We start from the raw sequence: 72,089 nt of genomic DNA, 5'->3' as shown, positions 1-72,089 counted from the left end.
GATCATTCCTGTGGCCTGCTGCTCTGCAAAGCTAAGTTTTGCTTATGTTATTTTGTTGCTATTTTTCTGTCCAGCTTGCTTTATTGGTTTTTCTCGCGTGCTGGAAGCTCTGAGACGCAGAGGGACCACCTCCGTACCGTTAGTCGGTGCGGAGGGTCTTTTTGTCCCCTCTGCGTGGTTTTTTATAGGTTTTTGTGCTGACCGCAAAGTTATCTTCCCTATCCTCGTTCTGTTCAGCTAGTCGGGCCTCACTTTGCTAAATCTGTTTCATCTCTATGTTTGTGTTTTCATCTTACTCACAGTCATTATATGTGGGGGGGCTGCCTTTTCCTTTGGGGAATTTCTCTGAGGCAAGGTAGGCTTATTTTTCTATCTTCAGGATTAGCTAGTTTCTCAGGCTGTGACGAGGCGCCTAGGTTCTGGTCAGGAGCGCTCCACGGCTACCTTTAGTGTGGTTTGATAGGCTTAGGGATTGCGGTCTGCAGAGTTCCCACGTCTCAGAGCTCGTTCTATTATTTTGGGTTATTGTCAGTTCACTATATGTGCTCTGACCTCCATGTCCATTGTGATTCTGAATTCCCTTTCATAACACAAAGCATTGTCACGGAGGATCTGAAATACCATCCTGACCTGTTGCACATGAGACTCCCAATCATCGGAAAAAATCAAACTGTCGTCCAAATATACAATCAAGAATTTATCAAGATACGTCCGGAAGATATTATGCATGAAGGACTGAAAAACAGATGGAGCATTAGGGAGTCCGAATGGCATCACAAGGAATTCAAAATGGCCTTTGGGCGTGTTAAACGCAGTTTTCCATTCATCACCCTGCTTAATACGAACAAGATTATATGCCCCTCGAAGGTCAATCTTCGTAAACCAACTAGCTCCCTTAATCCTAGCAAACAAATCGGAAAGCAAAGGTAAAGGGTATTGAAACTTGACCGTGATCTTATTCAAGAGGCGATAATCTATACAGGGTCTCAAGGAACCATCTTTTTTAGCAACAAAAAAGAACCCCGCTCCCAACGGTGAAGAAGATGGTCGAATATGCCCTTTCTCCAAAGACTACTTAATATAGCTCCACATGGCGGTATGTTCAGGCACAGACAGGTTGAAAAGTCCACCCTTAGGAAACTTACAGCCTGGAATCAAGTCAATAGCACAATCGCAGTCCCTGTGCGGTGGAAGGAAACTGGACTTGGGCTCATCGAATTCATCCTGAAAATCAGACAAAAACTCTGGAATTTTGGAAGAGTAAGAAGAGGAGATTGACATCAAAGGAACATCATTATGAACCCCCTGACAACCCCAACTAGTCACAGACATGGACTTCCAATCCAACACAGGATTATGTACCTGCAACCACGGAAAACCCAGCACGATAGCATCATGCAAATTATGCAACACCAGAAATCGACAATCTTCCTGATGGGCTGGCGCCATGCACATGGTCACCTGTGTCCAAAACTGGGGCTTATTTTTAGCCAAGGGTGTAGCATCAATGCCCCTTAAAGGAATAGGGTTCTGCAAAGGCTGCAAGAGAAAACCACAACGCTTGGCAAACTCAAAGTCCATTAAGTTCAAGGCGGCGCCTGAATCCACAAACGCCATGACAGAAAATGATGACAATGAGCAGATCAAGGACACAGATAACAGAAATTTAGGTTGTACAGTGCTGATGGTAAATGAACTAGCGATCCTCTTTTTCCGCTTAGGGCAGACTGAAATGACATGAGAAGCGTCGCCACAATAATAACACAACCTATTCTGACGTCTGAAACCTTGTCGTTCCGTTCTAGACAGAATCCTATCACACTGCGTTGGCTCAGGAATCTGCTCTGAGGGGGGCGTGGCCTGAGCTCTGGCGATGTAGGAGGTAAGAGCTCTGAGCTCCCACTAAAGAACCCAAAAAGCAACGAAAAAAATCCACAAGAGGCATTTATTTATAATTTTTATTGAGTTATTATCCCTCTACAACAGAATTGGAACATTTTACTGTCAAAAAATGCTTTCAATCAAGAATTTTTACTTCATAGAATGTAGGAGATAAAACCGGAGACAACATTTGAAAAGCGGAGGGATACCTTTACCTATTTTTATTTATTTTTTCTTCTCACACGAGAATTCAACTTTAAGGTCAGTGCTTGCATTTTCCACCTAAGAGCCAATTGGACAGTTATCCCCGGTCATTTGGGTGCCCATATTGCTGAGATTTCTTTTTATTTGGGTCTCTTGTGCACTGAAACAGCATTCTTCCCTGTGGTGTAAAGGCGGAGGGATACCCACTTCATATATTTTTTTGACTGCAGGATATAATTAAATTGATGACCAGTGCACCTAGTTTTCACTCAGTGGACAACTTAGATTTATCATCCTGTCATTTTGACACATATATCTGAAAGATTAGAGGTGGCACAACCGAGATTTACCAGTAAAACCCGGCTGGAATACTGCACAGCTTAACAGCATTCTCACCTGAGGTAGAAAGTAGTTCCGGCAGCTCCATTTGACTCACTGCGGCAAGCTCCTGCTTCAGCGAGATTATAGATCCAGGAGCGCTTCAGGTACCTGCTTCCACGCCGACCATCAATACAGATACATTGCTTATCTAAGATCAAAGGGGCTGAATTGTCTGAAGACAGAACACCGAAGGAGACTGCAATTTTGGAACACTAGAAAGGAGGAGGATAGTTTTTTTTTTTTCTTTTTTTTTAAAAAAGCACCCAACATTGTAGGATCCTGTTTCCCTATCAACCAGATAAGAATCTCAAGGTGAAGACATTTTGAAACAATAAAGGCGACTCTGGTTGCCTGGGTGGTGTCTTGGGATTCAGTCCCATAAGGAATTGACGGCTTTCAGAGAACTTTAAAGGTTACTTGTACCTAGAATGCAAAGGGAGAGGATTTAGGGGTTGTATATAGACCATCTCATAAATAGTGCCTTATAAGTTTATACCTTATAGTTCCTATTTCATTTTGGTTAGTGACATCTAAGCCCCATATATATTTAATTAGGGGACTTATAAGTGTCCTATGATACATAATATTAATTAACTGCAGCTCAGAGCCTTGTTCTTTTAATATATAACAATCTGGTCAGAGACTTTACTCCCCTTATCTTCTAATCCTACTGTCATCCATAGGCTCAGCTCTGTTACTCTCAGTTTGTTTGGGCAAATTTGAGGAATAGGAATCATTGTATTCTTTTCTTCATCCTGATCAAGGAATCAAGAATCTTCCTCCCATTGTACGTTACACAGGCTGTTTATTTAAGGTACCTTCACACATAACGATATCGTTAACGATATCGTTGCTATTTGTGACGTAGCAACGATATCGTTAATGAAATCGTTATGTGTGACAGCGACCAACGATCAGGCCCCTGCTGGGAGATCGTTGGTCGCTGAACAAAGTCCAGAACTTTATTTCGTCGCTGGACTCCTGCTGACATCGCTGGATCGGCGTGTGTGACACCAATCCAGCGATGTCTTCACTGGTAACCAGGGTAAACATCGGGTAACTAAGCGCAGGGCCGCGCTTAGTAACCCGATGTTTACCCTGGTTACCATGCTAAAAGTAAAAAAAAACAAACACTACATACTTACCTACCGCTGTCTGTCCTCCAGCGCTGTGCTCTGCTCTCCTCCTGCTCTGGCTGTGAGCCGGAAAGCAGAGCGGTGACGTCACCGCTCTGCTTTCCGGCTCACAGACAGTACAGGAGGAGAGCAGAGAAGCAGAGCGCAGCGCTGGAGGACAGACGGCTGTAGGTAAGTATGTAGTGTTTGTTTTTTTTTACTTTTAGCATGGTAACCAGGGTAAACATCGGGTTACTAAGCGCGGCCCTGCGCTTAGTTACCCGATGTTTACCCTGGTTACCGGCATCGTTGGTCGCTGGAGAGCGGTCTGTGTGACAGCTCTCCAGCGACCAAACAGCGACGCTGCAGCGATCCGGATCGTTGTCGGTATCACTGCAGCGTCGCTTAATGTGAAGGGGCCTTTAATCTTTAACCTCTTTCTTGGCTGGACATAAATCTCATTACGCTGCCACATCAAAGATTCTAGATCTAAAAGGTACATTACCCTATTTACTCTTTACAAAACTTGAGAGGCCTATGAGGTAATTATCTGCCTACTTTAACTTGTAAGCTTCGCATGCTGAACCTTTGTGTGTAGTATCTTGTGTTTCAGGTTAGGGTACCGTGACACTATACGATTTACCTACGATCACGACCAGCGATATGACCTGGCCGTGATCGTAGGTAAATCGTAGTGTGGTCGCTGGGGAGCTGTCACACAGACAGCTCTACAGCGACCAAAGATGCCGAGGTCCCTGGGTAACCAGGGTAAACATCGGGTAACTAAGCGCAGGACCGCGCTTAGTAACCCGATGTTTACCCTGGTTACAAGCGTAAAACTAAAAAAAAAAAAACAGCACATACTTACATTCTGGTGTCCGTCAGGTCCCTTGCCGTCTGCTTCCCGCACTGTGACTGCCGGCCGTAAAGTGAAAGTGAAAGCACAGCCGCCGTGCTCTGCTTTCACTTTTCGGCCGGCAGTCACAGTGCGGGAAGCAGACGGCAAGGGACCTGACAGACACCAGAATGTAAGTATGTGCTGTTTGTTTTTTTTAGTTTTACGCTTGTAACCAGGGTAAACATCGGGTTACTAAGCGCGGTCCCACACCGATCTAGCGATGACAGCGGGAGATCCAGCGATGAAAGAAAGTTCTAAACGATCTGCTACGACGTACGATTCTCAGCAGGATCCCTGATCGCTGCTGCGTGTCAGACACAGCGATATCGTAACGATATCGCTGGAACGTCACGAATCGTACCGTCGTAGCGATCGAAATGGTATAGTGTGACGGTACCCTTACCAACTTTATTTGTTTGACTGACAGCTATTCTTTTATCAATATATTGTATCATATAGCAATATTTACATGCAATTACCTGTATATTGAGTTCCAAGGGCTATATACTATAATTAATTGTATCATACTATTATATCTATCCAAGTGTCAATAAATGAGACCGACCAAAATGCAGACAGGAACAGGGAAAACAAGAAATAAATCCCAAACAAGTAGACAATCTCTACAAAGGGCTCACTCTAAATCTTATGAAGATTTCTTTAACTCACCTAGTCCTACTAGGTCAAGGTCCCTTGTTAAGTCAGGGGAACCAAGTTCTACATTTATTAAACAATCCTCATTCCTAACATACAGTAAAGCTACAAAGGAAGGGACTATACGAAAAAATTCAACATCCAAATTGCCAATAAGCATGTCATCCCGTAAAGGAGACCCCAATGGAGTGTCCAAACTTCCAATTCTAAATACCATCTCACCTAATGAAATGGATACTTCCAGATCATTTAAAAGAAAAGGTCCTAGTGACCATGGGAGTAAAAATGACCCTTCCACTGAAGATTTGGACAATCAGTCTGATGACTATTCACCGAACAATAGCCCAGACAGACAAAGAGTTAAACAGATCACATAGAGGTGCCACCAATAGCAGAGATCCCACCTCCTTTAATTAACCTGGATGAATTTCTTAATTCTAAGAAGCCTGCCACTGAAGGTTTCTTGGCTAGCCTTTTTAGGTCATTTAATGAATCTATGAGGATAGGATTTGAATTACAGAGCAAAACCCTGCAGGAAACTTGCAACAATTTCATTCAAAGATTCGAGAAGAATGAAAAAAGATTAACTCTTGTTGAAAAAGACACCATTTACCTTTCCAAACAGAATTCTAATCTTCAAGCTGAGATCCCTCAAAAATAAGTTAACAGACCTCGAAGATCGTAGTCGAAGAAATAACTTAAAGATAAGAGGCATTCCTGAATCCGTCCCGCAAGGTGATCTCTCAAACTACACTAAAAATCTATTCAAACAACTGGTCCCCAATCTCTCTGACTTACAACTGAACATTGACCGTATCCATCGCCTGCCACGTCCTAAGGGGATACCCCAAGACAAGCCCAGGGAAACTATCCTTAGAGTACATTTCTTCGATACAAAAGAAAAGATTTTGAAAGGCATCAGGGAAAAAGGTTCCTTCCCTGACCCGTATAGGAACATAAAATTGTTCTCAGACTTCTCCAAAGCGACGATGGATGCGCGTAGATCCTTTAAAGACATAACAGCTAAACTTAGAGACTTCAAAGTGCCCTATAGATGGGGCTTCCCAACAAAACTCTTAGTGTGGTACAACAGCAAAAATTATCCGATCGATACCCCTCAAGAAGGCTTGAGATTTATTAAATTCCTCATGGAAGAACCTGCCTTTAAAGATAAACATTAGAAAATATGGGTATTATTATTTTCATAATTTCATTAGACCTCTAACTCTGAGGTGTCTTTGTGGGCCTCAGCCACAAGTCTTGTATACCCCACACTTAGGTGAGACTCAATAAATTTGGAGTCCTCCAGGAGAACCCCTAAGTTAGTTCTTGTGTATTTTGGCTAGTTTTAGATAGGCCAACCACCAGTTTTGTTGTATTTATCTTTATCGCTCAGTTTTGTTTCATTCATAATTAATAATGAAAATCCTTTCTTATAATGTTAGAGGCATCAACAGCCCTAATAAAAGATTTACCATTTGGAAAGAGATTATTCGTTCTCGTGCCAATATTGTATGTCTGCAGGAGGTGAAATTAGCAAAAGACAATCATCCAACTTTTCAGCACAAAAAATTTCCACATATCTTTAAATCGCTACACTCGTCTAAAAAAAGGGGTGTCGTCACTTTAATAAGTAGCGATGTTCCATTCCAACTTGTTGATGAAGTAACAGACCATTTGGGCAGGTTCCATATCCTTACTTGTTATTTAAACAACAAACCTTGTACAGTGGTGAATGTATATGCTCCAAACACAAATCACATTTCGTTTTTAAATAATCTACATAAAAAAGTGAATAAAATTAAATTAGGAGATATCATATGGATAGGAGACTTTAACATTGTGCCTGATAGCATTATGGATTCATCCTCTCTAGTCCGTTACAAGGCGCCAGTTTTAAAAAAGTGGTTGATCCAAAATGAACTCTACGACATATTCAGATGTCTTAATACTTCTTCCCGTGAGTATTCTCACTATTCTGATGTGCATAAAACATCTTCCCGTATAGATTTAATTTTGACAAATGTTTTTACCCTCTCCAAATTTAAGAGTTTTCAAATTTAAAAAAAAACTATTTCAGATCATGCCCCAGTGTTAGCAGATTTTCTTCTAGGACCCCCACTCGGAAATAACTACCTATGGAAATGTAATCCTACATTGTTTAAAATCCCAGATTATAAGCAGGAAATAGAGACAATACTAAATAATTACTTCAAAGAGAATGTGTCTGAAGATATAAATGCATTTACACTGTGGAACGCCCACAAGGCAGTCCTCAGGGGAAGTCTCATACAATTAGCTGCAAGATATAAAAAGAAAAACAGGGAAAAAATTGCTAATCTACAGATCCAAATCAATACAAAAGAATTACAGCAAAACAATCTGCAAATACCATCTTCAAATATACAGGCGGAAATCTTGGAGTTGAGACGAAAATTGAAATCCGAGATTTTTCAAGAATATGACTATGTTATAAAGGCCTCAAAATTCAAAGGGTATACATCATTAAACAAGCCTACCAAATATATGATGGTAAAGATTAAAAAAGAACGTATCAACAGAAGAATTAACAAAATTATTTCCTCGTCAGGTGAAGTTATGATTCATCCCAAAGACATTGCTAGCTCTTTCGCAGACTTTTTTCGTCAATTATACAATTTGAAAGATGACCCATGCACACCCAGTATCGACCCAGACTCTATTAATGCATTCCTATCTAGTATTAACCTCCCCAAAATAACTCCATCTGACTTAATATCTATTAATAGTCCCTTCACAGAAAAAGAAATAATCGATACTATTAATAAATCAAAAAGTCAAAAAACACCGGGCCCAGATGGATTTTCCAATGAATATTTTAAATCTTTTTCAAAAATTCTAGCCCCGCACATGGCTTCTATTTTTGCTCTTGCCTCCTCTCAGGGTTCCTTTCCTAAAGAGATGCAAGAAGCAGTTATCGTTATGATTCCCAAAACTGGGGGGGATCCTGAGAGGATGCGAGACTAACATCCAATCTCACTAATAAATAGTGATACAAAAATGTATTCCAAGATTTTGGCAGATCGATTAAAAAATATTCTCCCACGTTTGCTGGTAGATGACCAGATGGGATTCATTGATGGACGCCAAGCATCAGATGGGACCAGGAGGGTGATCAATTTAATGAACATTATCCAAAATTCAAATTCAAAAGCAGCCTTTCTAACCTTAGATGCTGAAAAGGCTTTTGACAGGATAAACTGGTCTTATTTGAGAGCGACACTTGAAAAGTTTGGGTTTGATTCGGGATTTATGTCCACTATCTTTGCTCTGTATTCGGGACCTAGTGCCAGGATCTACTCCAATAATTTCATGTCAGATCCGTTCATCATTTCCAATGGCACACGTCAGGGGTGTCCTTTGTCACCCCTGCTGTTTGTCCTTGCAATGGAACCTTTGGCGGAGAGAATCAGATCCAATATAGATATTCTTGGAATTGATATCCAATCCCGTCAATTTAAAATTAGCATGTATGCAGATGATATTTTTCTTACACTACTTAATCCAGCAGCCTCGATTGAAGCTCTCTCTTCAGAGTTAGACACATTCTCCAAGATATCATATTTTAAGATAAATCCACATAAATCTAAATATTTAACTTTTAATATGAATGAATCACATGTTGCAGAATTGAGGGATCAGATAAATCTAGCTGGGGAGGGCGACAAAGTAGTGTATTTAGGAATAATCTTAACAAACAGACTACAAAATGTAATAAAAACTAACGCTGATAAGATTTTTAAAACAATTTCTCTTGACATCTCTCAATTTGCTCAATCGGAACTTTCTTTATTCGGGAGAACAATGACTATCAAAACAATCATTCTACCCAAGATACTTTATCTTTTTAGAACTCTCCCAGTGACCTTCCCCTACCAATTTATTCATAAACTTCAAACTATGATAAACTCATTCATATGGGGTGGTAAGCGGGCCAGGTTGTCTTCAGATTTATTGTGCAAACACAAACGTAATGGCGGGGCTGGCCTCCCAAATGTCCATGCTTATTATCTGGCTTCCCTGGTAAAACAAAGCCATCAGTGGTTTGATAAAAAAAAACTATACCCAGCATGGTTCCAAATCGAAAGTGACATTAATAATCTTAATTTAGCACAGGATACTTTTTTCAGTTTCTTATTTCACAAACCAAAAAAGGAATCATCTCATCCCATTTTCAAGGCTATAATACAGGCCTGGAAAACTCTTCTTAAACCTCCAAGAAAAAATTTTGACAAATCAGAGCAAATTATGAAATTTCCTCTTCATCTATTGGCATTGATATATGATCTTCCACTTTCAGAAATTTGGGCCAAATCAGGCATTAAAAAAGTTGGACATATCTATAACGGGAGGAATTTTCTCACCTTTAGCGAAATTAAGACTAAATTTAACTTACCCTCATCTGAATTAATATTCTTTTTAACCCTAAAAGAGCATATACAGAAATTACTGACTAGCCAACCATTAAATTTAGAAATTCTTTCTTCATTACTGTGTAGTGTAAAGAACAAACATATATGGAGTCTAAATAACCTCTACAGTCACTTCAATAGAGATACCTCTTGTTTTAAGAATATATACATGAAAAAATGGGAATCGGACCTCAACATTTCTTTACAAGTTGAGCAATGGGACAAGGCCATTAAGGATACATACATGTCTACCATTTCAATGGCTCTACAGGAGTCCTACTTCAAGGTGATCACACGTTGGTACTACACACCAATTAGACTTGCGCATATATATCAGGATCACTCTCCTTTGTGCTGGAGGAAGTGCGGATATCAAGGAAATCTTTTTCATCTTTTTTGGGGCTGCCCGAAAATAAAACCTCTATGGTCAAAAGTTTCGTTTCATATTAATTTATTTGTTAAAAATTTTGTGATTACTCCCCAGAGGGCTCTCCTTTCTCTGGACATGGAAGGAATTGATCCTCAGGTCAAATACATCCTAATACATATATTTCTAGTAGTCAAAAGTACAATAGCACTCTGGTGGAAAAAATCAGATTCACCCAGCTTTACAGATATTCTGGATAAAATCTATCAGCATAGTGCATTAGAATGGAGATTTGCTGCCAACACCAATGGTATTAGAAAATATCTGAAAAAATGGAAGATTTGGAATGACAAGTTTTGTAAAGAGTAAATCTCTTGTAGTCATGCAAAGTGGATAAAGATTGTTACTTTATATCTCTTTCCAATGCATTGCATAAGAAAAATTGTAGTATATTCTATTCAAAAGATCATATTTAATGTCTTTTTTTTTTCTTGTCTATTCGAGATTGATATTTGGTTCTCTAATTATATTGATTCCCTTTTCCCTCACCTTTTTTTTTTTTTTTCCTCCAATGTTAACCTCTTCCCCATCTTCCCTTCCCTTTATCCCCTACCATTTCTTATGCAAAATTTCAATAAAAATATTTAAAAAGGAATCTGCTCTGAGGACAACGCCACAGCGCGCACAGTTCTGCGCTCCCGCAAGCGCCGGTCAATCTGAATGGCCAGAGACATAGAATCACTAAGACCGGAAGGCATGGGAAAACCCACCATAACATCTTTAACGGATTCAGAAAGACCCTTTCTGAAAATTGCCGCCAAAGCATCATTATTCCATTTAGTCAACACAGACCATTTTCTAAATTTCTGACAATACAATTCTGCCGCCTCTTGACCCTGAGACAGGGCCAACAAGGTCTTCTCCGCTTGATCCACAGAATTAGGTTCATCATATAATATTCCTAAAGCCTGAAAAAAGGAGTCTACATTAAGCAAAGCCGGATTCCCATATTCCAGGGAAAATGCCCAATCCTGTGGACCACCACGCAGCAGGGAGATGACGATATTAACCCGCTGAATGGAATCACCAGAGGATCGAGGTCTCAGAGCAAAAAACAGTTTACAGTTGTTTTTAAAACTCAAAAATTTGGACCTGTCACCAAAAAAACAAATCAGGAGTAGGAATCTTCGGCTCTAAAACAGGAGTTTGAACAATATAATCAGAAATACCCTGTATCCTAGCAGCAAGCTGGTCCACACGAGAAGCTAATTCCTGAATATCCATGCTAGCACAAGACTCCTCAGCCACCCAGAGAAAAAGAGGGAAGAGAAGATAAAGCAGACTGAAGAAAAAAAAATAGCTCAACACCTTTCTTCCCTTCTTCTGAGATGCATTTAACTCATTATTGGCCAGTTATACTGTTATGATCCGGTGACCTTGGAGCCACATGAATAACTTTCACTGGAGTAGGTGGTAACTGTACTGACCGCAAATCCTGATCTGACACCGCAACTAGAAGTAGCCGTGGGGTGTACCTAACAAACCCTAGACACCTCGTCACAGCCAGATAACTAAATACCCCTATAGATGGAAATAGGAATACTATCTTGCCTCAGAGCAGAACCCCAAAGGATAGGCAGCCCCCCACGAATATTGACTGTGAGTAGGAGAGGAAAGACACACGTAGGCAGAAAACAGGATTAAGCAAAATAGTCTACTCTAGCTAAAATAGGAAAGGATAGGACAGAGTTCTGTGTGGTCAGTATTAAAACCCTTCCAAAAATATCCACAGCAGATTATACAAAAAATTCCTCCATCTAACTAAAGACGTGGAACGTATATCTGCAACTCCAGAGAATCCTACACATAGAGCAGAAATACAATAAAAAATCCAGCACACAGCATGTGTGCCATAGAAAAAAAACCAGACACTTATCTTTGCTGAATTGGCAGCTAAGCAGGAGAAATGTTGTGAATTCTGTGGTCGAGCTCCCTCCTGTGGTCACAAGTGGTACTTCGGCTGATTCTGTCTATGGGCTTCCGTTGGTGGATGTGGGTGGTACTGCGGCTTCTGAGTTACCTTCCTCAGGTGATGAGGTTAAGTCGTTAGGTGCTGCTCTATTCAACTCCACCTAGTGCTTTGATCCTGGCCTCCAGTCAATGTTCTAGTATTGGTCTTGCTTACTCCTGGATCGTTCCTGTGGCCTGTTTGCCCAGCATAAGCTAAGTTCTGTTTGTGTTACTTTTGTTTGCTATATTTTCTGTCCAGCTTGCTATATTGGTTTTTCTTGCTTGCTGGAAGCTCTGAGACGCAGAAGGAGCACCTCAGTACCGTTAGTCGGTGCGGAGGGTCTTTTTGCCCCTCTGCGTGGTTGTTTGTAGGTTTTTGTGTTGACCGCAAAGCTATCTTTCCTATCCTCGGTCTATTCAGTAAGTCGGGCCTCACTTTGCTAAATCTATTTCATCTCTGTGTTTGTATTTTCATCTTAACTCACAGTCATTATATGTGGGGGGCTGCCTTTTCCTTTGGGGAATTTCTCTGAGGCAAGGTAGGCTTATTTTTCTATCTTCAGGGCTGGCTAGTTTCTCAGGCTGTGCCGAGTTGCATAGGGAGCGTTAGGCGCAATCCACGGCTACCTCTAGTGTGGTGTGATAGGATTAGGGATTGCGGTCAGCAGAGTTCCCACGTCTCAGAGCTCGTCCTATGTTTTTTGGTTATTGTCAGGTCACTTTGTGTGCTCTGAACTTCAAGGTCCATTGTGGTTCTGAATTACCTATTCATAACAGTACTGGAGGCCCAAAGTACTATGCTTCTCAATAGAGGGAAAAAAGAAGTTCTGAGACCATTTTTTTTTCTTTGCACTGTGTTTTGCCTTTTTTTTCCCCTAGACATTTGGGTGGTTCAGGACACAGGTGTAGTGATGGACATTACAGGTCTGTCTTCATGTGTGGATCATCTCACTGCAAGAGTACAAAATATTCAAGACTTTGTGGCTCAGAATTCTATGTTAGAACCAAGAATTCCTATTCCTGATTTGTTTTCTGGAGATAGAGCTAAATTTCTGAGTTTCAAAAATAATTGCAAACTGTTTCTGGCGTTCAAGCCTCGCTCCTCTGGTGACCCAGTTCAACAAGTTAAGATCATTATTTCTTTATTACGTGGCGACCCTCAAGACTGGGCATTTTTCCTTGCGCCAGGAGATCCTGCATTATGTAATATTGATGTGTTTTTTCTGGCGCTCGGATTACTGTACGATGAACCTAATTCAGTGGATCAGGCAGAGAAAAATTTGCTGGCTCTGTGTCAGGGTCAGGATGAGATAGAGATTTATTGTCAGAAGTTTAGAAAGTGGTCCGTGCTCACTCAATGGAATGAATGTGCGCTGGCAGCTATTTTCAGAAAGGGTCTCTCTGAAGTCCTTAAGGATGTCATGGTGGGATTTCCTATGCCTGCTGGTCTGAATGAGTCTATGTCTTTGGCCATTCAGATCGGTCGATGCTTGCGTGAGCGTAAATCTGTGCACCATTTGGCGGTATTATCTGAGCATAAACCTGAGCCTATGCAGTGCGATAGGACTTTGACCAGAGCTGAAAGGCAAGAACACAGACGTCAGAAGTCCTAAGCGCACTAAGCGGTTCGCTAAGTCTGCCACCATTGGTACGGTACAGTCGAAATTTCTTTTGTCCGTTACTTTGATCTGCTCTTTGTCTTCCTATTCTGTCATGGCATTTGTGGATTCAGGCGCTGCCCTGAATTTGATGGACTTGGAGTTTGCTAGGCGCTGTGGGTTTGTCTTGGAGCCCTTGCAGTGTCTTATTCCATTGAGAGGAATTGATGCTACGCCTTTGGCCAAGAATAAGCCTCAGTATTGGACCCAGCTGACCATGTGCATGGCTCCTGCGCACCAGGAGGATATTCGCTTTCTGGTGTTGCATAATCTGCATGATGTGGTCGTGTTGGGGTTGCCATGGCTACAAGTCCATAACCCAGTATTAGATTGGAAATCAATGTCTGTGTCCAGCTGGGGTTGTCAGGGGGTACATGGTGATGTTCCATTTCTGTCTATCTCATCATCCACCCCTTCTGAGGTCCCAGAGTTCTTGTCTGATTACCAGGATGTATTCGATGAGCCCAAGTCCAATGCCCTAACTCCGCATAGGGATTGTGATTGTGCTATCGAGTTGATTCCTGGTAGTAAGTTTCCTAAGGGTCGACTGTTTAATTTATCTGTACCTGAGCACGCCGCTATGCGGAGTTACGTAAAAGAATCCTTGGAGAAGGGTCATATTCGCCCGTCGTCATCGCCATTGGGAGCAGGGTTCTTTTTTGTGGCCAAGAAGGATGGTTCGCTGAGACCTTGCATTGATTACCGCCTTCTAAATAAAATCACGGTCAAATTTCAGTACCCCTTGCCGCTGCTATCTGATTTGTTTGCTCGGATTAAGGGGGCTAGTTGGTTCACCAAGATAGATCTTCGTGGTGCATATAATCTTGTGCGTATTAAACGGGGCGATGAATGGAAAACTGCATTTAATACGCCCGAGGGCCATTTTGAGTACCTAGTTATGCCATTCGGACTTGCCAATGCTCCATCAGTATTTCAGTCCTTTATGCATGACATCTTCCGAGAGTACCTGGATAAATTCCTGATTGTATACTTGGATGATATTTTGGTCTTCTCGGATGATTGGGAGTCTCATGTGAAGCAGGTCAGAATGGTGTTCCAGGTCCTGCGTGCTAATTCTTTGTTTGTGAAGGGATCAAAGTGTCTCTTTGGTGTTCAGAAGGTTTCATTTTTGGGGTTCATTTTTTCCCCTTCTACTATCGAGATGGACCCTGTTAAGGTCCAGGCCATTTATGATTGGACTCAGCCGACATCTCTGAAGAGTCTGCAAAAGTTCCTTGGCTTTGCTAATTTTTATCGTCGCTTCATCTGTAATTTTTCTAGTATTGCTAAACCATTGACCGATTTGACCAAGAAGGGTGCTGATGTGGTCAATTGGTCTTCTGCTGCTGTGGAAGCTTTTCAAGAGTTAAAGCGTCGTTTTTCTTCTGCCCTTGTGTTGTGTCAACCAGATATTTCGCTTCCGTTCCAGGTCGAGGTTGATGCTTCTGAAATTGGAGCAGGGGCTGTTTTGTCGCAAAGAGGTTCTGATTGCTCGGTGATGAAGCCATGCGCCTTCTTTTCCAGGACGTTTTCGCCTGCTGAACGAAATTATGATGTTGACAATCGAGAGTTGCTGGCCATGAAGTGGGCATTCGAGGAGTGGCGTCATTGGCTTGAAGGAGCTAAGCATCGCGTGGTGGTCTTGACTGATCACAAGAACTTGACTTATCTCGAGTCTGCCAAACGGTTGAATCCTAGACAGGCTCGTTGGTCACTGTTTTTCTCCCGTTTTGACTTTGTGGTTTCGTACCTTCCGGGCTCTAAAAATGTGAAGGCGGATGCCCTGTCTAGGAGTTTTGTGCCCGACTCTCCGGGTTTGCCTGAGCCGGCGGGTATTCTCAAAGAGGGAGTAATTGTGTCTGCCATCTCCCCTGATTTGCGGCGGGTGCTGCAAAAATTTCAGGCTAATAAACCTGATCGTTGCCCAGCGGAGAAACTGTTTGTCCCTGATAGGTGGACGAATAAAGTTATCTCTGAGGTTCATTGTTCGGTGTTGGCTGGTCATCCTGGAATCTTTGGTACCAGAGATTTAGTGGCTAGATCCTTTTGGTGGCCGTCTCTGTCGCGGGATGTGCGTTCTTTTGTGCAGTCCTGTGGGATTTGTGCTCGGGCTAAGCCCTGCTGTTCTCGTGCCAGTGGGTTGCTTTTGCCCTTGCCGGTCCCGAAGAGGCCTTGGACACATATCTCTATGGATTTTATTTCGGATCTCCCCGTCTCTCAAAAAATGTCGGTCATTTGGGTAGTTTGTGATCGCTTCTCTAAGATGATCCATTTGGTACCCTTGTCTAAATTACCTTCCTCCTCTGATTTGGTGCCATTGTTCTTCCAGCATGTGGTTCGTTTACATGGCATTCCAGAGAACATAGTTTCTGACAGAGGTTCCCAGTTTGTTTCGAGGTTTTGGCGAGCCTTTTGTGCTAGGATGGGCATTGATTTGTCTTTTTCCTCGGCTTTCCATCCTCAGACAAATGGCAAGACTGAACGAACCAATCAGACCTTGGAAACATATCTGAGATGTTTTGTTTCTGCTGATCAGGATGATTGGGTGTCCTTTTTGCCGTTGGCTGAGTTCGCCCTTAATAATCGGGCCAGCTCGGCTACCTTGGTTTCGCCGTTTTTCTGCAATTCTGGGTTCCATCCTCGTTTCTCTTCAGGGCAGGTTGAGTCTTCGGACTGTCCTGGTGTGGATACTGTTGTGGACAGGTTGCAGCGGATTTGGACTCATGTAGTGGACAATTTGACCTTGTCCCAGGAGAAGGCTCAATGTTTCGCTAATCGCAGACGCTGTGTGGGTCCCCGACTTCGTGTTGGGGATTTGGTTTGGTTGTCATCTCGTTATATTCCTATGAAGGTTTCCTCTCCTAAGTTTAAGCCTCGTTTCATTGGTCCGTATAGGAATTCTGAGGTTCTTAGTCCTGTGTCTTTTCGTTTGACCCTTCCAGATTCTTTTTCCATCCATAACGTATTCCATAGGTCATTGTTGCGGAGATATGTGGCACCTATGGTTCCATCTGTTGATCCTCCTGCCCCGGTTTTGGTGGAGGGGGAGTTGGAGTATATAGTGGAGAAGATTTTGGATTCTCGTGTTTCGAGACGGAAACTCCAGTATCTGGTTAAGTGGAAGGGATATGGTCAGGAAGATAATTCCTGGGTCTTTGCCTCTGATGTCCATGCTGCCGATCTTGTTTGTGCCTTTCATATGGCTCATCCTGGTCAGCCTGGGGGCTCTGGTGAGGGTTCGGTGACCCCTCCTCAAGGGGAGTTACTGTTGTGAATTTTGTGGTCGAGCTCCCTCCTGTGGTCACAAGTGGTACTTCGGCTGATTCTGTCTATGGGCTTCCGTTGGTGGATGTGGGTGGTACTGCGGCTTCTGAGTTTCCTTCCTCAGGTGATGAGGTTAAGTCGTTAGGTGCTGCTCTATTTAACTCCACCTAGTGCTTTGATCCTGGCCTCCAGTCAATGTTCTAGTATTGGTCTTGCTTCCTCCTGGATCGTTCCTGTGGCCTGTTTGCCCAGCATAAGCTAAGTTCTGCTTGTGTTACTTTTGTTTGCTATATTTTCTGTCCAGCTTGCTCTATTGGTTTTTCTTGCTTGCTGGAAGCTCTGAGACGCAGAGGGAGCACCTCCGTACCGTTAGTCGGTGCGGAGGGTCTTTTTGCCCCTCTGCGTGGTTGTTTGTAGGTTTTTGTGTTGACCGCAAAGCTATCTTTCCTATCCTCGGTCTATTCAGTAAGTCGGGCCTCACTTTGCTAAATCTATTTCATCTCTGTGTTTGTATTTTCATCTTAACTCACAGTCATTTTATGTGGGGGGCTGCCTTTTCCTTTGGGGAATTTCTCTGAGGCAAGGTATTCTTATTTTTCTATCTTCAGGGCTAGCTAGTTTCTCAGGCTGTGCCGAGTTGCATAGGGAGCGTTAGGCGCAATCCACGGCTACCTCTAGTGTGGTGTGATAGGATTAGGGATTGCGGTCAGCAGAGTTCCCACGTCTCAGAGCTCGTCCTATGTTTTTTGGTTATTGTCAGGTCACTTTGTGTGCCCTGAACTTCAAGGTCCATTGTGGTTCTGAATTACCTATTCATAACAGAGAAACCAGACAGAGGTCCAACACCTCCCAAGAACCATTGACAACTGGCAAGGACTAATGAATCCTGCAAACCTAAATACCCCAGTCAGAATTGCAATCAGCAGAAACACCTGACCATGACTGCAGCCCTGGGACAACTGCATTAACACCTACAACCACCGGAGGGAGCCCAAAAGCAGAATTCACAACACCCTTGCTCTGTAACAAATAAAAAATAATAAACCAACTATATACATACCTTCCGTAGATCTGTAACGTCCCACGTTGTAAATCCATCTGAAGGGGTTAAAATATTTTACAGCCAGGAGCTCTGCTAATGCAGCGCTGCTCGTGGCTGTAAACCCCAGCTAATGAAGGTAATGTAGGTCAATGACCTGTAGTTACCTTCATTCGCGGTGATGCGCCCCCTGCTGGATGTCCCAGGAGCGTGGGAACAGTTCCCAGGCTCGAGGTCATATGAGGACATCCAGCAGGGGGCGCATCACCGCGAATGAAGGTAACTATAGGTCATTGACCTACATTACCTTCATTCCCCGGGGTTTTACAGCCACGAGCAGCGCTGCATTACCAGAGCTCCTGGCTTTAAAATATTTTAACCCCTTCAGATGGATTTACAACGTGGGACGTTACAGATCTGCGGAAGGTATGGATATTGTTGGTTTATTATTTTTTATTTGTTACAGAGCGAGGGTCTTCAGTGAGTGGATTGAGCGTACAATAAAATATTAAAACAACCTGTGGTTTTATTTCATTAAAATACTTTTTAATAATGTGTGTGCGTTTTTTTAACCATTTAATGCAAATGGATTAATAATGGATAGGTGTCAGAATTGATGCCTCCCCATTATTAATCTGGCTTAATGTCACCTTACAATAGCAAAGTGACATTAACCCTTCATTACCCCATATCCCACCGCTACACTGGAATGGGAAGAGAGTGGCCAAGTGCCAGAATAGGTGCATCTTCCAGATGTGCCTTTTCTGGGGTGGCTGGGGGCAGATGTTTTTAGCCAAGGGGGGCCAATAACCATGGACCCTCTCCAGGTTATTAATATCTGCCCTCAGTCACTGGCTTTACTACTCTGCCGGAGAAAATTGCGCGGGAGCCCACGCCAATTTTTTCAGCGATTTAACCCTTAAATTGCTGAAAGCTATTAAATTTAAGGGTTAAAGGCAATTTAAGGGTTAAATCACTGAAAAAATTGGCGTGGGCTCCCGCGCAATTTTCTCCGCCAGAGTAGTAAAGCCAGTGACTGAGGGCAGATATTAATAGCCTAGAGAGGGTCCACGGTTTTTGGCCCCCCCTGGCTAAAAACATCTGCCCCCAGCCACCCCAGAAAAGGCACATCTGTAAGATGCGCCTATTCTGGCACTTGGCCACTCTCTTCCCATTCCCGTGTAGCGGTGGGATATGGGGTAATGAAGGGTTAATGTCACCTTGCTATTGTAAGGTGACATTAAGCCAGATTAATAATGGAGAGGCGTCAATTCTGACACCTATCCATTATTAATCCATTTTCATTAAATGGTAAAAAAAAACACACACATTATTAAAAAGTATTTTAATGAAATAAAAACACAGGTTGTTTTAATATTTTATTGTACGCTCAATCCACTCGCTGATTTAGATTTGATCTTGATTCTGTTGAAATTTGTCCTTGAGCATAATTTTTTTATTTTTAATAAAAATATTTTTCTTCAAAAACAAGGTACTGCCATGGGCGCAACTTGCGCCCCTGCATACGCCAATCTATTCATGGGATATTGGGAAAGAGAGATTTTCCAGAATGACCAGATGGAGGAAATCAACTTGGTACATGGATGGAGTCGTTATATCGACGACATCCTTTTCATCTGGGAAGGCAGTAATGACCAACTTGTGACATTGATGAAAAAATTTAATTCTAACAACTACAACATTAATCTCACATATAAAAGTGGCAGATCCCTGGAATTCCTGGACCTTAAAATCTTGGTGTCCCCAAGTGGTAAAATCATCACTGATGTACACAGAAAACCTACTGCAACGAATACCCTTCTACATGCCTCATCATCGCATTTTAAGCCTACAATAAATGGTATTCCGATAGGACAATTTTTGAGGGTTAAAAAGATCTGCTCTAATGAAGAGGATTATCAAATGCAATCACAAGAATTGGCCTGTCGTTTTCAAGATCGAGGATATAGTAATAGGCAGATAAAAAGAGGCTGTAGTAGGGCATCCAAAATGTCAAGGGAAGAACTACTCTATGGAAGACGTGATCTTCCGGGTAGTCGACGAAAGAATGACCAAGTGAGGTTCATCACTAATTACAACAAACAGTGGTCGGAGCTTACGTCTATTTTGCACAAACATTGGAATGTGTTGTTTTGTGATCCAGTTTTGAAAAATATCTTACCAAAACATCCATCTTTAGTGCCAAAACGTTGCAAAAATCTGAAAGATATGTTGGTACACAGCCACTATTCAAACAAAGATAATACATCTGAAACATCTACATCTACTAGAAAAGGTTTTTTCCCATGTAATAGGTGTAAGGCGTGCAGTAACCACAGTAAAAGCCAATCTTTTTGCAACCATGATGGCTCTAGGACTTATTCCATTTGGAAAAATCTTTCATGTGTCTCAAAAGGGGTTATATACCATGCCGAATGCCCCTGCAGGAAGGTATATATTGGATTAACAACCAGAGAGCTCAAATTACGTACCAGAGAACATGTGCTCGATATTGAAAAAGCTGCGGCGGCTGACGATGTGAGTATGTTGAAGACCCTTCCCAGACATTTCAGACTTTTCCACAATTCTAATCCAACAGGCCTTAAGATTAAAGCTATTGATCAGGTTGTTTTGAATAGCAGAGGGAGGAATTTGGGGAAAGTTCTGGCGCAGAAGGAGAGTAGGTGGATATACCAACTTGGGACCTTAACACCACAAGGTCTGAATGAAACTATGGGATTTAGTTCCTTTTTATAAAATTTAGGCCCCACCTGCTCTCTTTCCGTGCCATTCCTTACTTTAGGTGATACTTTACGTACATCCTGTTTCCGGATTTTAATTATGTGTGTGTTTACTGTTTTGATATTTACTGTTTTATTTTTTGTCAGTTGGATTTTAGCCCATCGTTTCTTATTATGGTGACATTCCTGAGAGGTTCCGTTTGACTTCGTCAGGATGAAAGAGATCTGCTTCAGGATCTGAAATATGCTATGGACCGTATCATCTTTTGGTGAAATCTACTATCAAAATTCATGATAAGAAGTTTGGTTGGAGTTCATCATGGACGTTTCTCCTATATTTATTTACTTGTAGTGTCAGTTGGTTTTCCCGTGTATGAATCCGCTGTGTCCTTACATTATGGGTATAAGTTTACCCCACACTATTGCGGCTGTATGGTATATTGTTGTCTAGGTTTAGTTTTGCATATAGTAGGATTTTCTCCAGTGTACCACTTTTTGTGGTTCACGGTGATTTGGTACATGTTTGTTTTACCACAATTTGTAATATTGTTCACCGGTATGTATTTAGTAATTTATATGTGCTGTTGCACTATTAATAGATTCGCACTTTTTGTTTATCCTTGCCATGTTGTTGCGGCTAATGGTAGCTTATTTCATGTCTATGTTGGTTGAGATATTGACAATTGTTCACACGGTAGCAAAGTATGTCACTCAGTGAAGTAGGCTTTGTGATTTTACTTAAAGTCTATTCATACTGTGTATGTTGCACTTTTACATTTATCACGCTAGTAGGATGCATGGGTAGTTTATAGGTGTTGGTGAACTATTCATACATAGACACTTCTTTTTATTCTGTATACCGTTTTGTAAATTGTGATGTTTTTCTGTGGTAATACTGGGATCACTCTCATAATATTGTGATTACTCCCATAAAGTTACCGGCACATATCACGGCTATATATCTAGCCCCTTTTTGTGGTATTGTTCTAGATATATATATATGTTATTCTTTTTATATAGTTCCTTTTTCTTTTTTGTTTCACATTCATATTAGGCGTCTCTTTTCGGTGTTGTATATCAGATCGGGTTGCGGCTGATGCATAATTGTTCATTTTATATTATTTTATTCACTTGTCTGCAGATGCAGTTATTAGTCCTATATGTTAGTTATTTATGTCACTTAGCGACTGGGCTTTGCGTTAGTACCTATACTTATCATGGGGCTGTTGATCCATACTGCGCATGCCTCACCCTTAGCCTCCCGATGACTTCCGGTCCCGCTCACCACGTGACCCGAGCGTTCCACGCTTGCGTCTCAGATGCGGTTGACCGGAAGTCTCTTTTTCATGCAGGAGAGGCTATTTGGACGACGCATGCGCTATTCAGGATCGTATCACTATGCGGCTTTACTTCACAGGTGCAATTTATTTCACTGCACACTATGCGGCGTTACTTCACAGGTGTAACTCATTTTACTGCACACTATAAGAGGAGAGATTTTCAGATAGACACACATCATACCCCCATATGGAAGAAGCCTGGTAGGCGAAACGGCGCTGTCGGGGTGGCAGCACGGACCGGATAGATATACCTGCACGCAGCATGTAAGTTTACATTCATTTGCATATTAGCCTGATGGCGTTTGGGCTGCTACATATAGGGTTCAATATTTAGGCAGTAAGCTGGTAAATGTCCATTTTACATGTACGCTAGCACTTTTTAGTGATTTGCAGCTCCATTGAGACTGCTTTTCTTTAGCACTGAGCACTTTATTTGTGACTTTGGTACATGTTCATAAATTGGTTGTATAAAAAATATTTTTCCCAGCGCCTTTGTTTCATAGCCCATGCCATTGTATGGCAATTTTTCCATTGTTTTTCATGCTGGTCCGTTGCTGTTTGTTTGTTTTTATTGAGTTTTTTTTTGTTTCTATATATCCGTTGGGCTTATCAAATTTTGTTCTTTATTGTTTCTTTAATAAAATTTTGTTATACAATTTTTATCTTTGTATGCCTCAGTTTTTCTCCTTTCTTTTCTGGGGAAATGAGTATATTATTATGGTTTACTGTATGTAAACCATGTCTCATATCATGTCGGGTTTTGGCAGGAGAAATGAAAATCGGTAATTGAATTACCGTCTTTTCTGCTATATCGCCCTGAAGGAAATGTAAAAAAAAAAAACCAATAGACTTACATTGGGTTTCGAGTTTCGGCCGATCCCGACTTTTCAATAGGATCGGCCGATTTCACTCGACCCGACTTTTGAGAAAGTAGGGTTTCGTGAAACCCAACTCGACCCTGAAAAACTAAAAGTCGCTCAACCCTACGAGCCAATGATCAGATGTGGGAGGTGAATGAAAGCTCGGAATCAAATATGACCCCAAGGCAGCGGGCATGTTGCTTTGGAGTAATGGTGGAACCGCACACGGAGATGGCAATGTCAGGCAAAGGTGGGTTAGTAGAGGGAGAGAACACGAAGCATTCATTTTTTGACAAGTTCAGTTTCAGATAGAGGGAAGACATGATGGTAGAGACTACAGTAAGACAATCACTGGTGTTTACTAAAAAGGCAGGCGTGATATCAGGAGAAGAAGTGTATAATTGGGTGTCATCAGCATAGAGATGGTACTGGAAACCAAATCTACTGATTGTTTGTCCAATAGGGGCGGTATACAAAGAGAAGAGGAGGGGGGCTAGGACTGATCCTTGAGGAACCCCAACAGTAAGGGGAAGGTGAGAGGAAGAGCCAGTAAAGGATACCGTGAAGGAGCATTTCAGAGAGATAGGAGGAGAACCAGGAGAGAACGGTGTCCTTTAGGCCGATGGAGCGGAGCATAGTGAGGAGGAGCTGATGATCCACAGTATCGAATGAGGCGGAGAGATCCAAGCGAATTAGCATGAAGTAGTGACCATTAGATTTAGCTCTTAGTAGTTCACTAGAGACTTTAGTGAGGTCAGTTTCAGTAGAGTGTAAAGAGCGGAAACCAGATTGAAGAGGGTCGAGAAGAGCGTTATCGGAGAGATAGCGGGTAAGACAGGAGTGGACCAGGCGTTCGAGGAGTTTAGAGATGAAGGAAAGATTAGAGACAGGTCTACAATTAGCAGCACAGTTTTGATCGAGGGATTTTTTTTAAGTAATGGAAGTATGATGGCATGCTTAAATGAGGGAAAAATACCGGAAGTGAGAGAAAGGTTGAATATTTTTGTTAGGTGAGAGGTGACAGCTGGGGAAAGGGAGTGGAGGAGATGTGACAGAATGGGGTCACTGGTGCAAGTGGTCGGGCGAGAAGATTCAAAGAGCCTGATTACTTCTTCTTCTACCACTGGGTCAACTACTATAATACTGCCTATATGTACAAGAATATAACTATAGCTTGGAACCCTATACTAATCCCCGTATCTCAGTCCTGCTAAGACCTGTAACCTTCTGCGTTACAAAGTCTAGGTCTCGTGGCTAGGCGTCCTCTCCTAGGACCTAGAAAGAAAAAATGGCCGACAGCACTCACAGCCTGGAGCGCTCGTCCAGGTCCAGGGAACCCACCAGGACCACAGAAGATTCAAGCAGTGAAATGACAGCGCTCCATCCAGGTGTAAAGTCCAAATGAATAAGTTTATTAAACCACCGAACAGCAACGTTTCGACCCAATGGGTCTTTGTCAAGCATAACACAATGTGCACAGGTGCGGCTTTAAATAGTGTGTGTGTCACGCAGGGCACCAATCACCATTAAGCCGCCCTCTAACAAATTTAACATACACTTAAAAAACACAAAACAACAATCCAACATATACATGTTAAAAAGTTCCACCCATCTATGTTGACAATATAAGTGGCAGGTCGATATAACATTACCATATACATATACAAAATGTAAACACAGAATCTCGGGCAGTCAGATTCCGACATCAGGGTCATCATGGATGCGTTGTCCAATCACTAGCGATCCACATGGCTGTGTGTAAACAAGGCAAAGCCAATCAACATCAGGCTTCCATAAGTTTCCAGCCCCATATTACCGCCAATCACCGGTTGCAGGAAGTGACCTCCGACCAATCCTAAGGCTCCTATCTAGGTCTACGCCATCCCTGTCAGGAACTGTCACTGGTTCCTACCTGAAACCCAACGGCGCAGCACAGAGGGGACGCACGCGCAACACTGCCCGAATCCGTCCCAACACGTGATCGTGCTAGGAACCGCCCCCAAACAGTACGCGTCATGCGCCCACCTCCAACCGCGTCCGCAAAGACGGTTGTCAAGGTGACAGATCAAGGAGTACACAATCGCTATCCAGGTCTCTATGATACAGCATAAAGGGCGTAGCGAAAGTAACCTACAATAGAAACAGAAAAACAAAATATAACCAAGAAAACAAAAATATTTTATATATAAAAAATACCCAACCTCTACCATTAAAATTTAGATGGGGGAAAACATTAAAAACAAAAAATCAATGATAATGTACCACCAACCTAGCGAACACAGGTATGTAAATTAAAATCAATATTCAAACCCTTAGGTTGCAGTGATCCCAAAGTATAGATCCACCGCAGTTCCTTTTGTTTAAGAATCTGCAATCTGTTACCCCCTCGTCTTAGCACAGGGACGCTATCAATCACTCTTAACCTTAATTGGTTTACTGAGTGTCTGTTTTCTAAAAAATGCTTTGGGACTGGTAATTCCGTTAGACCCGTTCTTATCGTGCTTTTATGTTTATTAATGCGTGACCTCACCTCCATGGTTGTTTCACCAACATAGGTGAGTCCGCACGGACACACGATCATGTACACAACATAGCTTGAGGCACAAGTATATCTTTCTTTCAAAAGAATCTTCTTCCCAGTATGGGGATGGTAAAAAAACTCTCCTTTTAGCATGTTGTTACAACAGGAGCAGCCCAAACACGGAAAATTTCCGTATTTGACTGCACTTAGGGTACTCTGAATCAAATTTTTAGAAGTCCCTATATCAGATTTAACAAGTTGGTCTCGAAAATTACGTCCCCTTCTAAACGACATCATGGGGTATGATTATCATATGCTGTATCATAGAGACCTGGATAGCGATTGTGTACTCCTTGATCTGTCACCTTGACAACCGTCTTTGCGGACGCGGTTGGAGGTGGGCGCATGACGCGTACTGTTTGGGGGCGGTTCCTAGCACGATCACGTGTTGGGACGGATTCGGGCAGTGTTGCGCGTGCGTCCCCTCTGTGCTGCGCCGTTGGGTTTCAGGTAGGAACCAGTGACAGTTCCTGACAGGGATGGCGTAGACCTAGATAGGAGCCTTAGGATTGGTCGGAGGTCACTTCCTGCAACCGGTGATTGGCGGTAATATGGGGCTGGAAACTTATGGAAGCCTGATGTTGATTGGCTTTGCCTTGTTTACACACAGCCATGTGGATCGCTAGTGATTGGACAACGCATCCATGATGACCCTGATGTCGGAATCTGACTGCCCGAGATTCTGTGTTTACATTTTGTATATGTATATGGTAATGTTATATCGACCTGCCACTTATATTGTCAACATAGATGGGTGGAACTTTTTAACATGTATATGTTGGATTGTTGTTTTGTGTTTTTTAAGTGTATGTTAAATTTGTTAGAGGGCGGCTTAATGGTTATTGGTGCCCTGCGTGACACACACACTATTTAAAGCCGCACCTGTGCACATTGTGTTATGCTTGACAAAGACCCATTGGGTCGAAACGTTGCTCTCCTAGGACCTGTCTCTGGATGGCCACTCTGTCTCGTTGGTCACTTTTCTCTTCAGGATCTCACTATCCTTCGCGTTTGGTCTCCTCTCACTCAGAGTCATCCTTAATGCAGCTCTGCTCACGTCGCATTCCAAACCCTATCTACTGTAATTTAACAAACAGGGAACCAGTCTTTTTTCTTAACACTAACCCCTCCCCTATCACTAACATTGACATATTACATATCAATATATATCAGATTCTGTACATTAAAACACTATACATATGATACATTATTTACAAAAGACACAGGACATTATTTTCATGTCAATACAACACAATGAGAATTGGTGTCTTCAGGGATAGGAATGCTGCAGTACAGTCTATCAACCTTACATTCCTCCCCTCTTTAACAGTTGTCGTCCTCAACCATTCGGACATCTGGACCTTCGGTCATGGTGGAGAGAGGAAAGAGACTGGGAAAGGGCCTATGAGATCAGTCATCTTGGAGCCCTCAATCACAGAATATGTCTATATTCTGTGGTTGAGGGCTCCAGGATGACTGATCTCATAGGCCCTTTCCCAGTCTCTTTCCTCTCTCCACCATGGCTCAGCAAAGCCCTCACCCTCATGAATCAGACAGACCGCATACCACCGGAGGCAACCATCCAGGAACCTGACCCACGTGCTTGTAGTGAGGTCATGTAGACCGCAAATGCTCTGTATTCACCATTCTCCCCTCCACATAGACATTATGGTTGTTTCCAACCTACTAAATGAACCCCTGGCCCTGAAATGGATCATAGTTAATGACTATACCTCTGGACACTAGATCGCAGTAGCGCTCGGCCAGGGGACTCACCAACACATTTCCGGTCCAGGCACTGCTCCATCTCCTTTCTTCCATTGACCCAGTCAGACCCCTCACGTTGTCACTCTCGTTATGTCAATCCTTGGGAAACCTAAAGGTGTAGGCAACGTCCTACCTTAGGTCCCCATCAGAATGGCTAAATCAACTTATTCCAGACACTCACCCCAAATGTCTGTCTCATCTTCAAGCAAAACAACAGAAAACTGACTGGCACATCCAAACTAGTCTGAATAGGTGCATACCGGGAGCAGCTACCTCCATATACAATATGCAAAAAAAAACATTATATATCATCTTAAGGTGAGCCAGATAGTTCCATGTCCACTGCACTTTCTTCTGCCATCACTTCTTCACATCCCTGCTCTTAGACTCAGACTTACAACCCACAAATAATGTAGTGTCTTCCATCTCCTAAGGCCCATCATGGGCCCGCTTTTCTCTGCCTGTTTCCTCAGGTCGCATCTTATTGGCTTATCTCCTTCCATTTTCCCCTGCATTGATGGTCACTCTGTGGGCTGGCACTCTCGGTTTCGGCACTCCCATCTGTAGGCGTACCTCTTGAAGGGCTGGACATCAATTTGTGCCCTTTCATTCCTCCTACATTGGCCGGGTCCTTTTTAATATTTTGTGTCCCTCACCACCAATTTACAGTAGTTGGCGCCATCTTAGACCATGTAACAGTAACCATCTTTCCTGTAACTTGAATATTACCTACACCATGTTGCTCCTTCAGCTGCAAGACTCTACCCTGCAAAGTACGCAAAGTATAACGTGGCTTGGGGCAGTAGCCCTGGTCGAGGCACTCTTCTTCAGCGCCCTGTCATGTTACATGAAAGTGTGGGTACTGGCTGAGTGTGTGGACTTGCACTGTGAGGGCCTTATGTATTTGCAGGCCTCATATAGACAATGTTGTGGATTTGTCAGGACCAGATGTTCCAGTTCCACAGTTCAATGAGATGAGGAAGACCAATGTTTCAAAATAAACTCTAATTACTAAAAGGTAATTTGTTAAGGGTTATATAAAAGGGATAGCAGGTACAAAATCTTATAGACATTTTCCTTTAGAATATGAAGCATTATTTCACACAGTTTTTTTTCCTCTGTAGGCTTTCAGGGCACATTGTTTCTCCTTATTTCACCACAACCCAGCTTTAACACTACAGACCTATTTCACAAGTCTAGTTTACTTGTTCACTGTGTCACCCGCCAATGCATCACTGCTCACTTTGCACTCCAGATCCTGTCGGTGTTCATAGCAGGAAAGTCACTTTCCCTTTTCACTAGCCCAATCCTACTGTTGGCTAGTCCTGAACATTAACTCTAAACATTCCTTATAATCGACTATACATCTTGCACTATACATTACGCAGACAAGCGTCACATGACACAATATTTACAATAGACCCAGGACATTATTCACATTAAAATACAACACATCACGCAACTTGTATTTTGAGGGGTAGGAACGCGACAGCAATTGTGCACCACCCTTACATTCCTCCCCTCTTTAACAATAGTCATCCTCGACCATTTGGACACCTGGAAGACACCAATGCAATGCACAATACCACATATATAACTCTAATGATTACTTTTTTCCAAAGGTTAAGTGGTGTCCTTCCCTCTTTTTGGTCAGCATGGACCCGGTCCAACAAGAAACAAGAGTTCAACTTCTTTAAGATAAGGGGCACTCGGGCCAACACAGCAGCAGTCCCAACAGTCATAGTTACATAGTTACATAGTTATTAAGGTTGAAGGAAGACTATAAGTCCATCTAGTTCAACCCATAGCCTAACCTAACATGCCCTAACATGTTGAACCAGAGGAAGGCAAAAAAAATCCATGTGGCAAAGAGTAAGCTCCACATTGAGGAAAAAAAGTTCCTTCCCGACTCCACAAAAATTCCTTCCCGAGTCCATGTGCACAGTCCATCTGCATTTAACCCAGTGAGGACATTGGGGTGATTGGGGATGGAAAACCCAAATATTGGTCCTTGTGACAAGGACACAGTCTATTGATCCCACATCAGTCCCTGGGATGGGGACACATTCCTCTTTCTCATCTCAGAGACCCTTAGTTTTGGGCAAAGGTATAAAACTCAGAGGCCCAGACAAAGGGGGTCTTTTGCCAGGTGGTTCAGCTACGACAGGCTGTGCAATCTGACCTGAAGATAAGTGAGGAAGGTCCCCAACCCTGCCACCGCATGGCGTACCATTGAATGATATGAACGAACCGTTCAACGATTTTCACTGTTAATCCCTTTTTATTTGTAATTGTTTGTACATACGATACTGCCTACCTTTTTGGAGTAAAATACATAAAATTACTAGCTTCGTTTCTCCTTGCTCTATAATGTACTGTCACGTCCTCTGAAGTGAATTACGCTACTAATTTGGGTTGGCTCTGTGTTGTGAATTCTGCTCTTGGGTTCCCTCCAGTGGTTGTAGGTGGGAATGCAGTTGTCTCTGAGTCGCAGTTCTGGCCAGGTGTATCTGCTGATTGCAGTTCTGACTGGGATATTTAGGTGTGCAGGATTCATTAGCCCTTGCCAGTTGTCAATGTCTTTTGGGATATGATTGATCTCTGCCTGGCTACTCCTGCTTGGCTGCCATTTCAGTATAGTGACCACCTACTCCAGTGAAAGTTTTCATGCTGCTCCAAGGTCACCGAATCATAACAGTACAACTGGCCCATAATGAAGAAGAAAGGTCTTGAGCCATTTTTTTTTCTCCAGTCTACTTTGTCTTCTCCTCCCTCTTTATCTCAGGGTGGCTGAAGAGCCTTGTGCTAGCATGAATGTTCAGGAATTAGCTTCTCGTGTAGACCAGCTTGCTGCTAGGGTGCAGGGTATTTCTGATTATATTGTTCAGACTGCTGTTTTAGAACCGAAGATTCCTACTCCTGATTTGTTTTTTGGTGACAGGTCCAAATTTTTGAGTTTTAAAAACAACTGTAAACTGTTTTTTGCTTTGAGACCTCGATCCTCTGGTGATTCCACTCAGCAGGTTAAAATCATCATCTCCCTGCTGCGTGGCGACCCGCAGGATTGGGCATTTTCCCTGGAATCTGGGAATCCGGCTTTGCTTAATGTAGACTCCTTTTTTCAGGCTTTGGGATTATTATATGATGAACCTAATTCTGTTGATCAAGCTGAGAAAACCTTGTTGGCCCTGTTGTGAATTCTGTGGCAGAGCTCCCTCCTGTGGTCACAAGTGGTACTTCGGCTGATTCTCTCTATGAGCTTCCGTTGGTGGAGGAAAGTGGTACTGCGGCTTCTGAGTTTCCTTCCTCAGGTGATGTGGTGAAGTCGTTAGGTGCTGCTCTATTTAACTCCACCTAGTGCTTTGATCCTGGCCTCCAGTCAATGTTCTAGTATTGGACTTGCTTCCTCCTGGATCGTTCCTGTGGCCTGCTGCTCTGCATAGCTAAGTTGCTCTTGTGTTATTTTTGTTTGCTGTTTTCTCTGTCCAGCTTGTTTATTTGGTTTTTCTTGCTTGCTGGAAGCTCTGGGATGCAGAGGGTGTACCTCCGTGCCGTTAGTCGGCACAGAGGGTCTTTTTGCCCCCTTTGCGTGGTTGTTTGTAGGGTTTTGTGTTGACCGCAAAGTTACCTTTCCTATCCTCGCTCTGTTCAGAAAGTCGGGCCTCACTTTGCTAAATCTATTTCATCTCTACGTTTGTCTTTTCATCTTAACTCACAGTCATTATATGTGGGGGGCTGCCTTTTCCTTTGGGGTATTTCTCTGAGGCAAGGTAGGCTTATTTTCTATCTTCAGGCTAGCTAGTTTCTCAGGCTGTGCCGAGTTGCATAGGCGCAATCCACGGCTGCCTCTAGTGTGGTTGGAGAGGATTAGGGATTGCGGTCAGCAGAGTTCCCACGTCTCAGAGCTCGTTCTATGTTTTTGGGTTATTGTCAGGTCACTGTATGTGCTCTGACTTCTATGTCCATTGTGGTACTGAATTACCTAATCATAACAGTACTGGAGGCCCAAAGTACTAATGATTCTCAATAGAGGGAAAACAGAAGTTCTGAGACCATTTTCTTTTCTCTGCACTGTGTTTTGCCTTTTTTTTCCCCTAGACATTTGGGTGGTTCAGGACACAGGTGTAGCGATGGACATTAAAGGTCTGTCTTCTTGTGTGGATCAGCTCACGGCAAGAGTACAAAATATTCAAGACTTTGTGGTTCAGAATTCTATGTTAGAACCAAGAATTCCTATTCCTGATTTGTTTTTTTGGAGATAGAACTAAATTTCTGAGTTTCAAAAACAATTGTAAACTATTTCTGGCTTTGAAACCTCGCTCCTCTGGTGACCCAGTTCAACAAGTCAGGATCATTATTTCTTTTTTACGTGGCGACCCTCAGGACTGGGCATTTTCTCTTGCGCCAGGAGATCCTGCATTATGTAATATTGATGCGTTTTTCCTGGCGCTCGGATTGCTGTACGATGAACCTAATTCAGTGGATCAGGCAGAAAAAAGTTTACTGACTCTGTGTCAGGGTCAGGATGAGATAGAGGTATATTGTCAGAAGTTTAGGAAGTGGTCTGTGCTCACTCAATGGAATGAATGTGCGCTGGCAGCAATTTTCAGAAAGGGTCTCTCTGAAGCCCTTAAGGATGTTATGGTGGGATTTCCTATGCCTGCTGGTCTGAATGAGTCTATGTCTTTGGCCATTCAGATCGATCGACGCTTACGTGAGCGTAAAACTGTGCACCATTTGACGGTGTTATCTGAACATAAACCTGAGCCTATGCAGTGTGATAGGACTTTGACCAGAGCTGAACGGCAAGAACACAGACGTCGGAATGGGCAGTGTTTTTACTGTGGTGATTCCACTCATGCTATTTCCGATTGTCCTAAGCGCACTAAGCGGTTCGCTAGGTCTGCCACCATTGGTACGATACAGTCGAAATTTCTTTTGTCCGTTACTTTGATCTGCTCTTTGTCGTCCTATTCTGTCATGGCATTTGTGTATTCAGGCGCTGCCCTGAATTTGATGGACTTGGAGTTTGCTAGGCGCTGTGGGTTTTTCTTGGAGCCCTTGCAGTATCCTATTCCACTGAGAGGAATTGATGCTACGCCTTTGGCCAAGAATAAGCCTCAGTACTAGACCCAACTGACCATGTGCATGGCTCCTGCGCACCAGGAGGATATTCGCTTTTTGGTGTTGCATAATCTGCATGATGTGGTCGTGTTGGGGTTGCCATGGCTACAAGTCCATAACCCAGTATTGGATTGGAAATCAATGTCTGTGTCCAGCTGGGGTTGTCAGGGGGTGCATGGTGATGTTCCATTTTTGTCTGTTTCGTCATCCACCCCTTCTGAGGTCCCAGAGTTCTTGTCGGATTACCGGGATGTATTTGATGAGCCCAAATCCAGTGCCCTACCTCCGCATAGGGATTGCGATTGTGCTATCAATTTGATTCCTGGTAGTAAGTTTCCTAAAGGTCGACTGTTTAATTTGTCTGTGCCTGAACACGCCGCTATGCGGAGTTACGTAAAGGAATCCTTGGAGAAGGGTCATATTCACTCGTCGTCGTCACCATTGGGAGCAGGGTTCTTTTTTGTGGCCAAGAAGGATGGTTCGCTGAGACCTTGTATTGATTACCGCCTTCTAAATAAAATCACAGTCAAATTTCAGTACCCCTTGCCGCTGCTGTCTGATTTGTTTGCTCGGATTAAGGGGGCTAGTTGGTTCACCAAGATAGATCTTCGTGGTGCGTATAATCTTGTGCGTTTTAAACAGGGCGATGAATGGAAAACAGCATTTAATACGCATGAGGGCCATTTTGAGTACCTGGTTATGCCATTCGGGCTTTCCAATGCTCCATCAGTATTTCAGTCCTTTATGCATGACATCTTCCGAGAGTACCTGGATAAATTCCTGATTGTATACTTGGATGATATTTTGGTCTTCTCGGATGATTGGGAGTCTCACGTGAAGCAGGTTAGAGTGGTGTTCCAGGTCCTGCGTGCTAATTCTTTGTTTGTGAAGGGGTCAAAGTGTCTCTTTGGTGTTCAGAAGGTTTCATTTTTGGGTTTCATTTTTTCCCCTTCTACTATCGAGATGGACCCTGTTAAAGTTCAGGCCATTTATGAGTGGACTCAGCCAACATCTCTGAAGAGTCTGCAAAAGTTCCTGGGCTTTGCTAATTTTTATCGTTGCTTCATCAATAATTTTTCTAGTATTGCTAAACCGTTGACTGATTTAACCAAGAAGGGTGCTGATGTGGTCAATTGGTCTTCTGCTGCTGTGGAAGCTTTTCAGGAGTTGAAGCGTCGTTTTTCTTCTGCCCCTGTGTTGTGCCAGCCAGATGTTTCGCTCCCGTTCCAGGTCGAGGTTGATGCTTCTGAGATTGGAGCAGGGGCTGTTTTGTCGCAAAGAAGTTCTGATGGCTCGGTGATGAAACCATGTGCCTTCTTTTCCAGGAAGTTTTCGCCTGCTGAGCGTAATTATGATGTTGGCAATCGAGAGTTGCTGGCCATGAAGTGGGCATTTGAGGAGTGGCGTCATTGGCTTGAAGGAGCTAAGCATCGCGTGGTGGTCTTGACTGATCATAAGAACTTGACTTATCTCGAGTCTGCCAAACGGTTGAATCCTAGACAGGCTCGTTGGTCGCTGTTTTTCTCCCGTTTTGACTTTGTGGTTTCGTACCTTCCGGGCTCTAAGAATGTGAAGGCGGATGCCCTTTATAGGAGTTTTGCGCCCGACTCTCCGGGTTTGCCTGAGCCGGCGGGTATTCTCAAAGAGGGGGTTATTTTGTCTGCCATCTCCCCTGATTTGCGGCGGGTGCTGCAAAAATTTCAGGCTAATAGACCTGACCGTTGCCCAGCGGAGAAACTGTTTGTCCCTGATAAATGGACGAGTAGAGTTATCTCTGAGGTTCATTGTTCGGTGTTGGCTGGTCATCCTGGAATCTTTGGTACCAGAGATGACCAGCCAAGAGGCTAGATCCTTTTGGTGGCCGTCTCTGTCGCGGGATGTGGGATTTGTGCTCGGGCTAAGCCCTACTGTTCTCGTGCCAGTGGGTTGCTTTTGCCCTTGCCGGTCCCGAAGAGGCCCTGGACACATATCTCTATGGATTTTATTTCGGATCTCCCCGTCTCTCAAAAGATGTCGGTCATTTGGGTGGTTTGTGATCGCTTCTCTAAGATGGTCCATTTGGTACCCTTGTCTAAATTGCCTTCCTCCTCTGATTTGGTGCCATTGTTTTTCCAACATGTGGTTCGTTTACATGGCATTCCGGAGAACATCGTTTCTGACAGAGGTTCCCAGTTTGTTTCGAGGTTTTGGCGAGCCTTTTGTGCTAGGATGGGCATTGATTTGTCTTTTTCCTCGGCTTTCCATCCTCAGACAAATGGTCAAACTGAACGAACCAATCAGACCTTGGAAACATATCTGAGATGTTTTGTTTCTGCTGATCAGGATGATTGGGTGTCCTTTTTGCCTTTGGCTGAGTTCGCCCTTAATAATCGGGCCAGCTCGGCTACTTTGGTTTCGCCGTTTTTCTGCAATTCTGGTTTCCATCCTCGTTTCTCTTCAGGGCAGGTTGAGTCTTCGGACTGTCCTGGTGTGGATACTGTGGTGGATAGGTTGCAACAGATTTGGACTCATGTAGTGGACAATTTGACATTGTCCCAGGAGAAGGCTCAACGTTTCGCTAACCGCAGGCGCTGTGTGGGTCCCCGACTTCGTGTTGGGGATTTGGTTTGGTTGTCGTCTCGTTATATTCCTATGAAAATTTCCTCTCCTAAGTTTAAGCCTCGTTTCATTGGTCCGTATAGGATTTCTGAGGTTCTTAATCCTGTGTCTTTTCGTTTGACCCTTCCAGCTTCTTTTTCCATCCATAATGTATTCCATAGGTCATTGTTGCGGAGATACGTGGCACCTGTGGTTCCATCCGTTGATCCTCCTGCTCCGGTTTTGGTTGAGGGGGAGTTGGAGTATATAGTGGAGAAGATTTTGGATTCTCGTATTTCGAGACGGAAACTCCAGTACCTGGTTAAGTGGAAGGGTTATGGTCAGGAAGATAATTCCTGGGTCTTTGCCTCTGATGTTCATGCTGCCGATCTGGTTCGTGCCTTTCATTTGGCTCATCCTGGTCGGCCTGGGGGCTCTGGTGAGGGTTCGGTGACCCCTCCTCAAGGGGGGGGTACTGTTGTGAATTCTGTGGTCAAGCTCCCTCCTGTGGTCATGAGTGGTACTTCGGCTGGTTCTGTCCATGAGCTTCATCTGGTGGATGTGAGTGGGGCTGCGGCTTCTGAGTTTCCTTCCTCAGGTGACGAGGTTAGGTCGTTAGGTGCTGCTCTATTTAACTCCACCTAGTTCTTTGTTCCTTGCCTCCAGTCAATGTTCCAGTATTGGTCTTGCTCTCTCCTGGATCGTCTTGTGGCCTGTCTGCCCTGCACAAGCTAAGTACTGCTTGTGTTACTTTTGTTTGCTATTTTTCTGTCCAGCTTGCTATATTGGTTTTTCTTGCTTGCTGGAAGCTCTGGGACGCAGAGGAAGCACCTCCGTGCCGTTAGTCGGTACGGAGGGTCTTTTTGCTCCCTCTGCGTGGTTGTTTGTAGGTTTTTGTGCTGACCGTAAAGCTATCTTTACTATCCTCGGTCTATTCAGTAAGTCGGGCCTCACTTTGCTAATACCTATTTCATCTCTGTGTTTGTATTTTCATCTTTACTCACAGTCATTATATGTGGGGGGGCTGCCTTTTCCTTTGGGGAATTTCTCTGAGGCAAGGTAGGCTTATTTTTCTATCTTCAGGGCTAGCTAGTTTCTCAGGCTGTGCCCGAGGCGCCTAGGTCTGGTCAGGAGCGCTCCACGGCTACCTCTAGTGTGGTGTGATAGGATTAGGGATTGCGGTCAGCAGAGTTCTCACGTCTCAGAGCTCGTCCTATGTTGTTATTAACTATCAGGTCACTTTGTGTGCTCTTAACCACCAGGTCCATTGTGTTTCTGAATCACCAGTTCATAACACAGGTGTATCTGCTGATTGCAGTTCTGACTGGGATACTTAGGTGTGCAGGATTCATTAGCCCTTGCCAGTTGTCAATGTCTTTTGGGATATGATTGATCTCTGCCTGGCTACTCCTGCTTGGCTGCCATTTCAGCAAAGATAAGTGTCTGTTTCTTTTTCTGTGGCACACTGCTGTGTGCTTGTTTTTGATTGTATTCCTGCTCTGAATGTAGGATTCGCTGGAGTTGCAGATATACGCTCCTACATCTTTAGTTAGATGGAGGAAGTTTTTGGATATTCTGCTGTGGATGTTTTTGAAGGGTTTTAACCCCTTCATGACCTTGGGATTTTTCGTTTTTCCGTGTTCGTTTTTCACTCCCCTCCTTCCCAGAGCCATAACTTTTTTATTTTTCCGTCAATTTGGCCATGTGAGGGCTTATTTTTTGCGAGACAAGTCGTACTTTTGAACGACATCATTGGTTTTAGCATGTCGTGTACTAGAAAACAGAAAAAAAATTCCAAGTGCGGTGAAATTGCAAAAAAAGTGCAATCCCACACTTGTTTTTTGTTTGGCTTTTTTGCTAGGTTCACTAAATGCTACAACTGACCTGCCATTATGATTCTCCAGGTCAGTACGAGTTCATAGACACCTAACATGACTAGGTTATTTTTTATCTAAGTGGTGAAAAAAAATTCCAAACTTTGCTAAAAAAAAATAAAAAATATTGCGCCATTTTCCGATACATGTAGCGTCTCCATTTTTCGTGATCTGGGGTCGGTTGAGGGCTTATTTTTTGCGTGCCGAGATGACGTTTTTAATGATAGCATTTCGGTAGATACGTGCTTTTGGTCGCCCGTTATTGCATTTTAATGCAATGTCGTGGCGACCAAAAAAACGTAATTCTGGCGTTTTGAATTTTTTTCCCGCTACGCTGTTTAGCGATCAGGTTAATGCTTTTTTTTTAGTTGATAGATTGGGCGATTCTGAGCGCGGCGATACCAAATATGCGTAGATTTTATATTTTTTTATTGATTTATTTTGGTTGGGGAGAAAGGGGGTTGATTTAAACTTTTATATTTTTTTTATTTTTTTAACATTTTTTTCAACTTTTTTTTTTACTTTTGCCATGCTTCAATAGCCTCCATGGGAGGCTAGAAGCAGGCACAACTCGATCGCCTCTGCTACATAGCAGCGATCTGCTGATCGCTGCTATGTAGCAGAAATGGAGGTGTGCTGTGAGCGCCGACCACAGGGTGGCGCTCACAGCCACCGGCGATCAGTAACCATAGAGGTCTCAAGGACCTCTATGGTTACAATGGAGATGCATCGCCGACCCCCGATCATGTGACGGGGGTCGGCGATGACGTCATTTCCGGCCGCCCGTCCGGAAGCGGTAGTTAAGTGCCGCTGTCTGCTAGTTAATAGGTGCGGGCAGATCGCGATTCTGCCCGTGCCTATTACGGGCACATGTCAGCTGTTCAAAACAGCTGACATGTCCCAGCTTTGATGCGGGCTCACCGCGGAGCCCTGCATCAAAGCAGGGGATCTGACCTCGGACGTACTATCCCGTCCGAGGTCAGATAGAGGTTAATACTGACCGCACAGAACTCTGTTCTATCCTGTCCTATTTTAGCTAGAGTGGCCTCGTGTGCTAAATCCTGTTTTTCTGCCTGTGTATGTTTTTCCTCTCCGACTCACCGCCAATATTTGTGGGGGGCTGTCTATCCTTTGGGGTTCTGCCCTGAGGCAAGACAGTATTCCTATTTCCATCTTTAGGGGTATTTAGTCCTCCGGCTGTGACGAGGTGTCTAGGTTTGTTAGGTACACTCCACGGCTACTTCTAGTTGCGGTATTAAGATCAGGATTGCGGTCAGTATAGTGACCACCTACTTCAGGGAAAGTTTTCATGCTGCTCCAAGGTCACCGAATCATAACAGCTCTGTACCCGTTATTAATTAAGGAATCAGAGCTGGTGGCAGCGAATTTGTCCTGTGCTTTTTGGGAGACTTTGTAGTGATGGACGGCGTTGTTAATTATTGTTCCCACCTGAGTGGGAGTAGTTATATTGCCCTCGTTGCAGTGTGGCTATTAGCCAGTACAAAGTAAGGCAGCCTTTCTGGTGACTAATTATCCTAGGCGCAGTACCCTGTCTGACCTGAGGGTAAGGGGGGTGCCGGAGAGCTGCAATTTCCAAACTGGAACTGGGAAGAGGGATATAGATAAATCCCCTTCAGAATGAACTGGGCAACGAAACAACCCCGGTTCATGACTTATTGGTGTGAGCGGTGGGGATGATAAAGATATCCTCCCTTTAATCCGTGACAGTCACCTGGCAGATCTTTTGTCATTTATCTTGGCACCTTCTACTAGTAAGGGACATTGTACTCTGTGTGAACTTCAGAGTCACATTTAATTATTTACTGTGCATTGAGCCTATCTCCACCCTGGTCGCTGGCACGTACTCCGCTACCTGTCAGGGACGACGTATGTGATGCTGGCTTAGATCTCCAGCTATCAGCTGGAGGTGGGACTATGGAAGTTTACCTGCCGATATTACCAGGTGGCGTGCTCAGAGCAACTACACAAGGGAAGAAATGGAGTGTCTTCTGTCTCAAGGGCTCAACCTGCTGGGACAGCTGGCACTATGCTACCTGGTCACCAAACAGTTATGGATCGTCCTAAAAGGATTCAGAGTTCATTTCCTCTCCAGGGTGTGGAGGACAGACCTAAGAAAGTATGGAGGCTGGGCAGGTAAGTGGCATTCAGGACACATGCATGGGCGCTCTACTTCTCTAAATGCTATGGGACTATGTGGGGCACATGGTAGAGCGAGGGCTTCAGCGCAACAGAATATACAGAAATCCTGATAAATACCTCCTCAGGCCGTAAGTAGGCTTCTGTCCTAAAGTCCCCGGCTTGGAGGATGGACCTGAAAAAGTATGGAGGCTGGAGCAAGAAAGTGGTCGTGAGGGGGGTAAGTCCAACTCGTACGTCGACCCCTAATAATGTGGGAAACAGCGCTAGTGGTGGGGCGGATATTTTAGCAGTAAAGAGATATAAATAGAGAATGAAAACCTGCTGCAGGCACCAAGGGACCTGTAAACCCAAAGCATCACTTCTAGTGTTTGACATATCCAGCACAGGCGTGGTATATGATAAAAGGGAAAATCGATTATGTACATGAGCCATCTACTGAACCCTTGTGATGGGGAGAAATTACTACAGTAGAGCACTGAGCACATAGCAATCCTGGATAAAAATCTGCTGCAGGCCGCAAGAAAACCCTCAACATTCATATTGTGGAGGATGGACCTTAAAAAGATTGGAGGCCGGGCAGGTAAGTGGCCCTGGGGCTATTCTGAAGATGAACATCCAACACATACATGGGCCCTAAAGTCATTCATGAACAAGAAATGGCAGACACGTTCCCTGTGGTTTAGACTTTTTAACTAAAATAGTGAAGCGTGTGAATATTTATGTGTTATGGATACTCAGTGAAGCAGATCCCACCACTGTTACCACTTTGTCACAGATGACACAGGAGAGATCACACAGATCCTATCTCTGCCACCAGTTGTCAAGGACATGCAACTCCACTGCCTCCAATGGTCAGGACAATCACACAATTGTCTGCCAAGTGATAGACGAGGCCGCGGCTGCTCCCACTACAAGGCCAGTTATTGGGAGCGTATGATATATATGGATCGCCCCCACGTAAGGGCAATGGGGTACTCGGTACCGGGTCCTACAGTTCCTTCAGTGAGGATGTCACGGTGGCCCGACCCGGACCGTGGCCCTATGAGGGGCGCCCAATAAAAGGCAGAGTTCGTAGATAACGGTAGTGTTCATGACGCCACCTGTGGTATGCGGTCAGAGTGACTGACGCTGCTCAGGGGTCCGCTGGGGTGATGTTATGACAGCTAGATGGTATACCTTCCCACAGGTGAAGTATATCCCCAGGGCTTCCCAGAAGTGTAGATGGTGATGGTGGATAGTGCAAGGCGCGGTGCATAACGAGGACACAATGGGTGCAGTCTATTTACCTTTACTGAAGGCTTCAGCATCCACAGTCCAGGGTGCCGGACGACAGGGTAGGCAGGGTCCGGCCGGTCTGATGGCAATTCCAGAGTCCCCTTCTCCAGGTGGAAATCAGTAGACCTCTTACTAGCGCTCGTGCGCTGTAGTACCCCCCTGCTGAGCAACTCGGTAAGGTCCTCACAACTTTTGTGGATGTTATGTTTTCTTTCTCTGTCCCCCAGATGGATAGGACAAACCCGTATGATGGTGGTGGCCTGAGGCTATTTTATAGGGACCCTAGAGATGCCCCTCCTCCACAATTGCCACCGTGTCTGCTTAGGTGTTTAGGTCGGACAGCCAACTTGGAATTGACTGCCCTGCCGGTCTCTGAAGTAAAGCGTAGAGTCAATTACTCCCTCGGTGTTCCGGCCACCGGCCCGCGCTCCAGAAGGAGGCAGCCTCTCTTAGGACAGGACTCCTTCTGGTTTTTGTTCTCCTTGTGCTGTGACTTCGTGGCTCACTCTCTACAACACAATTCCTTTCGTGTCCTTTCTTAGGATGATACTGCATGGGCTGCAGGCGCAGCTCCGTGTCTTTCTATCTTGCTGAGCCTCTGATGTTCTTTCCTTTTTCCTCTGTCTGCCTGACAGGTATTCCCTGGGCCTAGCCTAGTCAGCTTCTCTCTTCTGCCAAGGTGTTACTTGGGCAAAGCCGGGGCCCAGTCTACTTCTGTCTAACTTCCTATCCAACCCACCAGTTTTACCCTAATGTGAGGAGTGGCCTAGTAAATAGAACCTTTTGCTCCCCCTGGTGGACTGGAGTGTGAAGTGTGCTGTGTGTTTTGTGATACCTGGCAGGGTGAACTCCTTTGGTGCCATCAGACGTAACATCACTCCCCCTGGTGGAAGAATGACATTACTGCAACGACCAGGACTCTGGGGTGCTGCACTCCCCCTCCCCCCGTTAAATCCAGGACACCCGGGCTGGGAAAAGAACACAACAATTATAGGTTAGCAAAAGACATGCTAAATTTTTGAAATGCTTTAAAACAAATTCATTTAACAGTGCTTCCCTTTATGGGAGGTGAGAACACTTGAACGTTGCAAACAAAAACATATTTACATTGTGCGCTTGACTTTTAAAGGCAAACTGAAACAGTTATTATCTAACTATGGAACATAATTACCGATACAGGTATTCTATCTACTTAGTGCAATTACCCTCTAAGGGTATACTATCATTAACCCTTAAGGTGCTATTCAACATTTTCTTTATCTTTCTTCTTCATATGCAGGACTATCTGTCTACCCCCACAGGCCTACTGCATCTCTTTCCTAAAACCTATCATTTTATTTTAAAGTATGTCATCTAAGTTATTTCCTATTCTGAACATTATCAAACATTCTTAAGGCAAAGTGCAACAAGTAAGCATTCCCTTTAAGAGGGAAAACTCAAATCTCCTCTGAGGTAGTGCAAACAATCAACAAGTCTGTTATAAGCTGTAAGACAATAGAAACTTTCACGTCGTCATCAGGAACAGTTTCTTCGCAAAGTCTTCTTTCTTGTAAAACCAGTAGAGAGCACCTTTAAGAAGGTGCAAACTATATACAGAGGACAGTTTGGGAACCATTCACCGTCCATGATTCCAATGTTCCTTTAAAACCATGATGAACTTGTGCGAACGGGAACAATAGGGATCCCAGGTAAACAAAGGGATCCCTTTAAGGATTAACCCTAGATGGGTTTTGAAGCAGCAAACAAAGGAAAAGTTTTAAAATAACTATTTACAGGTTGTGGTTCTCCGAGGTTTATTGGAGTTCTGGAGGTAGCACAGGTGGAGGTAGCCCAGCTGGATACTGGCGGCTACCAGGTGCTACATAAGGGGCCCCCTCACTCTAAATGGGGGTCTGAGTACCCACAGTCTTCTGTTTATGAGCAGCTGGAGCACAGGTCATCACTGCAGTCAACTCCTTGGCAACCACGGTGGTGGTGGTGGCGATGGTACCTTTTTGTCTGCCCTTATTCACACTGTGGTCAACATTGACAGATGATAAGGTCTTAATATTATACAGTGTAGGACTGTCCCGATCAGAGTTACCGTGACGAGGTGGGATGGCTTTTGTGCTATTTTTTTTATCAAAAAGCAGTATTACTAAAAAATCTGTGTTATTTAGATGCACTTTTGCTTTTTTACTTAGTTACATCAGGGTTTTCGCTTACTTTTTTCTCTTGTAGGTTTTAATGTTTTGTGGCCAATGTGAACATGCGTTTAACCTCTGCATGTGTACCAACTCAAGTATAGCTCAATTTTTGTGTTTTTTTTTTTGCGCCCAATAAAAGGCAGAGTTCGTAGATAACGGTAGTGTTCGTGATGCCACCTGTGGTATTCGGTCAGAGTGACCGACGCTGCTCAGGGGTCCGCTGGGGTGATGTTATGGCAGCTAGATGGTATACCTTCCCACAGGTGAAGTGTTTCCCCAGGGCTTCCCAGAAGTGTAGATGGTGATGTGGATAGTGCAAGGCGCGGTGAATAACGAGGACACAATGGGTGCAGTCTATTTAACTTTACTGAAGGCTTCAGCATCCACAGTCCAGAGTGCCGGATGACAGGGTAGGCAGAGTCCGGCCGGGCTGATGGCAATTCCAGAGTCCCCTTCTCCAGGTGGAAATCAGTAGACCTCCTACTAGCGCTCGTGCATTGTAGTACCCCCCGCTGAGCAACTCAGTAAGGTCCTCACAACTTTTGTGGATGTTATGTTTTCTTTTTCTGTCCCCCAGATGGATAGGACAAACCCGTATGACGGTGGTGGCCTGAGGCTATTTTATAGGGACCCTAGAGACGCCCCTCCTCCACAATTGCCACCGTGTCTGCTTAGGTGTTTAGGTCGGACAGCCAACTTGGAATTGACTGCCCTGCCGGTCTCTGAAGTAAAGCGTAGAGTCAATTACTCCCTCGGTGTTCCGGCCACCGGCCCGCGCTCCAGAAGGAGGCAGCCTCTCTTAGGACAGGACTCCTGGTTTTTGTTCTCCTTGTGCTGTGACTTCGTGGCTCACTCTCTACAACACAATTCCTTTTGTGTCCTTTCTTAGGATGCTGCCGCATGGGTTGCAGGCGCAGCTCCGTGTCTTTCTATCTTGCTGAGCCTCTGATGTTCTTTCCTTTTTCCTCTGTCTGCCTGACAGGTATTCCCTGGGCCGAGCCCAGTCAGCTTCTCTCTTCTGCCTAGGTGTTACTTGGGCAAAGCCCAGTCTACTTCTGTCTAACTTCCTATCCATCCCACCAGTTTTACCCTAATGTGAGGAGTAGCCTAGTAAATAGAACCTTTTGCTCCCCCTGATGGACTGGAGTGTGAAGTGTGCTGTGTGTTTTGTGATACCTGGCAGGGTGAACTCCTTTGGTGCCATCAGACGTAACATCACTCCCACTGGTGGAAGAATGACATTACTGCAACAACCAGGACTCTGGGGCGCTGCATATACACCTCCCATTCCAATTTTATATTTATTCCAGAAAAGGAGTCAGTGTTTATAAAAAATATACCAGATGATACAAAAATGGGAACAAAACAATACGATATATACAATTACATAAAATAAAAAAAGGAATAAAGAAATTTGCTAAACTTGATGTCATGGAAATGGCTCAGAGCTTAGCAGAGGGAATCACTCCGATTGGGAAAACGGAAAACCCTCACAGCAAACTTATGACTTCCAGAATGAACCATGACCCAAACCCAAATTCTGCCTTCTGTTAGCTCAAGGTTACTCCCACATACCTCTCCTTGATCAGCTCATGTGGGGGCTGTTTGTGGGATGCGCTCAGCCCTTTTATTTTTATAAGATCCCTAACTTACAAGACATCTTTGCCCCTGCAAGTCCCAGGTGGTAGATTTCCTGTCTCGATTTTACCTTATGATAGAAATGACAAATGACATATGACATAGATAACATCATCCATCAGATTGTTATTATATTGTAGGGGTGCTAATGGACAGACAGTGATGTTAGTGAATGCATTATATTTGTCCTTTCACTACAACACTGAAAATATATCTCCCACAAATATCAGATTGATGCGAAATCCCTATATTCATATCTGGACCCCGGAGACAGAGTATCTACAGTAATTGTCCAGTTTTTCTTTGAAGAGGGGAACCTCCTTCTTTAGGAAAGATACTTCTCCCACCTCTGCATAAAAAGATCTCAGCCTTCATGATTTTCCACAGAGAAAAACTGCTGTTGAAAACTCCTGTTGTAATTACCTGAGCACTGCAGGAGGCCTCTGTTTCAAAGGAGGTTGAAGCATCATCTCTCTCTCTATTTCACCTTTTTTAATTAGTTTCTCTCTTTCTAGCTATAATAAATTACACATGATCAATGTGTAGTCCTACTTCTAAGGAGGTTGGAGTGTCAGCTCTTCAGTTATAATTAGTTTTCTCTCTTCCCCATATTTTTAGTGTGAGGGTGACAAGTTACCTCTCTGGAGATGTCTGTATGGATTTTTATTTTTCTCTACGACATTATGCATTCACTTATTTCCTCTTATGTAGACTAGTTATGAAGAGGTAAGCTATAGGCTGGACCACGGTGAGTCATTGGACGTGGTATATCTCGATTTTTCCAAAGCGTTTGATACCGTGCCGCACAAGAGGGTGGTACACAAAATGAGAATGCTTGGTCTGGGGGAAAATGTGTGTAAATGGGTTAGTAACTGGCTTAGTGATAGAAAGCAGAGGGTGGTTATAAATGGTATAGTCTCTAACTGGGTCGCTGTGACCAGTGGGGTACCGCAGGGGTCGGTATTGGGACCTGTTCTCTTCAACATATTCATTAATGATCTGGTAGAAGGTTTACACAGTAAAATATCGATATTTGCAGATGCTACAAAACTATGTAAAGCAGTTAATACAAGAGAAGATAGTATTCTGCTACAGATGGATCTGGATAAGTTGGAAACTTGGGCTGAAAGGTGGCAGATGAGGTTTAACAATGATAAATGTAAGGTTATACACATGGGAAGAAGGAATCAATATCACCATTACACACTGAACGGGAAACCACTGGGTAAATCTGACAGGGAGAAGGACTTGGGGATCCTAGTTAATGATAAACTTACCTGGAGCAGCCAGTGCCAGGCAGCAGCTGCCAAGGCAAACAGGATCATGGGGTGCATTAAAAGAGGTCTGGATACACATGATGAGAGCATTATACTGCCTCTGTACAAATCCCTAGTTAGACCGCACATGGAGTACTGTGTCCAGTTTTGGGCACCGGTGCTCAGGAAGGATATAATGGAACTAGAGAGAGTACAAAGGAGGGCAACAAAATTAATAAAGGGGATGGGAGAACTACAATACCCAGATAGATTAGCGAAATTAGGATTATTTAGTCTAGAAAAAAGACGACTGAGGGGCGATCTAATAACCATGTATAAGTATATAAGGGGACAATACAAATATCTCGCTGAGGATCTGTTTATACCAAGGAAGGTGACGGGCACAAGGGGGCATTCTTTGCGTCTGGAGGAGAGAAGGTTTTTCCACCAACATAGAAGAGGATTCTTTACTGTTAGGGCAGTGAGAATCTGGAATTGCTTGCCTGAGGAGGTGGTGATGGCGAACTCAGTCGAGGGGTTCAAGAGAGGCCTGGATGTCTTCCTGGAGCAGAACAATATTGTATCATACAATTATTAGGTTCTGTAGAAGGACGTAGATCTGGGGATTTATTATGATGGAATATAGGCTGAACTGGATGGACAAATGTCTTTTTTCGGCCTTACTAACTATGTTACTTACTAACTATGTTACTATGTCTTCCCCTAGATATTAGAGAGATGTCATCTATCAGTTGTGATTCATTATGTCAAAAATACAAGGGGTGTGAATTCTTTTATGGGCTCTGTGTAGAGTTATGTAAAGTTTCATCATCTCTCTGGATCATCCCGATTCTTTGTGATTGTTTTCAGTTAATAACTCTTGCCTGAAAGTCATGCACTGTTATCAGCTGATCCGTTGTCTCCACTCCCTACAGACCTTTTCTTATGGGCAAAGTCCACAGTAACGTGATTATTAGCCAATGTGGTATAATTTACTGTTGCAGCCAAATCTGGAGCGGCCGGTGTGTGTCACGGTCACGATTAGACAGTCCTTTGAGGTCACTGTCATTCCTGACATCAGGCTCAACATCACCTGGATGAGGGGAAGGATTTCTGGGGGTGGCCTCTTGCTTTCTAGGCTCATTGCCTTGGGAGATATATTGTGGTGGGTTTTGCTGTGGAGTTTTACGGCTGCAATCCAGACTCCATATTGTGACATTGTAAAGAGTTCACCAAGTTCTCACACATTACAAAAGAAACATATATACATAATGGGAAGGGAGCACAAACCTTTGCATGTGCCACTATTTTAACTCCTTATTTATGGTTGCACATAAACCTTTTCATCGTTAAATTAAGATTTACCATTGCGAGTTCCCAAACTCTACAAAACCAAAAATATTCAAAAAAAGTTTGATATTCAGTTGACTATCAGTGACAGTGATCTATACAGTCACAGGCATTATTGTGGGCCGTTCCTGGAGTTTGTCCATTTTGGACAATTTGCTGCTGCAAAATAGAGGGCAAATTCATGGACAATTTTTAGAGCTGTGAATCCACTGACCCCTAACAACATATTTTTACTCTATATTCTTTTCTGATTTTTCAGTGGTAACAGGAGCAACAGACGGAATTGGGAAGTCCTACGCTGAGGAGGTGAGTGGACACCAGTCCATCTGTAACGTAACTCTCACTTCTGTGTCCTCATACCTCTGTGTCTTCTCCATAGTTGGCCAAAAGGGGTTTCGATATCGTCCTCATCAGCAGGACTCTAGAGAAGCTGAAAAATGTTGCGAAAGGGATCGGTAAGAGATGATTCTGGATTTCTTCTGGAGACATCTGGTATTCTGGAGATATCTGGTATTCTCATAAATAAGATATCGAGATACAGACACGTAGAGTGACAAGTCATTCATTTCAAATTCCCATTTCTGTACTTGGAAACCTAAATTAACATGTCACTACCACAACATTCCTCTTGACTTCATCTGAAGACTTCATACTTCCCCAAGTCCTGAAAGGATAAATGTATGTCTCCTGAGACTGGTGGAAGATGAACCCTAAATATTGGCAGCATTAATAAGGACTTTTCGTAGTTTGGAAACCTTCTAGATCTCGTCTAGGTATTGTAAACCAGAAGGACAACCCTCTAATCATCATTTTTGCTGCCTATTTCTAGATTCTCATCTTGATCAATATTTAAAGAAGATTAAGAGTCTCCAGATACAAATGAATTGAAAATGGTTTCTATTTAATAATAGCACAATTGAGGAATTTTTTCCCGTCTTTATCCAGAGACTTCAGTATAAGAACAATTAGGTCTCCAGATAACAAGATGAAATCTCTAGATGCCTGCAGGATAAAGGATCATAGTTCAAGGAGAAACAACTGAGCATTGATGAACAATTTTGATAAACTTTATTCCAAAACCAATAAAATAACATTAAATCTCATATCAAGTATCATGGAGTAATTTGAACAACGATGAAAGCTTAGAATATGCTGACAAGTAACCCCCATACTCCTACTCCCCCAAACCCCTGCCCACCCCCTCCAAAAAACCGAGGGAGGAACAAGGTTGAAGCACAAATGTTGGTGGAAATATGCCCATGGACACACGTGTGTCCAACCCAGAGGCGTAGCTAGAGCTTTTGCCGCACGGGGCTGTTCCCGAGTTTGGCGCCCCCCCCCCCTCCCCCGGCTCAATACACACAAAGGTTACCAAAAATGGTTTTCCTGTTTTGTAGAACTTAAAATGGGCCTAATGGTGTCACCCCCACATGCCAAACCTGTGACTTAATACCACCACACCATGACCAGACCACATAGTGACCGAATAATACTACATACAAGGGACAAATACCACCGCACCATTTCCAGACCACATATTACCACCACATAGTGACTGAATACTACAATACTGATCAGTAATAAAAAAAAAACACAATACTATCACCATAAGTGCCAGTATTCACAGGAGATCTGTACTTAGTATGCAGTGTCTGTGTAGAGGTAATACAGAGATCACTGGTGGTATTATACACAGGAACTCTGTATATAATGTATAGATAATACAGTGATCACTGGTGACATTGTACACAGGACCGCTGTATATAGTATACAGTGTATAGTGTCAGTGTATAGGTAACACTGACTCACCAGTGACGTCTCTAGGTGAAGTCCTTCATCTTTCATCCAGCACAGACCGCCATCATTCCTTCCAGCCAGGACTCGTTTCTGCAGGAAATAACACAGTTATCTCGAGCTCCGCTTGCAGAACACATTACTTAATTTTTCACAACTTCTACATTACACCACATGAAGAAAAAAAGGTGACATAGTGTCACTCTGCACAATAACAGGACCGCCCCCTCATTTAAAACAGTAAACTAAAAAAATAAAATAAATACATCACTGCAGTAATAATAACCCTTAATTAGCCCCTATGGTAATAATATTCCCCACCCTGGCCCCGTTTATCTCATTCCTGGCTCCAGCCATATGTTCTCGCATCCTGCCCTCGTGAGTATCCATTCTACCCCATATGATCTCCCCATCCTGCCCCACCAGCCTCCATCGTATCCGTCCTGCCCCATGATCCAATCCTGCCCCATGATCCAATCCTGCCCCGTGTCTCCAATCATGCCCCGTATCTACATTCTGCCCATGCCTCAAGTCCTGCCCCCAGTGTGTCCAGCATATTACCCCCATGTTGTCCAGCATTGCCCCAGTGTGTCCAGCATATTACCCCCAGTGTGTCTAGCAATCTGCCCCAGTGTCCAGCATTGCCCCAGTGTGTCCAGAAATCTGCCCCAGGGTATCCAGCATTGCCCCAGTGTGCACAGCAATCTGCCCCAGTATGCACAGCAATCTGCCACAGTGTGCACAGCAATCTGCCACAGTGTCCAGCATTGCCCCAGAGTGTCCAGCAATCTGCCCCAGTGTCCAGTATTGCCCCAGTGTCTCCAGCATTGCCCCAGTATATCCAGAAATCTGCCCCAGTGTGTCCAGAAATCTGCCCCAGGGTCTCCAGCATTGCCTCAATGTGTCCAGAAATCTGCCCCAGGGTCTCCAGTATTGCCCCAGTGTGTCCAGCATTGCCCCAGTGTGTCCAGCATTGCCCCCAGTGTGTCCAGCAATCTGCCCCAGTGTCCAACAATCTTCCCCAGTGTCCAGCATTGCCCCAGTGTGTCCAGAAATCTGCCCCAGGGTCTCCAGCATTGCCCCCAGTGTGTCCAGCATTGCCCCCAGTGTGCACAGCAATCTGCCCCAGTGTGCACAGCAATCTGCCCCAGAATGCACAGCAATCTGCCCCAGAGTGCACAGCAATCTGCCCCAGAGTGCACAGCAATCTGCCCCAGAGTGCACAGCAATCTGCCCCAGAGTGCACAGCAATCTGCCCCAGCGTGCACAGCAATCTGCCCCAGCGTGCACAGCAATGCCCCAGCATGTCCAGCAATCTGCCCCAGTGTCCAGAAATCTGCCCCAGGGTCTCCAGCATTGCCTCAATGTGTCCAGAAATCTGCCCCAGGGTCTCCAGTATTGCCCCAGTGTGTCCAGCAATCTGCCCCATGGTCTCCTGTATTGCCCCAGTGTGTCCAGCATTCTGCCCCATGGTCTTCAGTATTGCCCCAGTGTGTCCAGCATTCTGCCCCATGGTCTTCAGTATTGCCCCAGTGTGTCCAGCAATCTGCCCCATGGTCTCCAGTATTGCCCCAGTGTGTCCAGCATTCTGCCCCATGGTCTTCAGTATTGCCCCAGTGTGTCCAGCATTCTGCCCCATGGTCTCCAGTATTACATAGTAACATAGTAACATAGTTAGTAAGGCCGAAAAAAGACATTTGTCCATCCAGTTCAGCCTATATTCCATCATAATAAATCCCCAGATCTACGTCCTTCTACAGAACCTAATAATTGTATGATACAATATTGTTCTGCTCCAGGAAGACATCCAGGCCTCTCTTGAACCCCTCGACTGAGTTCGCCATCACCACCTCCTCAGGCAAGCAATTCCAGATTCTCACTGCCCTAACAGTAAAGAATCCTCTTCTATGTTGGTGGAAAAACCTTCTCTCCTCCAGACGCAAAGAATGCCCCCTTGTGCCCGTCACCTTCCTTGGTATAAACAGATCCTCAGCGAGATATTTGTATTGTCCCCTTATATACTTATACATGGTTATTAGATCGCCCCTCAGTCGTCTTTTTTCTAGACTAAATAATCCTAATTTCGCTAATCTATCTGGGTATTGTAGTTCTCCCATCCCCTTTATTAATTTTGTTGCCCTCCTTTGTACTCTCTCTAGTTCCATTATATCCTTCCTGAGCACCGGTGCCCAAAACTGGACACAGTACTCCATGTGCGGTCTAACTAGGGATTTGTACAGAGGCAGTATAATGCTCTCATCATGTGTATCCAGACCTCTTTTAATGCACCCCATGATCCTGTTTGCCTTGGCAGCTGCTGCCTGGCACTGGCTGCTCCAGGTAAGTTTATCATTAACTAGGATCCCCAAGTCCTTCTCCTCCTCCAGTGTGTCCAGCATTCTGCCCCATGGTCTCCAGTATTGCCCCAGTGTGTCCAGCAATCTGCCCCATGGTCTCCAGTATTGCCCCGGTGTGTCCAGCAATCTGCCCCATGGTCTCCAGTATTGCCCCAGTGTCTCCAGCATTGCCCCCAGAGTCAGACATAAAGAAAAAAAAAAAAAATCCTCACCTCTCCCGTTCCTAGCGCAGGTCCGGTGCAGCCAGTCAGCGTCTCTCCGGCTCTGCAGCGCTCAGGACAGAGAGGCTGAGCGGCGCGCACAGTGATGACGTCATCGCGCCCTCTGCCCTGAGACGTCGCAGAGTCAGAGGGTGCTGAAGACGCTGCAGCTGCCGCAGGAACCAGGAGAGGTGAGTATTAGAGCGGGGGCCGGGGGTGGGGGGAGCCTGGTCTTGGCTCGCCTCCCCCTTCCTACGCCACTGGTCCAACCTGAAAGGAATCTAGCCCCATACACTACGTGATTGAGGAAGCGGCGGTTTGAGGCCGCGAAACGCGCGTCGGGGACCACCACCTCCTGACTGTCTCCCCACCCTGCCCTGTAATTAGGTAAGCTTATGTCCATACGCTGGTCACTATGACTCCAAGTATTTTTGTATAAGCTGCAGCAGGGACGGCACTTTTGTGCGCATTGGCGCCTATTTGTTAGGTTGAGGCACATTTGTGTCTCTATTCACCCGTGTCTCTATTTACCTGTGGACCTTATAACCCCTGGTGCTGTGTTTTTACTGATTTACATGGTTTTAGTACCATTACGATGTTTCATCTAATACTATCACGTAGTGTATGGGGCTAGATTCCTTTCAGGTTGGACACACGTGTGTCCATGGGCATATTTCCACCAACATTTGTGCTTCAACCTTGTTCCTCCCTCGGTTTTTTGGAGGGGGTGGGCAGGGGTTTGGGGGAGTAGGAGTATGGGGGTTACTTGTCAGCATATTCTAAGCTTTCATCGTTGTTCAAATTACTCCATGATACTTGATATGAGATTTAATGTTGTTTTATTGGTTTTGGAATAAAGTTTATCAAAATTGTTCATCAATGCTCAGTTGTTTCTCCTTGAACTATGATATGTTTTGAGCGGATTTAGTGAGTTCGGGGTTCACTGGCGGTACTTTCGCCGGGACCCGTTATCTCACACTATGTGTTTGGGATCCTTGCTTTCAGGATAAAGGATCTAGATGTGGTCAGAATAGATGAGATCTTTGAATAAAATTAATGTGCGTAAAGACTCCAAACACAGAAATTCTCCACACACTGTACTATGTACTGTGATACATTAAGTTTCTAGATACAGGATGAATAATAAGATCTACATTAAGGCTGTGAGGATGAGGTTGGCTGGGCATAAGGTCAATAAGGTCTCCTGATTCTGGAGGTGCTCAGGGGAATATTTTATCTAGAACTTAAGAAAATCTTGACTCTTACAAAAGTTTTTAACCTTTTACAGAGGAGCAAACCAAAAGGAAAACCAAAGTAATCCAGTTGGACTTTACAGGTGGACCTGAAATTTATCCTAAGGTTGAGAAAGAGTTGGAGGATCTGGACATTGGCATCCTTGGTAATACCAATCTCCAATGTCATATGTGCACCTTATCTGGCCAGGGTCCTTTACACTTTGTATTCTGTGTTATGACCATAAACTAAAATTGTGGGGTGGAGTAAAAACTTGGACCACCTCATGAGTCTTCTCCATGGGAATGAATGTCTGATCAGTGGTATTGGAAAACAATAAAATGTAGCTGTACCCAATGTCGTCATTGGATTTGTACAACATTGTAGTGAGTAAACCCAACCTAGAGATATATTAGAAGATGTCTGTGTAGGGTTTGGGTGATAAGTATCAAATCCCAAGTCTGTTAATGCTATAATCATTGGGTTCCTGTTTAGCTTTAGGGGCCCACTTACTTCTACATAATCCAGTGCCCTCCTTTCTTTCTTCATCTATGATGTCTCCGTCTTTGGCTTCTGTCTTCTTCTGTTGAATTGTAGTTTTGCTTTATGACAAGATGTGAATGTTTGGCTCTTCGGTTGCAGTCAATAACGTTGGGATGACCTACAATCCAGAACCCACCGAGTTTCTCAATGTGCCTGACGTCAGCCAGGTGGGTGTGATGTTGTGTGGGTCTCCTTCCTTCCTACACAAGATGACCGGCATGCTCCCTCAGTCTCAGGATATCCGTGTATATCTGTGGTAGAACAATCCATGTTCTATCATAACCTGAGACAAATCCAAAACTTTTAATCTAATGGGTTGTTCTTTGTTTTTTTTTTCCAAAAGAAAGTAACTGCCATAATCAACTGCAACATGATGTCCGCTGTACAGGTAAGAAACAACGGATATGAACATGTGCTCCTCTCCCTGAGGATACAGAAGGGAGAATCTATGAGTCTCTGCAGTTGAAGGTATCTCAGGCTAAAGCCTTTATTCTTAATTTCCAGATGACCGCGATTGTGCTACCAAAAATGGTGCAGAGGTCGGTGTCCAGGTGTAAATCATTATATTCTGCATTGTGTTCTGCCCTATAAGCCCCTTACATATTAGGCAAAGTTTAGCTGACTTCGTCAGGTGGTTGATTAATGAACTTTGGAGATGGCAGTGTGGTTGAATGAACATCAATCAGACTGTGGAGATGGCAATGTGCTTGAATGACAGTCGGACCGTGGAGATGGCGGCGTGGTTGAATGATGGTGGGACTGTGGAGATGGCGGTATGGTTGGATCATAGTAGAACTGTGAAGATGATGGTGTGGTTGGATGAAGGTAGGACTGTGGAGAATTTGTGTTTGGATAATGGTCGGACTGTGTAGATGGTGATGTGGTTGGATAACAATCGGACTGTGTAGATGGCAGTGTGGTTGGATGACGGTCGGATTGTGCAGATGGTGTGGTTGGATGATGGTCTGACTATGGAGCTGGCGATGTGGTTGGATGGCGATTGGACTGAGTAGATGGCAGTGTGCTTCAACGATGGTGTGGTTGAATGACGGTTGGACTGTGAAGATGGCAGTGTGGTTGGATGCTGGTTGGACTGTGGATATGGCAGTGATGATATCAGACTGTAGAGATGGTGGTGTGGTTGGATAACTATTTTAACTGTGTAGATGGATGGGTGTGTGGTTGGATGATGGTCAGAATGTGGAGATGGCGGTGTGGTTGAGTGATGGGTGGACTGTGGAGATGGTGGTATGGCTGGATGACTGTGGGGACTGTGTAGATGGCCATGTGGTAGGATGATATCGGACTGTTGAGATGGTGGTATGGCTGGATGACTGTGGGGACTGTGTAGATGGCAGTGTGGTTGAATGAAGATCAGACCAAGTAGATGGCAATGTGTTTGAATGACGGTCAGAACATGGAGATGGCGGTGTGGTTGAATGACGGTCAGACTGTGGAGATGGCAGAGGGGTTAGATTATGTCAGACTGTGGAGATGACGGAGTGGTTGGATGAATGTAGGATTGTGGAGATGGTGTGGTTGGATACCGGATAGACAGTTGAGATAGAGGTGTGGTTGGATAATGGTCAAATTGTGTAGAGGGGGGTGTGGTTGGATGATGGTCTGACTTTGGAGATGGCGGTGTGGTTGGATGGCGATTGGACTGAGTAGATGGCGGTGTGCTTTGACGATGGTGTGGTTGAATGATGGTCGTACTATGTAGATGGCGGTGTGGTTGAATAATGGTTGGACTGTAGATATGGCAGTGTGATTGGATGATATTGGACTGTGGAGATGGTGGTGTGGTTGGTTAACTGGGGACTGTGTAGATGGATGGATGTGTGGTTGAATGATGGTTGGAATGTGGAGATGGCTGTGTGGTGGAATGATGAGCGGACTGTGGAGATGGTGGAATGGTTAGATGACTATGGGGAATGTGGAAATGGCGATGTGGTTGGATGATGGTTGGAATGTGGAGATGGTGGTGTGGTTGGATGACTATGGGGACTGTGTAGATAGCGGTGTGGTTGGATGATGATCGGAATGTAGAGATAGCATTGTGGTTGAACGATGGGCGAACTGTGGAGATGGTGGCGTGGTTGAATGACTGTGGGGAATGTGGGGATGGTGGTGGTGTTGGATGATGGTCGGAATGTGGAGATAGGAGTATGGTTGGATGACTGTGACCTGAATAGATGGCGTTGTGGTTGAACGATGGGCGAACTGTGGAGATGGTGGTGTGGTTGAATGACTGTGGAGATGGTGGTGGTGTTGGATGATGGTCGGAATATGGAGATGGCGGTGTGGTTGGATGATGGTCAGAATGTGTAGATAGCGGTGTGGTTGGATGACTGCGGGGACTGTAGATAGCGGTGTGGTTGAATGATGGGCAGACTGTGGAGATGGTGGTGTGGTTGGATGACTATGGGGACTATAGATTGTGGTGTGGTTGAATGATGGGTGGACTGTGGAGATGGCGGTGTGGTTGGATGACTGTAGGGACTGTGTAGATAGCGGTGTGCTTGGATGATGGTCAGACTATGGAGATGGTGGTGTGGATGTACAATGCTAAGACTGTGGTTGGTTGGTTATTGCCCAGTGAATCTCTCCCACTTTTTTCTCTATTTTCCAGGAGGAAAGGTCTGATAATAAATGTGTCATCACAAGCTGGTGCCCACCCGTTCCCATTGCTCAACATATACAGTGCCACCAAGGTAGATCTGCTCTCTAATTTTCCACATTTTTGTTGGCTGGGAGGTGGGGCTGAATAATACTCATTTGCATATAATGGGGCGTGGCTGTAGATATTTCTATGGTAGAAGGTGAAGTTTCTCTACACAATCTGCACGGATCAAAGACTTGGTGGAAAATGTCTCTTGATTACACAATAGAATGAGCATTTACTCTCTGGTGTCAGCCACTGGCGGCTCTGACCATGTTCTCTTGTCTTCCAGGCGTTCCTGGATTATTTTTCCCGCTCTCTTCACATAGAATATAAATCAAAGGGAATAGTGGTTCAGGTAATGTCTGACCCCGAGAATACCGACTGTGCAAGAGGGGCAGCAGTGCTGAGACGGTATCACACAGGATAGGATTAGATACATGGCTCAGAATGTCAGTATCACACAGGATAGGATTAGATACACGGCTCAGCAGACAGTATCACACAGGATAGGATTAGATACACGGCTCAGCAGACAGTATCACACAGGATAGGATTAGATACACGGCTCAGCAGACAGTATCACACAGGAGAGGATTAGATACACGGCTCAGCAGACAGTATCACACAGGATAGGATTAGATACACGGCTCAGCAGTCAGTATCACACAGGAGAGGATTAGATACACGGCTCAGCAGTCAGTATCACACAGGATAGGATTAGATACACGGCTCAGCAGTCAGTATCACACAGGATGAGATTAGATACAGCTCAGCAGTAGTGTTGAGCGATACCGTCCGATACTTGAAAGTATCGGTATCGGATAGTATCGGCCGATACCCGAAAAGTATCGGATATCGCCGATACCGATACCCGATACCAATACAAGTCAATGGGACACCAAGTATCGGAAGGTATCCTGATGGTTCCCAGGGTCTGAAGGAGAGGAAACTCTCCTTCAGGCCCTGGGATCCATATTAATGTGTAAAATAAAGAATTAAAATAAAAAATATTGATATAATTACCTCTCCGGAGGCCCCTGGACATCACCGCTGGTAACCGGCAGGCTTCTTTGCTTAAAATGAGCGCGTTTAGGACCTGAGAATGACATCGCGGCTTCTGATTGGTCGCGTGCCGCTCATGTGACCGCCACGCGACCAATCAGAAGCCACGACGTCATTCTCAGGTCCTAAATTCCTAGAATGAGGAGTTTAGGACCTGAGAATGACGTCGCGGCTTCTGATTGGTCGCGTGGCGGTCACATGAGCGGCACTCGACCAATCAGAAGCCGTGATGTCATGGAAGTCCCTAAACGCGCTCATTTTAAACAAAGAAGGCTGCCGGTTACCAGCGGTGATGTCCAGGGGCCTCCGCAGAGGTAAGTATATCAATATTTTTTATTTTAATTCTTTATTTTACACATTATTATGGATCCGATACCGATTCCCAATACCTAGTGTTGAGCATTCCGATACCGCAAGTATCGGGTATCGGCCGATACTTGCGGTATCGGAATTCCGATACCGAGATCTGATACTTTTGTGGTATCGAGTATCGGTATCGGATCCATAGTGAGGTGTAAAATAAAGAATTTTTTAAAAAAAAATTGATATATTCACCTCTCCGGCGGCCCCTGGACATCACGCGGGTAACCGGCAGGCTTCTTTGTTTAAAATGAGCGCGTTTAGGACCTGAGGAATGACGTCGTGGCTTCTGATTGGTCGCGTGCCGCCCATGTGACCGCGACGCGACCAATCAGAAGCCGCAACGTCATTCCTCAGGCCCTAAATTCCTAGAATGAGCGCGTTTAGGACCTGAGGAATGACCTCGCGGCTTCTGATTGGTCGCGTGCCGCCCATGTGACCGCGACGCGACCAATCAGAAGCCGCGACGTCATTCTCAGGCACTAAACTCCTCATTCTAGGAATTAAGGACCTGAGGAATGACGTCGCGGCTTCTGATTGGTCGCGTCGCGGTCACATGGGCGGCACGCGACCAATCAGAAGCCGCGACGTCATTCCTCAGGTCCTAAACGCGCTCATTTTAAACAAAGAAGCCTGCCGGTTACCAGCGTGATGTCCAGGGGCCGCCGGAGAGGTGAATATATCAATATTTTTTATTTTAATTCTTTATTTTACACATTAATATGGATCCCAGGGCCTGAAGGAGAGTTTCCTCTCCTTCAGACCCTGGGAACCATCAGGATACCTTCCGATACTTGGTGTCCCATTGACTTGTATTGGTATCGGATATCGGTATCGGCGATATCCGATACTTTTCGGGTATCGGCCGATACTATCCGATACCGATACTTTCAAGTATCGGACGGTATCGCTCAACACTACCGATACCACAAAAGTATCGGAACTCGGTATCGGAATGCTCAACACTACTCAGCAGACAATATCACACAGGATAGGATCAGATACCCAGCTCAGTAGTAAGTATCACACAGGATAGGATTAGATACACGGCTCAGCAGTCAGCATCACACAGGAGAGGATTACATAAACGGCTCAGAAGACGGTATCACACAGGATAGGATTAGATACACGGCTCAGCAGACAGTATCACACAGGATAGGATTAGATACACGGCTCAGAAGACAGTATCACACAGGATAGGATTAGATACACGGCTCAGCAGACAGTATCACACAGGATAGGATTAGATGCACAGCTCAGCAGACAGTATCACACAGGATGAGATTAGATACACAGCTCAGCAGACAGTATCACACAGGATAGGATTAGATACACGGCTCAGCAGTCAGTATCACACAGGATAGGATTAGATACACGGCTCAGAAGACAGTATCACACAGGATAGGATTAGATACACGGCTCAGCAGACAGTATCACACAGGATAGGATTAGATGCACAGCTCAGCAGACAGTATCACACAGGATGAGATTAGATACACAGCTCAGCAGACAGTATCACACAGGATAGGATTAGATACACGGCTCAGCAGTCAGTATCACACAGGATAGGATTAGATACACGGCTCAGAAGACAGTATCACACAGGATAGGATTAGATACACGGCTCAGCAGTCAGTATCACACAGGATAGGATTAGATACACGGCTCAGCAGACAGTATCACACAGGATGAGATTAGATACACAGCTCAGCAGACAGTATCACACAGGATAGGATTAGATACACGGCTCAGCAGTCAGCATCACACAGGAGAGGATTAGATATACAGCTCAGCAGTCAATATCACACAGGATGGGATTAGATACACGGTTCAGCAGTCAGCATCACACAGGATAGGATTAGATATACAGCTCAGCAGACAGCATCACACAGGAGAGGATTAGATATACAGCTCAGCAGTCAGTATCACACAGGATGGGATTAGATACACGGTTCAGCAGTCAGCATCACACAGGATAGGATTAGATACACGGCTCAGAAGACAGTATCACACAGGATAGGATTAGATACACGGCTCAGCAGACAGTATCACACAGGATGAGATTAGATACACAGCTCAGCAGACAGTATCACACAGGATAGGATTAGATACACGGCTCAGCAGACAGTATCACACAGGATGAGATTAGATACACAGCTCAGCAGACAGTATCACACAGGATAGGATTAGATACACAGCTCAGCAGTCAGTATCACACAGGATAGGATTAGATACACAGCTCAGCAGACAGCATCACACAGGATAGGATTAGATATACAGCTCAGCAGTCAGTATCACACAGGATAGGATTAGATACACAGCTCAGCAGACAGCATCACACAGGATAGGATTAGATACACAGCTCAGCAGTCAGTATCACACAGGAGAGGATTAGATACACGGCTCAGCAGACAGTATCACACAGGATAGGATTAGATACACAGCTCAGCAGACAGTATCACACAGGATAGGATTAGATACACAGCTCAGCAGTCAGTATCACACAGGATAGGATTAGATACACGGCTCAGCAGTCAGTATCACACAGGAGAGGATTAGATACACGGCTCAGCAGACAGTATCACACAGGATAGGATTAGATACACAGCTCAGCAGACAGTATCACACAGGATAGGATTAGATACACAGCTCAGCAGTCAGTATCACACAGGATAGGATTAGATACACAGCTCAGCAGACAGCATCACACAGGATAGGATTAGATATACAGCTCAGCAGTCAGTATTACACAGGATAGGATTAGATACACTGCTAAGCAGACGGTATCACACAGGACAGGATTAGATACACGGCCCAGCAGTCAGTATCACACAGGATAGGATTAGATACACAGCTCAGCAGTTAGTATCACACAGAATTGGATTAGATACACGGCTCAGCAGACCGTATCACACAGGAGAGGATTAGATACACGGCTCAGCAGTCAGTATTACACAGGATAGGATTAGATACACTGCTAAGCAGACGGTATCACATAGGACAGGATTAGATACACGGCTCAGCAGTCAGTATCACACAGGATAGGATTAGATACACGGCTCAGCAGACAGTATCACACAGGATAGGATTAGATACACGGCTCAGCAGTCAGTATCACACAGGATAGGATTAGATACACGGCTCAGCAGTCAGCATCACACAGGAGAGGATTACATAAACGGCTCAGAAGACGGTATCACACAGGATGTGATTAGATACATGGCTCAGCAGACAGTATCACACAGGATAGGATTAGATACACGGCTCAGCAGTCAGTATCACACAGGATAGGATTAGATACACGGCTCAGAAGACAGTATCACACAGGATAGGATTAGATACACGGCTCAGCAGACAGTATCACACAGGATAGGATTAGATGCACAGCTCAGCAGACAGTATCACACAGGATGAGATTAGATACACAGCTCAGCAGACAGTATCACACAGGATAGGATTAGATACACGGCTCAGCAGTCAGTATCACACAGGATAGGATTAGATACACGGCTCAGAAGACAGTATCACACAGGATAGGATTAGATACACGGCTCAGCAGTCAGTATCACACAGGATAGGATTAGATACACGGCTCAGCAGACAGTATCACACAGGATGAGATTAGATACACAGCTCAGCAGACAGTATCACACAGGAGAGGATTAGATACACGGCTCAGCAGTCAGCATCACACAGGAGAGGATTAGATATACGGTTCAGCAGTCAGCATCACACAGGATAGGATTAGATATACAGCTCAGCAGACAGCATCACACAGGAGAGGATTAGATATACAGCTCAGCAGTCAGTATCACACAGGATGGGATTAGATACACGGTTCAGCAGTCAGCATCACACAGGATAGGATTAGATACACGGCTCAGAAGACAGTATCACACAGGATAGGATTAGATACACGGCTCAGCAGACAGTATCACACAGGATGAGATTAGATACACAGCTCAGCAGACAGTATCACACAGGATAGGATTAGATACACGGCTCAGCAGACAGTATCACACAGGATGAGATTAGATACACAGCTCAGCAGACAGTATCACACAGGAGAGGATTAGATACACGGCTCAGCAGACAGTATCACACAGGATAGGATTAGATACACAGCTCAGCAGACAGTATCACACAGGATAGGATTAGATACACGGCTCAGCAGTCAGTATCACACAGGATAGGATTAGATACATGGCTCAGCAGACAGCATCACACAGGATAGGATTAGATACACAGCTCAGCAGTCAGTATCACACAGGATAGGATTAGATACACAGCTCAGCAGACAGCATCACACAGGATAGGATTAGATATACAGCTCAGCAGTCAGTATTACACAGGATAGGATTAGATACACTGCTAAGCAGACGGTATCACACAGGACAGGATTAGATACACGGCCCAGCAGTCAGTATCACACAGGATAGGATTAGATACACAGCTCAGCAGTTAGTATCACACAGAATTGGATTAGATACACGGCTCAGCAGACCGTATCACACAGGAGAGGATTAGATACATGGCTCAGCAGTCAGTATCACACAGGATAGGATTAGATATACAGCTCAGCAGTCAGTATTACACAGGATAGGATTAGATACACTGCTAAGCAGACGGTATCACATAGGACAGGATTAGATACACGGCTCAGCAGTCAGTATCACACAGGATAGGATTAGATACACGGCTCAGCAGACAGTATCACACAGGATAGGATTAGATACACGGCTCAGCAGTCAGTATCACACAGGATAGGATTAGATACACGGCTCAGCAGACAGTATCACACAGGATAGGATTAGATACACGGCTCAGCAGTCAGTATCACAGAGGATAGGATTAGATACACGGCTCAGCAGTCAGTATCACACAGGATGGGATTAGATACACGGCTCAGCAGTCAGTATCACACAGGATGGGATTAGATACACGGCTCAGCAGACAGTATCACACAGGATAGGATTATATACACGGCTCAGCAGTCAGTATCACACAGGATAGGATTAGATACACAGCTCAGCAGTCAGTATCACACAGGATAGGATTAGATACACGGCTCAGCAGTCAGTATCACACAGGATGGGATTAGATACACGGCTCAGCAGACAGTATCACACAGGATAGGATTAGATACACGGCTCAGCAGACCGTATCACACAGGAGAGGATTAGATACATGGCTCAGCAGACCGTATCACACAGGAGAGGATTAGATATACTGCTCAGCAGTCAGTATCACACAGGATAGGATTAGATATACAGCTCAGCAGTCAGTATTACACAGGATAGGATTAGATACACTGCTAAGCAGACGGTATCACATAGGACAGGATTAGATACACGGCTCAGCAGTCAGTATCACACAGGATAGGATTAGATACACGGCTCAGCAGTCAGTATCACACAGGATGGGATTAGATACACAGCTCAGCAGACAGTATCACACAGGATAGGATTAGATACACGGCTCAGCAGTCAGTATCACACAGGATAGGATTAGATACACGGCTCAGCAGACAGTATCACACAGGATAGGATTAGATACACGGCTCAGCAGTCAGTATCACAGAGGATAGGATTAGATACACGGCTCAGCAGTCAGTATCACACAGGATGGGATTAGATACACGGCTCAGCAGTCAGTATCACACAGGATGGGATTAGATACACGGCTCAGCAGACAGTATCACACAGGATAGGATTAGATACACGGCTCAGCAGACCGTATCACACAGGAGAGGATTAGATACATGGCTCAGCAGACCGTATCACACAGGAGAGGATTAGATATACTGCTCAGCAGTCAGTATCACACAGGATAGGATTAGATATACAGCTCAGCAGTCAGTATTACACAGGATAGGATTAGATACACTGCTAAGCAGACGGTATCACATAGGACAGGATTAGATACACGGCTCAGCAGTCAGTATCACACAGGATAGGATTAGATACACGGCTCAGCAGTCAGTATCACACAGGATGGGATTAGATACACAGCTCAGCAGACAGTATCACACAGGATAGGATTAGATACACGGCTCAGCAGTCAGTATCACACAGGATAGGATTAGATACACGGCTCAGCAGACAGTATCACACAGGATAGGATTAGATACACGGCTCAGCAGTCAGTATCACAGAGGATAGGATTAGATACACGGCTCAGCAGTCAGTATCACACAGGATGGGATTAGATACACGGCTCAGCAGTCAGTATCACACAGGATGGGATTAGATACACGGCTCAGCAGACAGTATCACACAGGATAGGATTATATACACGGCTCAGCAGTCAGTATCACACAGGATAGGATTAGATACACGGCTCAGCAGTCAGCATCACACAGGATGGGATTAGATACACGGCTCAGCAGACAGTATCACACAGGATAGGATTAGATACACGGCTCAGCAGTCAGTATCACACAGGATAGGATTAGATACACAGCTCAGCAGACAGTATCACACAGGATAGGATTAGATACACGGCTCAGCAGTCAGTATCACACAGGATGGGATTAGATACACGGCTCAGCAGACAGTATCACACAGGATAGGATTAGATACACGGCTCAGCAGTCAGTATCACACAGGATAGGATTAGATACACGGCTCAGCAGTCAGTATCACACAGGATAGGATTAGATACACAGCTCAGCAGACAGTATCACACAGGATAGGATTAGATACACGGCTCAGCAGTCAGTATCACACAGGATGGGATTAGATACACGGCTCAGCAGTCAGTATCACACAGGATAGGATTAGATACACGGCTCAGCAGACAGTATCACACAGGATAGGATTAGATACACAGCTCAGCAGTCAGTATCACATAGGATGGGATTAGATACACGGCTCAGCAGTCAGTATCACACAGGATGGGATTAGATACACGGCTCAGCAGACAGTATCACACAGGATGGGATTAGATACACGGCTCAGCAGTCAGTATCACACAGGATGGGATTAGGTACACGGCTCAGCAGACAGTATCACACAGGATAGGATTAGATACACGGCTCAGCAGTCAGTATCACACAGGATAGGATTAGATACACGGCTCAGCAGTCAGTATCACACAGGATAGGATTAGATACACGGCTCAGCAGTCAGTATCACACAGGATGGGATTAGATACACGGCTCAGCAGTCAGTATCACACAGGATGGGATTAGATACACGGCTCAGCAGTCAGTATCACACAGGATAGGATTAGATACACGGCTCAGCAGTTAGTATCACACAGAATGGAATTAGATACACCAGATATAATGACTCTCGCTTTGCCCACAGTCGGTGCTGCCCATGGTTGTTTCTACAAATATGGCCCATAATTTGCCCAGCAATCTTCTAGTGAAAACGGCCCCTGACTTTGTCCGGGAGGCTCTGAACACGGTGGGGTACACGCACCGCACCAATGGCTGCCTCTCCCACTCCATCCAGGTAATGAACTATGAATACAGCTCTGGAGGTGACTGAGGTAGAATACATGATGTGCAGTAATAAAGTAACAATAAATATAAGTAAGATTACATACAGATTGTTATAATGGTATTTCTTGAGAAAATGGAATTGTAACCCCTTCACTGCCAATGTAACCTGCGCTGCAGTGGGAACATGGAGCCCCAGTGATGTATAAGGGTGCCCCTAGTGGTCAGACAGGAGTATTTATGTTCTCCACCATGAAGAGATCACATCGGAGAGATTATGCAGAATCCCAATTGTCAAAGAATGACACCGGAGACCACACAGATCCCACCGTTGTCACCAATTGTCAAAGATCACAGCATGGGAGGTCGTGCAGATCCACTCACTGTTATCTTTTTGTCACGAACAGCTCTCTGCAGCCCCCTATCATCCGGACAATTGCGAGATTGACTAACAATTAATGGAGGAGGACGAAGGCTGTATGTACCGATAGGCTGGTTATTGGAGAACTAACAGTGAACGTATGGGATTTGGATGTTTCGCCCCCAGCAGTTCACCCCCAGCAGTTCGACCCCAGCAACTCGCCCCCAGCAGTTCACCCCGGGTACATTTACTTCACCTGTGGGAAGTTATACCATCCAGCTGCTATACCATCACCCCAGAGGACCCCTTTAAGCAGCGTCGGTCCCCACTGACCGAATACTACAGGTCGCATCACGAACACAAACTTTATTCACCAAACCCTTAAAAGACTTTTCCCTTTTATTTGAGTGCCCAGGGTCACGTACCGGGTCGCAGGCACCGTGACGTCCCCTTCAAGTACCGGCCCTGGTACCGAGTACCCCACTGGCCTGGCCAGCGACTCAACTTGGGGTCACGAACAGGATGTACCCGGGGCGAACTGCTGGGGGCGAACTGCTAGGAGCAAACTGCTGGAGGCGAACTGCTGGGGGAGAAACATCCTATAACCATGGTACATACACCTCCGATTCCAACACTTGAAATATGAATGTGTTTATACATTCCCAGTATGATCACTGCAAATTCCACGATAACTCAAGAACTACTCGCTACCACCACGAGTCATTTATACAGGCTGACTGAACTCCTTATTTCTGGTGGTGTAGGGTATCGGGGTGCGGTTTACAGAACAAAAGGAACAGAACTATTAGATTTAATATTTAATCCAGAACAATAACCAGTGTTTATAAAACATATGCAAAAGATTTTACAAAGGGGGCAAAACAATACAGAATAAAAAATTACATAAAATAAACCGGATTAACAAAAGAAACTTACTACATTAATCACAGAGATGGCTCAGAGATTATCGAAGGAGAGCACTTTGATTGGAAACGTCTGGTGAACGGGATCGTGCATACACTGATATTTATCTCTCTGCAGGAACCCAGATCATATTTTGCTTTGTCCTTTTATCAGCACCTAAGTATCTTTTATCAGCCATCCAGGATCTTATGAAATTCTCAACATTAGCAATATCTTAACTCCTAATGCTCGCAGGCGTTCGACATCGCCGCTTTTCTTTTTATCGTGAGTTTACCTTTCCTTAGATAGTAAACATGACATGCCTGGTGTTAGTTAAAAGGCCACTATTGATTTGGGGCTTGTAGGCAGGTGTCACAGTCATGAAAATATGCAAATTCTTCCATGATTAATACTGAAGTTTGAGATGTACGTCCCATTAATATCAGATCTATACAAACCCCAAAATTCATAACTTTCCACCATTGCCCCAGTGGCTCGTAGCAGGTGTAATTTTTCCCTGAAGGGAACAATACTTTCTTTTCACATGTCTTTCTTGGGGACTGAGGAGACTTTTCCACTTCTCTGTCTTTACGTAAACACGTATCCCTTTTGTTATCTGGACCTGAGAAAAGAGCTTTGCTGTCTAATTACCTGTACTCTCTAGAGAATCTTGGCTTCAAAGGGAGCTTGAATAATTAACTATTCATATCTTAATTGGTTTCCTCACCCCATGGCTATTCATGATTTGCCCAATTTCCCATGTCAGTTGTGCAATTCTACTACTAAGATACTTAGAATGTAAGCTCTTTTTCCTAGTACAATTCTATGTTTGAGAGGAGGATGGAGGGAAGTGAATGCCCCCTAACTTGAGAGGCTTTAGAGATCTTAATATTTTCTATGACATCCGGTATAACTATTACTATGAGGGTCCCCCAAAATACGGACACTGTCACCTCGTGGCAATACAAGTGTTTTGTGAAGAATCTTCTCACTTTATGACTTCTTCTTTCAGAGCTACTTTATCAACAATATTATATCGGACACCCTCCTAGCCTCCAAACTGATGGAAAGCATGTCCAAGTCGGCCCAAAAAACAATGGAGAGAGTAATACGACAAAAGAAGCAGTAGAAGAAGCTGAGGATACTGACCCCAAATTAATGTGATATAAAGAGGAAGAAATAGATATTTTCTTAAGAAATGATTGTAACTTTCATTACACAGAATAAAACTACTTTAATAATGCTCCTATGTGCAAGAATATTATTACCATAATACTGCTCCTATGTACAAGAATATAACTACTATAATACTGCTCCTATGTACAAGAATATAACTACTATAATACTGCCCTTATGTACAGGAATATAACTACTATAATACTGCCCCTATGTACAGGAATATAACTACTATAATACTGCCCCTATGTACAGGAACATAACTACTATAATACTGCCCCATGTACAAGAATATAACTTCTATAATACTGCTCCTATGTACAAGAATATAACTACTATAATACTGCTCCTATGTACAAGAATATAACTACTATAATACTGCTCCTATGTACAAGAATATAACTACTAGTCTGTACTGAGGCACAGACTGGGGCTGGTGATGTTGTGCCCATGGGGTCGGGGGTCGGAGGGGTTTAACATTCTGTCATCGACGTAGCACTGTCTGATGATAATGATGCTGCTAATAATAATATGCATGATATGTGTGACTATCCCCCTTTACCATCTAGTCCACAAGGTGTGGCAGCCCCCCCTGCTGCAGGCCCCTTCCCTGTCAGTCGGCCCAGGGTGACCTGGCAGGTGCCCCCCAGAAATGCCTGGAGCCGCGGCGCCCCATCCTTCACTTCCAGCGCCAGGTATACCGGCCAGACATTTAAGCGCATTAATGTGGTGCGGTTTAAATACATAGGTGCCAAGGAGGATCTGCCACAGCGCAGGTATGTGGTGAGAGAGCTGCTATGCAGCCAGATGGGATTTGTGGAAAATGAGATACTGGCGGTGTCCAATCTTCAGGACATGTAGAGGAGCTGCGGAGACACCATCACTGTTGTGGACCTGGTGGTTAGGAGCACCCGGAACGACCTGATGGTTAAACTAACACAGGACAAGCTCTGGGAAGTGGGAGCTCTGCTGACCGCAACCCCTAATCCTATCACACACACTAGAAATAGCTGTGGAGCGTACCTAACTCTGCCTAGACGCCTCTTCACAGCCTAAGAGCTAACTAGCCCTAGAGATAGAAAATAAAGCCTACCTTGCCTCAGAGAAATTCCCCAAAGGAAAAGGCAGCCCCCCACATATATTGACTGTGAGTTAAGATGGAAGTCACAAACACAGAAATGAAACAGGTTTCAGCAAAGGAGGCCAGACTAACTAAACAGACTGAGGATAGGAACGGTATCTTTGCGGTCAGCACAAAAAACTACAAAAAGACCACGCAGAGTGTGCAAAAAGACCTCCGCACCGACTCACGGTGCGGAGGTGCCACTCTGCATCCCAGAGCTTCCAGCTAGCAAGGCAAAATCATGATAGCAAGCTGGAAAAGAAAACAATGAACGAATAATTAACTAGCAGGGACTTAGCTTCTGCTGGAGTAGACAGGTAACCAGAAAGATCCAAGAGCGAACTGAACCAGTACAAGAACATTGACAGCTGGCATGGAGTAACGATCTGAGTGGAGTTAAATAGAGCAGTCAGCCAAAGAATAAACTAAGTCACCTGTGGAAGGAAGCTCAGAAGCAGCAGCTCCACTCACAGCCACCAGAGGGAGTCCATGGACAGAACTCGCCGAAGTACCATTCATGACCACAGGAGGGAGTTCGATAACAGAATTCACAACAGTATCCCCCCCTTGAGGAGGGGTCACCGAACCCTCACCAGAGCCCCTAGGCCGATCAGGACGAGCCAAATGAAAGGCACGAACTAGATCGGCAGCATGAACATCAGAGGCAAAAACCCAGGAATTATCTTCCTGACCATAACCCTTCCACTTGACCAGGTACTGGAGTTTCCGTCTCGAAATACGAGAATCCAAAATCTTCTCCACCACATACTCCAACTCCCCCTCGACCAACACCGGGGCAGGAGGATCAACGGAGGGAACCATAGGCGCCACGTATCTTCGCAATAACGATCTATGGAACACATTATGGATGGCAAAAGAAGCCGGAAGGGCCAAACGAAATGACACAGGATTGAGAACTTCAGAAATCTTATACGGACCAATGAAACGAGGCTTAAACTTAGGAGAGGAAACCTTCATAGGAACATAACGAGACGACAACCAAACCAAATCCCCAACACGAAGTCGGGGACCAACACAGCGCCGGCGGTTAACAAAACGTTGAGCCTTATCCTGGGACAATGTCAAATTGTCCACCACATGAGTCCAAATCTGCTGCAACCTGTCCACCACAGTATCCACACCAGGACAGTCCGAAGGCTCAACCTGCCCTGAAGAGAAACGAGGATGGAAACCAGAATTACAGAAAAAAGGCGAAACCAAAGTAGCCGAGCTGGCCCAATTATTAAGGGCGAACTCAGCCAAAGGCAAGAAGGACACCCAATCATCCTGATCAGCAGAAACAAAGCATCTCAGATATGTTTCCAAAGTCTGATTAGTTTGTTCGGTTTGGCCATTTGTCTGAGGATGGAAAGCCGAAGAAAAAGACAAATCAATGCCCATCTTAGCACAAAAGGACCGCCAAAACCTCGAAACAAACTGGGAACCTCTGTGCGAGACGATGTTATCCGGAATGCCATGCAAACGAACCACATGCTGGAAAAACAATGGCACCAAATCAGAGGAGGAAGGCAATTTAGGCAAGGGTACCAAATAGACCATCTTAGAGAAGCGATCACAAACCACCCAAATGACCGACATCCTTTGAGAGACAGGGAGATCTGAAATAAAATCCATGGAAATGTGCGTCCAGGGCCTCTTCGGGACCGGCAAGGGCAAAAGAAACCCACTAGCACGAGAACAGCAGGGCTTAGCCCGAGCACAAGTCCCACAGGACTGCACAAAAGAACGCACATCCCGTGACAAAGAAGGCCACCAAAAGGATCTAGCCACCAAATCTCTGGTACCAAAGATTCCAGGATGACCAGCCAACACCGAACAATGAACCTCAGAGATAACTCTACTAGTCCATCTATCAGGGACAAACAGTTTCTCCGCTGGACAACGGTCAGGTCTATCAACCTGAAACTTCTGCAGCACCCGCCGCAAATCAGGGGAGATGGCAGACAAAATTACCCCCTCTTTGAGAATACCCGCCGGCTCAGGAACACCTGGAGAGTCAGGCACAAAACTCCTTGACAGGGCATCAGCCTTCACATTCTTAGAGCCCGGAAGGTACGAAACCACAAAATCAAAACGGGAGAAAAATAGCGACCATCGAGCCTGTCTAGGATTCAACCGTTTAGCAGACTCGAGATAAGTCAAATTCTTGTGATCCGTCAAGACCACCACGCGATGCTTGGCTCCTTCAAGCCAATGTCGCCACTCCTCAAATGCCCACTTCATGGCCAACAACTCTCGATTGCCAACATCATAATTGCGCTCAGCAGGCGAGAATTTTCTAGAAAAGAAGGCACATGGTTTCATCACCGAGCCATCAGAACTTCTTTGCGACAAAACAGCCCCTGCTCCAATCTCAGAAGCATCAACCTCGACCTGAAACGGGAGCGAAACATCTGGCTGGCACAACACAGGGGCAGAAGAAAAACGACGCTTCAACTCCTGAAAAGCCTCTACAGCCGCAGAGGACCAATTGACCACATCAGCACCTTTCTTGGTCAAATCAGTCAACGGTTTAGCAACACTAGAATAATTAGCGATGAAGCGACGGTAAAAATTAGCAAAGCCCAGGAACTTCTGCAGGCTCTTCACAGATGTCGGCTGAGTCCAATCATAAATGGCCTGAACTTTAACAGGGTCCATCTTGATAGTAGAAGGGGAAAAAATGAAACCCAAAAATGAAACCTTCTGAACTCCAAAGAGACATTTTGACCCCTTCACAAACAAGGAATTTGTGCGAAGGACCTGGAACACCATTCTGACCTGCTTCACATGAGACTCCCAATCATCCGAAAAGACCAAAATATCATCCAAATATACAATCATGAATCTATCCAGGTACTTTCGGAAGATGTCATGCATAAAGGACTGAAACACAGATGGAGCATTAGAAAGCCCGAATGGCATAACCAGGTACTCAAAATGGCCCTCGGGCATATTAAATGCTGTTTTCCATTCATCGCCCTGTTTAATACGCACAAGATTATACACCCCTCGAAGATCTATCTTGGTGAACCAACTAGCCCCCTTAATCCGAGCAAACAAATCAGACAGCAGCGGCAAAGGGTACTGAAATTTGACTGTGATCTTATTAAGAAGGTGGTAATCAATACAAGGTCTCAAAGAACCATCCTTCTTGGCCACAAAAAAAAACCCTGCTCCCAACGGTGATGACGACGGGCGAATATGACCTTTCTCCAAGGATTCCTTTATATAACTCCGCATAGCGGCGTGCTCTGGCACAGATAAATTGAACAGTCGGCCCTTAGGAAACTTACTACCAGGAATCAAATTAATAGCACAATCGCAATCCCTATGAGGAGGTAGGGCACTGGATTTGGGCTCATCAAATACATCCCGGTAATCTGACAAAAACTGAGGGACTTCAGAAGGAGTGGAAGGCGAAATTGACAGCAATGGAACATCACCATGTACCCCTTGACAACCCCAGCTGGACACAGACATAGATTTCCAATCCAATACTGGATTATGGACCTGTAGCCATGGCAACCCTAAAACGACCACATCATGCAGATTATTCAACACCAAAAAGCGAATATCCTCCTGATGTGCAGGAGCCATGCACATGGTCAATTGAGTCCAGTACTGAGGCTTATTCTTGGCCAAAGGCGTAGCATCAATTCCTCTCAATGGAATAGGATACTGCAAGGGCTCCAAGAAAAAACCACAGCGCCTGGCAAACTCCAAGTCCATCAAATTCAGGGCAGCGCCTGAATGCACAAATGCCATAACAGAATAGGACGACAGAGAGCAAATCAGAGTAACGGACAAAAGAAATTTAGACTGTACCGTACCAATGGTGGCAGACCTAGCGAACCGCTTAGTGCGCTTAGGACAATCGGAGATAGCATGAGTGGAATCACCACAGTAAAAACACAGCCCATTCCGACGTCTGTGTTCTTGCCGTTCAGCTCTGGTCAAAGTCCTATCACATTGCATAGGCTCGGGCCTATGCTCAGAGAATACCGCCAAATGGTGCACAGCTTTGCGCTCACGCAAGCGCCGATCGATCTGAATGGCCAAGGACATAGACTCATTCAGACCAGCAGGCGTGGGAAATTCCACCATGACATCCTTAAGGGCTTCAGAAAGACCCTTTCTGAAAATTGCCGCCAGGGCACACTCATTCCACTGAGTAAGCACAGACCACTTTCTAAACTTCTGACAATATACCT

General features: G+C 44.6%; 1 protein-coding gene across 1 annotated transcript; it reads left to right on the top strand.

Moving 5' to 3' along the window:
• The first annotated feature begins 38,608 nt into the window (after nucleotides 1-38,608).
• Nucleotides 38,609-66,819, top strand: LOC138677372 (very-long-chain 3-oxoacyl-CoA reductase-B-like). Its single transcript, XM_069767443.1, has 11 exons — nucleotides 38,609-38,940; nucleotides 46,911-46,957; nucleotides 47,031-47,106; nucleotides 52,291-52,401; nucleotides 52,878-52,945; nucleotides 53,122-53,166; nucleotides 53,283-53,317; nucleotides 55,411-55,492; nucleotides 55,733-55,798; nucleotides 64,176-64,325; nucleotides 66,589-66,819. Exons 1-11 carry the CDS (start codon nucleotides 38,784-38,786, stop codon nucleotides 66,703-66,705), a joined length of 954 nt encoding a protein of 317 aa, XP_069623544.1. The 5' UTR covers nucleotides 38,609-38,783; the 3' UTR covers nucleotides 66,706-66,819.
• Nucleotides 66,820-72,089: the final 5,270 nt, after the last annotated feature.

This window comes from Ranitomeya imitator, chromosome 4 (genome assembly GCF_032444005.1).
Source record: "Ranitomeya imitator isolate aRanImi1 chromosome 4, aRanImi1.pri, whole genome shotgun sequence".
Classification (NCBI taxonomy): Eukaryota; Metazoa; Chordata; class Amphibia; order Anura; family Dendrobatidae; genus Ranitomeya; species Ranitomeya imitator.
Note: the sequence above shows the minus strand (reverse complement) of the source record. Positions and strands in the feature narration are given on the sequence as shown.

Coding starts and splice junctions, on each gene's coding strand:
- LOC138677372 (XM_069767443.1), top strand. CDS start 38,784: ATGGAGTGTCTTCTGTCTCAAGGGCTCAACCTGCTGGGACAGCTGGCA. Junction 52,402..52,877: donor TCTGGACATTGGCATCCTTG/GTAATACCAATC, acceptor CTTCGGTTGCAG/TCAATAACGTTGGGATGACC. Junction 55,799..64,175: donor CAAAGGGAATAGTGGTTCAG/GTAATGTCTGAC, acceptor CTTTGCCCACAG/TCGGTGCTGCCCATGGTTGT.